Source organism: Brachypodium distachyon, chromosome 4 (assembly GCF_000005505.3).
Source record: "Brachypodium distachyon strain Bd21 chromosome 4, Brachypodium_distachyon_v3.0, whole genome shotgun sequence".
Classification (NCBI taxonomy): domain Eukaryota; kingdom Viridiplantae; phylum Streptophyta; class Magnoliopsida; order Poales; family Poaceae; genus Brachypodium; species Brachypodium distachyon.
This window is the reverse complement of record NC_016134.3, coordinates 46102586-46155552: the sequence shown is the minus strand read 5'-3', so window position 1 is coordinate 46155552 and position 52967 is coordinate 46102586. Positions and strand designations below refer to the sequence as shown.

General features: G+C 46.5%; 7 protein-coding genes and 2 long non-coding RNA genes across 9 annotated transcripts; 6 read left to right on the top strand and 3 right to left on the bottom strand.

The window, feature by feature from the left end:
* Positions 1-3760: 3760 nt before the first annotated feature.
* On the top strand, positions 3761-5307 carry LOC100827007 (probable F-box protein At2g36090). Its single transcript, XM_003576981.4, has one exon. The coding sequence runs from the start codon at positions 4093-4095 to the stop codon at positions 5149-5151; it is 1059 nt and encodes a 352-aa protein (XP_003577029.1). The 5' UTR covers positions 3761-4092; the 3' UTR covers positions 5152-5307.
* A 2792-nt stretch (positions 5308-8099) lies between these two features.
* LOC100826695 (mRNA-decapping enzyme-like protein) lies at positions 8100-13177 on the bottom strand. The gene is made up of 8 exons (XM_024455154.1): positions 12876-13177; positions 12721-12761; positions 12536-12585; positions 10560-10704; positions 9894-9950; positions 9644-9767; positions 8512-8955; positions 8100-8434 (listed from the first exon to the last, which is right to left on the bottom strand). The coding sequence occupies exons 1-8, from the start codon at positions 13068-13070 to the stop codon at positions 8381-8383; spliced, it is 1110 nt and encodes a 369-aa protein (XP_024310922.1). The 5' UTR covers positions 13071-13177; the 3' UTR covers positions 8100-8380.
* Positions 13178-14786: 1609 nt separating this feature from the next.
* Positions 14787-15727, bottom strand: LOC112268704 (bZIP transcription factor 68-like). The gene is made up of 3 exons (XM_024454665.1): positions 15185-15727; positions 14990-15055; positions 14787-14876 (listed from the first exon to the last, which is right to left on the bottom strand). Exons 1-3 carry the CDS (start codon positions 15725-15727, stop codon positions 14787-14789), a joined length of 699 nt encoding a protein of 232 aa, XP_024310433.1.
* Positions 15728-17706: 1979 nt separating this feature from the next.
* LOC100826071 (translation initiation factor IF-2) lies at positions 17707-20016 on the top strand. The gene is made up of 4 exons (XM_014902425.2): positions 17707-18241; positions 18356-18421; positions 18513-18578; positions 19081-20016. The coding sequence occupies exons 1-4, from the start codon at positions 17804-17806 to the stop codon at positions 19624-19626; spliced, it is 1116 nt and encodes a 371-aa protein (XP_014757911.2). The 5' UTR covers positions 17707-17803; the 3' UTR covers positions 19627-20016.
* Positions 20017-25165: 5149 nt separating this feature from the next.
* Positions 25166-29706, bottom strand: LOC100840573 (TLD domain-containing protein 1). The gene is made up of 8 exons (XM_003578841.4): positions 29522-29706; positions 29293-29395; positions 29071-29178; positions 28473-28558; positions 28016-28254; positions 26470-26659; positions 26005-26188; positions 25166-25850 (listed from the first exon to the last, which is right to left on the bottom strand). The coding sequence occupies exons 1-8, from the start codon at positions 29584-29586 to the stop codon at positions 25545-25547; spliced, it is 1281 nt and encodes a 426-aa protein (XP_003578889.1). The 5' UTR covers positions 29587-29706; the 3' UTR covers positions 25166-25544.
* A 585-nt stretch (positions 29707-30291) lies between these two features.
* On the top strand, positions 30292-36287 carry LOC104584784. The gene is made up of 5 exons (XR_732736.3): positions 30292-30937; positions 31087-31131; positions 34215-34284; positions 35377-35627; positions 35745-36287. It is a non-coding gene; the product is annotated as an uncharacterized LOC104584784 (long non-coding RNA).
* Positions 36288-36425: 138 nt separating this feature from the next.
* LOC100840266 lies at positions 36426-36785 on the top strand. Its single transcript, XM_003578840.4, has one exon. The coding sequence runs from the start codon at positions 36426-36428 to the stop codon at positions 36783-36785; it is 360 nt and encodes a 119-aa protein (XP_003578888.1).
* Positions 36786-42927: 6142 nt separating this feature from the next.
* On the top strand, positions 42928-44437 carry LOC104585182 (transcription repressor OFP13). The gene has a single exon (XM_014902500.2). The coding sequence runs from the start codon at positions 43149-43151 to the stop codon at positions 44238-44240; it is 1092 nt and encodes a 363-aa protein (XP_014757986.1). The 5' UTR covers positions 42928-43148; the 3' UTR covers positions 44241-44437.
* A 2669-nt stretch (positions 44438-47106) lies between these two features.
* Positions 47107-50465, top strand: LOC100825447. Its single transcript, XR_002960473.1, has 3 exons — positions 47107-47427; positions 49433-49441; positions 50439-50465. It is a non-coding gene; the product is annotated as an uncharacterized LOC100825447 (long non-coding RNA).
* The last annotated feature ends 2502 nt before the right edge of the window (positions 50466-52967 follow it).

Below are 52967 nucleotides of genomic sequence, written 5' to 3'. Positions count from 1 at the left end.
GAAGGTCCTTCTCGGCGGTGCACTTCTTTGAGACAGCGCGTTTCTCCCGAGTCGGCGCCTCCGCAGCAGGCTCACCCGAGTCGGCTGCGTCCGGATAGAGCAAGTATAAGTACATTGCTAACAGATATCGAAAGGATTACAAGAAGATGGTAGAGATTCTTACGTTCCGTACGGCAGGGGCCGGCATGAGCGATCGGCATGAAGTCCTCTGAATCCGGATCTTCATGGTCGATGGTCAGGCGCGGGCCTGCGAAGCGTTTGTCCGGGGATCTCCTGTCTTCATTCCCTTGACGGGCGAACCTCTGTAGAGAAAAATCAGGTGCCGCCGAGTTAATTCAAAGCAAGGCCGGTATAATCTTATATCGGATGAGAGCAGAAGTTACATATAAACGAAAAACTTACCGGGGGCGCTCGGTGCTTCCGGCTGTACGTCGGCATACCCTAGCTCCACTGCTCCGGCAGGCTGGTCTTTGCAATCGCTTTGACCCGGCGCCGGACTTCAGCCTAGTCAAGCCGGACTGTAGACACTCAGTCCGGGTCGAGCTGACCGCTGTAGAAGCACATTTTGTATAACCGGCGCTGGAGCGGGCATAGCTGCCGGTACACAACCGTCGCCAGGAGATCGTCGGCCGTCATCCCCTCCTCCTTGAGCTCGAGGATGGCGGTATGGATTTCGTTGACCTCCGGATTTGTCTCCTTAGGGTCGAACCAGTTCCTCTTCTCTTCTGGGGGGCCGACTTCAAACCCCAGCAGGTTGATCATGTAGGCCGAAGAGGAGTTTTTGACATAGAAAAAGGTCTTGAGCCATTTTTTACATGACTCAAGACCCTAGATCCTTGGGAAAGCCGAGTTACGGCGAGGGACGGTGGTGGCGGCGCCCCATTGGGTCATCGGCTTTGCGACGCCGTGATTATCTTTGCCTGGGAGAACCTGTGGCCAGAACATGAAGTACCGGGACCACAGGTCGATGGATGGCCAGAGGCCGAGTTAACCCTCACAGCAAGTGACGAATGCCGAGAGGGTGAGAATGGCATTCGCCGGAAGATGGTGCGGCTGGAGGCCAAAGAAATCTAGAAAAGTTCTAAAGAAATCGCTAGCGGGGAGAGCAAAACCGCGCTCGAAGTGCGAGAGGAAGACGACGCACTCACCAGCTTCGGGGGTCGGCACGATTTCTCCGCCGGGAACCCAGCACTCGACCTCCTCCGAGACTCGCCGGGAGCGGCGGTGCCACTCGATATCTGCCGGGGTTACGTCGGAGCCCTCCCAGGCTACGCGCTCGGAGCTGGTCCTCTCCTCCTCCTGAGCAGCAGGGTCGACGGCTGGGTTGCAAGAAGAAGACGCCATTGAAGGGAAACAGATTTAGGGTTTGGAGCTTCGGTGGGGAAGTGCCTACGTGAGGCCTGAGCTAGCAAGCTAGTGCGGCGGAGGCCTAGGTGGTTGCGAGCGAAGCGGCGACTGCGAGCTCGGAGGCGAGAAACCGCGGTGGCGGGGATGCTCGGAGTTAGCAGACGGCGGCGAAGTGCGCGAGGAGCAGAGGAGAACGAAGGGGCGAAGAGAGCGAGGAGTGCGAAGGATTTTCTGCCCGTGCCCTCCTCCTCCTTTTATATTCGAGGAGAAGTAATGGGGTGCGCGTTTCCCGTGCCACCACCTTAGTGGGTAACGGGAAGATTGCGCACGATTTGGGCAGTTATGCTCATCAAGGCGCACGCTCGGTTACTGCGCGGCGTGCCGCCAAGAATCCCGCGAGATCCGGAGAATAAGTGTTCGCGTGGGAACTGAAGTTCTATCCTTAAAGGCTCTGTCGGCCTTACTGTCCGATGCGACAGCACGCTCGCCTCAAAAAGCGCGGTGGCAGTAACTCAAGCCTTATCCTCCCATTGGTGGCGGTTATGTCGGCGGATGTAAGTTTTTAATTGTCGGTCATGGAGAAGAAAGAATCTCGGCTAAGGGCTAGATAAGCACGTCAACCTGGAGTTTCGGAGTGAGTTGATCTCGGCTAGGAGGACCTGGGGTTGTCTCGGCATCCCTCTCGGCTAGACCCAAGTAGGCGTCAGTGGTCTGTCTATGGGAAACTGTTGCAGCCCGACATCCTTCTATGCCGGACCACAACAGCTTTGGGGACTAGTGTCGGGGGGATGACCGCGGGTAGGATCATGTCGACACAACTCTAGCCGAGATAACGGAGACAAAGCCGGCATAGCAATGTATGCCGGCATCATAAAGTTAAACTAACAATAAGCCGGCATCCCGGGCGTATGCCGGCATGGTTTTCTTATCTTGTAAGTTTGTAGGATAAGGACGAGCTCCTTGACCTCGGCGGTGCCGAGATCCTTCAACGGTCCTATCCTGAGCACGCGGTGCAAAGTAAAGCAGCGCTATCATCATCTCAGAAAAGCAGTCAGCGCTTGCGTACCGGTGTTAGGTGACCACGGTAAAGAAGCACCGAAAGGGAATCTATGACGGAAGCCGGCATAGGATAGCTGTACCCGTTGCAGGCTGGCAGGGAAAAGTAAAGTTGTCTTGTCCCCTGTGGTACAGCCTGGAGGGAACCGAGCCGCGTGCCCGACGGGGCCCAAAAAAGGTGACGTTAGACTCGGCCCGCATGTCAGTGTGACATGTCTGGCCCATAAATAGAGCACTGCACCTTCTTGGAGAGGAGATCGAGCACTTAGACATTTTAAGATTTTTCCTTTTTTTTTCTTTCTCAAGAATACAGCTTAAGGAGCGCCATTGTAGAGCTTGCCTATCTCGGCTAATACAGCAAAGCAGGAGTAGGAGTATTACCTCGGCAAGAGGGCTCCGAACCTGAGTAAATCTGTGTGTTCTTGTGTGAATCGCGCGTGTTTTTCTTCACGTTCTCACTCTTCCGGATCCTCGTTCGTCCATTGGTCCCAAGTTAAACCATCCTATGGCATCTGGCGTGATACCATACGACACATTGTTCAACAAAACTGCACATGAATCATGCATGCGAAACATCGCCGAAAACGAAGGCCTCAACGTGTCAAATAGTACCAGCGGTGCGTTGAGAAACAAGGACACGACCATCTTTAAGGCGTTCAGATACGATTTTCATTGAATGGGGGAGATCGGATTTGGAGAAAATCTGCTGTTGCCCATCAACGTACATAAACGTACCGTGCAATTGCTAACCGTCTGTCTCCCTCGTCGGTCTCTTCAAACCAGCCCCAGCCCAGCTCTCTTCCGCCATCACGACATTTTGCAACATGATGATCATTTTCACATGCATGTTTATGGTAACCAACCCGGACTCTGTACGCGAGAACTAGCCTCGTATATAAAGGTTGTTTCGACATGACGTACTCCCTCTGTTCCATAAAATGAGTCACACACGTATTTCTAAATCGTCAATTTAACTAACTAAATAGAAACTAAATAATTAAAAAGTTATATCATTAGAAAGATCTTCGATAAGAAATCTGATGGTGTATTTTTTGTTAACCAACATACATATTTAATTAATCAAATTGAGAAGCTCCAATTAAACGCAAGCGGATGCTACAGCTGCTCTAGAGTCTGTTGCTAAAAGTTGGAATATCGGGTTCGGTGCACACGTACATATAGGTTCAACTCTAATATTTGAAGGAGATGTGCATCCCACGTATAATCAGCTAAGCAAAGCACCGCCCCACGTCGGCCAAATGTGCTCTCCCCTGCGTCGGCGTGGCCCCCCATACGGCAGTGCAAAGCCGGCGAAATGTCGAATCCTCTGGGTCTCCCGGTCAGCTTTGCTTTCTGCACACGCAAATGCCAAATGGGATGGAAATACAAGTCGCCGTGGCAACTCCGTTCTCCATCCATGAACGAGCAAATAAAAACCCGATCGAGCCCGGGTCCGGAGCGGGAAGGAAACGCTCGCTTTCAGTTCAGTCGGCGATCGCTCTCTCCTCACCTTTCCCCTGAGACCTGACCCCGAATGCAACCATATCATTTAGCATTGCATTAGCTTCAACCCCAACCTATCCAAAGTTCCAAACTCCAAAATTAAGCACATCCATCCATCCTACAAACAAGAAGAAGCTGCATCCATTTATTTATTGCACCACGGCCGAGCGATCCTGACCCGTGGCCATGGCGGATAGCACGATAGCGTCTTCTTCTTCTTCTTCCCCGGCAGCGGCGGCGGCGACCGTCGAGGACCTGCCGGCGGACGTGCTGCGGCTGGTGCTCCGGCGTCTCGACGGCGCCTCTCTCGCCGCTCTCGGCGCCGCTTCCTCGGCCTTCCGCGGCCTCGCCGACGACCCGGACACGTGGCGCGCGCTCTGCCTCGGCGCGTGGCCGTCCGTCCGCGGCCTCCCCAGCACCCTCTTCTCCGGCGCCGGTGGACGCGCCTACTGGCGGACCCTCTACGCCGACGCCTTCCCCTTCCCGTCCTCCACGTCGGGAGCAGCACTGCCTGGCCCAGCCACGTGTACTCGCCGTCGGCTGCCGGCTCGGCTGGTCTCGGCCGTGGACCTGTGCCACGGGGGCGTCCAGGTCATGTCCCGCGTGGTGGACACGGACGCCACGTGCCCCTGGTTCCTCGGCTCCCCGTTCCGCGTCGACGCGCTCCTCCAGGAGGGCTTCACCATCCTCACGCCTTCGTCTTCTCCGGCTCCGGCCGCGTTCTCGTTCGCGCCGGAGGAGCTGACGCTGAGCTGGATCCTCATCGACCCGGCCACCGGCCGCGCCCTCAACGCCTCCAGCCGCCGCCCCGTGCGCGTCGACCGCCCGCCCCGCTGGCTCGGCAATGGCGACGCGGTGGCGCGGTTCTGCGTCGTGATCGCCGGCGCCGGAGAAGAAGCGGTGGCGATGGAGGCGGCGGTCACGTGCGACGGCGGCGGGCGCGGGCACGTGAGGGAGGTGAGCCTGACGTGCGCCTCGATGGCGGAGGAGGGCGGCGGCGGCGGGGTCAGCGGCGAGGACGCGCTGGCCGCGGTGGCGGCGGCCTTGGCGGGCAGGAGGAGGTGCGGCCGGCGCGGCGAGGAAGATGAGGAAGCGAGGCGGAGGAGCTACGAGGAGTTTGGGAGGAGGAAGAGGGAGCGGAAGGAGCGGAAGAAGAGGAGGGAAGGCGCCATCGATCTCTGCTGCTCCGGCGTCGTCGGCGCCGCGGCGCTCGTGGCCTTCTTGGTTTTGCTCGTGTTCCGGTGACCGTATGTACTTACTTGCGACGGGAAACTGTAAATAGTTACTGCTGCTACTGCTGGTTATAGGCTGAACAGAGGAGAGTTGTACTGTACACAAATGATGGACACCTTTTTCAAATTTTTGAAATGGAGTTTGAAAAACAAATGCAAGTTTTAAAAATTCTCAAAATAAATGTAGTTCGGAGTAGTACTACAGAAGAGCGATTTTTCTCGGTCCGTTGCTTCCGTGCAAGCTCCAAGCAAGCAAATGGAACGAAGCGCTCGGCCATTTCAGTAAGCCTGTTCGAGGAGCGTTGTCCCAATACGTTTTGCTGTTTCAATGAGCAAAAACTGACACCAATTAAAGTTACAGAAACTAGACATGAGACATTGTTCATTTTCAATGTGAAACATACCTGAGCAAGTCTCTGGATCGATCAAGCTACGGGAATCATGGTATCCAACTAAAGAGGAAAATAAGACTACTCGGCTCTCAGTCCGCCCTTTTTTCAAGGAAAAGTAAAGGCAGGAGGAGGACATTGCGACCATACTTTGAAGATTTGGAATTCAGTTCCAGGATCTCAACGGTGCATATTTCAGGAAGAGGTCGTTGGATCATGTTGGTGCTCCTTGGCTTCGTTTAAATTGAGGAGCGTTTGAATGAAAGACAAGACAAAAAGGCCCGACAGAAAAAATAATGTGGGCTGGCCACGCAACAGAAGACACAAAGGGCCAAGAACAAATAAGAAGGAAAAAGCCCCTAAGAACACATAGGAAAAAGGCCAAAAAGCCCACATGGAGCTTGTTCCCGTTAACAAATTCGCACGAGCACACAATGCGCGCGGATCTTAGCGCATACACGTATCGGACGGTCAGGCAATAAACTGAGCTCGACTTAGAATTATCAAAACCCTGCTAATAAATATTGTGATTTTTAGGAAGGTAATGATTACAACATTTTTTCGATGAAACCTCGTCAAAAGGACAGGGTGTTCCTTATTTCATTAAAAAGAATACCGCGGGTACGTTTACAAGGGAAAGCATGCCGAAAACCGTTCAATGCACGACTTATTAAACACAAAAGCGCATGAAAACCCTAACTATGAGAATTACAAAGCAAAGCCGATAAAACAAGTCACAACCGCAAAGAAAACTGCCGCCCGCTACAACGACACCGAACAAGGAGCAGCTCCTGAAGTCAGGAGAAGGTAGGTAGAGCCGGACTTCTCCGGCGTCCAGAGCAAATAAGAGATCGCTTTGATAGGTATAACTCGCGCATCAGCGTGCCCACGCCGCTGTAAGCCACAATCCCTGGCCAGGCTCCCGCCACGCTCATTGCAGCACATCCATCGTCGTCAAACGAGGGCTCCAATGGCAACGCCTCCAAGGAGGGAACTACGTCCGAAGCCACCGCCGTTGTCCGGTCCAGAATACCAGATCTGATCTTTCGATCCGACACACCTTGATTGCTAGGAATGGATTGCATGACGCCGCCTTAAATAAAAGAGCAACGTCCGTCGCCAGCACCGATAAAGTCGATGCATGGCATTCACCCCGCAGCCCCGCACCGCTGAAATGGCCCTGCATGCCATAGACTCCAAGAGGCAGATCTGCAAGGGGAGGGAATCTGCGCTGCTGCCACCTTCCTTGGGCGTGCACGGTTTCGTCGGCACCTCCTCCGGCGGCGGAGATGCAGGGGAGAGGAGGCAGGAGGTCCTAGGACCGGCGGCAGCCAGGTTCCCCCCGAGCCGCCAGAGGAGGGCAACTTCGTTGGCTTCCCCATCGCTTTAATTACAACATTTAAAAACCAATAAATAAACATTTATGAAAAATAATCTGCATGTACTGTTTTTAATGCACAATAATTAAATCCTTCATATATCCCCCCTATATAATAGGTCTACATGTACAAGACTCTGCATCCTTCCGTGATATAACACACATAGTTTCTTAGCTTTTCCAAGTAAAGAAACGAAGAGGCACGACGTGCACTTTGCAAGGATGGATCGAAGGCTCGCCCGTGTTTGCTTCCTATTGGTGTTTGTTCTATTAGGAAATTCGACCCTTGCAGGTGTGTTCTCTACTCTCTGCTAGCTATTTACTCCCCAGATCTGATGGCTTTTACATTGTTGACACATTGATTCCATAAAACTAGTTGATTATGACTTTCGTAGTTCCCCTGGGATTAATGGACCGTACTTGATGTTTCTTGCAGCCGACCCTAAGTGTATTACCTCGACAATAAGGATGACCAGGTGTGACGTAGACTCGTGCGAGTTTAACTGCAACTATGACGCGCGAGATCGAGGTGGCGACCTCTCGAACGCCTGGTGTACAGGCACCACCTGCCACTGCAAGATTTGCTTTGGAAGCCGAAACTTCCATAGCGCTTATTGACTATCCATTTCTAGTTTCTAGGCGTAGAGCCTTGTATTGTTTGCAAGAGGGAAGGAATAAAAGAATTGCAGCATTCTTGCATTTATTTTTGGCATGTTTGCATATTCCTTGTGACCGAGGACTCAGACGTCAACGTTCATTTCATCTCGTACATAAAAGGAGCTCCAGGTTGGGTATAAGGGAGCTCCTAACCTGACAAGATAGTCTGGAGTCTCCACTTGCAATAGAATCTACATGGCATTGCACAAAGTATTTTCAGAAAACTTGCAAGTGCTACACGAAAATAAAAAGGAGCGGTGCTGGACGTGCAAGTAAAATAAATTGTATACGTGTGAACAAGCAAACTGAAAGTAAACAAGCGCTCTCGAATGCGACCATCCGTTCTTCAATGGTTCTTCAGTGCATGAAGCTTTAAGAACTTGGATGTCAACTGATACAGATATACGGAGTAGTATTTATATAGATTCTAGAAAAACCAAGTTTCTCAGATTGCTTGGGAATCTCAGCATTCCACAGAACATGGCAACAGATTGAGACGCTGCTTTGGCAAAACAAGGGGCAAGAAGAAGCATTAACTATAAGAAAAGTTATTAGTTATTTCACGTTAAAAATTGCATCCAACGCTGTTACATTACCTGTTTTAAATTACATATACTGTACAACAATACACATATATGGAATAAAGAAAACATAATCCTACCAACCATTGCTATAAGGAGTATGGACTTTACATCAGAGTATGCATTAGGGCAAAGCTATACTTTGGTTTGAGGACTGAAGGCTAAAAGCATACAAAATTCACGAAGAACAGAGACTGAGTCTTTGTAACGGTCAGAAACTTCACAAAGACTCGGTCTCTATATATGCGCATTCTGCAACTCCCGGTAGACTAAATCGATGAACTCGTCGCTCTGTTGGGCATGGGCAAAAGTTAAATCATATAAAATAACGGAAATTAGACCTTGTTCATTTTCAATGTTAAACTTACCTGAACAAGTCTCTGGACGGCGTCCTTGATTTTATCCCTCGAAATAATAGGTACATCGTTGTGCGAAGGAGTAAGAGATGCAGGAGGAGTTGCTGGAGGGAAGGGTTGAAGAAGGGGGGTACCATACGGAGGACGCTGGGTGGATGTGGAAGTTGGATGAAGAGGTGGTGCTGTAGGCATCAGGGATGAAACTGGTTGCACCAAAGACATGGAAGAGGATGATGGAGGTATAAAGAACGCCGGAGTTACAAGGTTTGTCGAGCGGCCAGTATGGGCATTGGTGTGGAGTGGCAGCGGTGGAGCTGATGAAGCAGTCATTTGATATACTGGAGCAGCAGACGGGGCGATCATTGGTAGTACATGGGAGGAAGCAACAGACTCGGTGGATGGGTGAGCTCTTCCGGTCATTTGTGCACCTGGTGCATTCCCAACACTAGAAGCGCCCTGCAAATTTGTCCAAAACAGATATTCACCAGGTGTTCGACACTATAAACAGTGGTGCAGTGATAGTACCAACATATACACCACTGTGACCAGCAAGAAATATTACACTGGTATACATTCATCATTCAAGATGCTACAATTAACACTAAATTCGGAACCCTAAGAAATGAATATTTACTACTCCGTACTGCAAGGAAATTTAGGGGGCATTTTTCAAATACAACATTCCTCTTTTTATCTACCAGCCCTTGCTTGTGACGGATGAGGTTAAGATGAACTAACTCATCCCATTCATTAAACCAAAAGGCAAAGAGATATATGAGTTGGTGCTAGAACCAGATAATCGAAGGACCCGGATAATAAATTCGGAATCCAGATTGATGAATATTTACAATTGAGCATAGAAGGAAATTTTGGGGAGCATATCTTTAAAGACAGCATTCCTTTTTTTTCCTACCAGCCTTTGCTTTTGAAAGATGAGTTGGTGATGAACCAGCCCATCTCATTTCTTAAAAAAAGAAGCTATGAGTTGGTGCTAAGACTGCGCCAGACAAACTTCAATCAAAACAAAGCCAGTTAGACTTTTCTGAGACCACAACCAAGAAACTGCAAAGATGCTTTATTTGATGAACAGCGTGAAACAAAGAAAATTATAAATCAAACAAGAGAAACTTCAAAGAGAACATACACTGAAATAATTGGGAAACGATCCATCAGGGGTAACAGAAACTACAGCAGTGGATGATGGAGGGGGTTCAAGGGGACCATTTATGGCGGAGGATGTAGGAACAGCCTCCAACTCCTCAAACTCACTGCAACACATCAAAAGAATTCAGCACAAGGACATCCAATATATAACTCAATACAAATCCTAGAGTACAATAAAGTACTATGTAATAAGAAAGCAAGTTTTTCACACACAGAAGTCCAAGGAAAACCTTTTTGTGGAAGGCACTTTTGGCTTTGGAGGCACTTTCGCGTAAGCATTCAGTATCCTGAAAGAAAGTGATTGAAACCAACGTTGTTATTGCCAGATTACCAACAGCAAACCAGGGCTAAATCCTGTACCATTACCAGCCGATAGTATAGAATAACCAACTGCAGCTACTGATTTACAAATTGATGAATGTACAATAACAACAGAATGATTCAAATGACTCCTAAATGGAAATATGAAACAGAGTATTATAGTTTTCAGTTTGAATTTCAAATATTCATCAGCCTCATCTAGAAAGTTAAAAGAACTCGGACCAAGTCTAGTCAATAAGTTCATGGATAAAATGGAAATATTTAACAAAGTAACAAACAGTTATCAGTTACAAAGTGCTGCAAATACCATTGCATTACTTAAAGGTGTGGCCTGGGGCCACATCTCAATGGCTCGAGGTGTAGCATTTGTGTCAAATTGCAAAGAAAAGCATGGCATTTTGTCAATTTTTCCCTCCCATGACCCATCCAAAGTGAAGTCCTACAGCCTGTACACGGTTTTACCATCCATTGATTTTTGTATAGTCCCATTTATGGTATAGCTAACACTAGACAACTTATTCACAGAAAAAGAGGCCACCAACAAGAGGGCGAGAGGGGGCAGGAAATAAGCTTACCTTCCAAAAAGACTCGCAACAGCTTCACAGTCATGTTGGTTATAAAACCAAATGCCGTTTACTTCTTGTGTGGCATTCCGGTACAACAAATATGGAGGTTGAAGTTCATATTCAAAATCACTCAATAGATCCTCCACGAGATTATCTGTCAAGACCTAAAAATCAATCTTTTTCATGGAACAACAAATGTAGTGTATACCATCTAGCACTTCAGCATCAACACAAATTTACTAGTAGTCAGTCAAAAGAAGAAATAAACTTATGTTAAAAACGAATAATGAAACAGAGCAACGCTACCGCAGTAACAGGCTGCAAAATCCCAATATGCTCTGCAACTCATAGAGGTGAATGACAGACCTTGTTCAGAGCAGGTTCACCGTTCACATGGGTGTCGTGTGTGAGTCCCCATCATTCTCTATTCTAAATCTAACACATAAAAAGAAATAGTCCACTGATATCTATCCTGATATCAATCAAATTTTCGTCTTTGGATCAACTGACCAAGAATTATCACTCCAGGCCCTGCCAGAATATTATGCAGGGATAGAGCTACGGTAAGATCCCGAGCTTTCTAGGATCATCTCTGATCCCTGATATAGCACTACAAAAGACCTACAGTTGGTAATCATCAGCCAAAAAAAACCATGAAATCTCGTTCTTAGCTTTTCAACATAGGTCAACCACAATGGAAACTGCATTCTTAGGACTGCCCAAATCAGTTTGCAATCAACATACCTAACCATGCTTTCTCGTTCTCCTGTGATTACCACTACTTGAATAAAAAATCAGCAGCAGTGGTCCATCTACCATTTTATCTTTTTATTTTTAGATGTGGAACTATCAGAAAAACTCTGCAAAACTTCCAAAGACACGGCATGGAGCATGATAATAATACCCGTACATATTAGGGTAACATAGTTTATTGTACTTATCCGTAACGACAAACGCAGGCGATTAGCTAATCGATCTTAGGATTTTGGACGCTCTACATTTAGGCATTTAGCAGCCCCAAAAGGAATGTTTCGTCGCGATATCAATCTAAAGGGACCCAGTGTAAAACAGACAAGTACTAGGTGTGCAATGTCTAAACTAGCAGTAGTGGTCCATCTACCATTTTTATCTATTTATTTTTACACGTGAAACTATCACAAAAACTCTGCAAAACTTCCAAAGCCACGGCATTGAGCATGATAATAATACTTATACACATTAGGGTACGTAGTTTATTTTACTTGTCCATAATAGCTAACAGATCTTAGGGTTTTGGACGCTCTACATTTAGGCATTTAACGTGGCCCCAAAAGGAATGTTTTGTCGCGTATCAATCTAAGGGACCCAGTTTAAAACAGACTAGTACAAGGTGTGTAATGTCTAAAGTAGCAGTGTTGGTCCATCTACCATTTTATCTACTCCTTCCGTCCAACAGAAGATGTCTCAATTTTGACTAAATTTGAATGCATCTATACACTAAGTCATGTCTAGATACATCCAAATTTTGACAAACTTGACAAACTTGAGACATCAATCTAAGGGACCCAGTTTAACACAGTATTTATTTTTACATGAAGAACTATCACAAAAACTCTGCAAAACTTCCAAAGCCACAACATGGAGCATGATAATAATACCTGTACATATTAGGGTACGTAGTCTATTTTACTTATATTTTACTTATCCGTAATGGCAAAAGCGGGCAATTAGCTCATCGATCTTAGGATTTTGGACGCTCTACATTTAGGCATTTAGTGCGGACCCAAAAGGAATGTTTTGTCGCGACTTCAATATCAAGGGACACAGTGTAAAACAGACTAGTACAGTGTGCACAATGTCTAAACTAGCACACCAGCAAGCAAATCCATGCAAGAGATGATATAATGAACTTTATAACAATTACTCCCTCCGTTCCATATTAATCGGCGCCAACTAAATCCATGCCAATTAATATGGAACAGAGGCCAGAGGGAGTATGAACGTACCGGTGTTGCGCCTGTTCATGACGATGAATTGGAACCTCGGTTGCGAGTTCCTACACGCGATCGGACACAATCCAGAGACAATTAGCTGCCATAAACAAACACAAAACCCCAATATAGACCTAAAACCTCCCCCCTCCCCCCCACCTCCCAACACGCACACAAATCCGGCAGCCTCACTCACTCACCTCTTCACGACGAACAGCGACCCCTCCACATCCTTCCGGCTCTGCAACCAAACCAGGAAATCCAATCAAATTCACGCCAGATCGGATCGGATTACAAGCGATGGGGAAGAGGGGGTGGGGTGGGGGTTATCTGTCGGCCGGTCGCGCTGACTCACCCACTGGTTGAGGTCGATGTTGAAGCCGTAGAGCGTGACGTGCGCGGCGGTGACGAGGATGTCCTCGACGGCGGGGTCGAGGCGCTGCAGGACGGTGAGGTTGAGGAGGCGCGTGCCCTCGGCGTCCGTCGCCAGGTTCGGGGTCACCTTGCCCGCGCTCGGCTGCGGCTGCGGCTGCGGCGGCGGCGGCGGCATCGCGGGGTCTCCTCCGTGGGCGAGGTTGATGTGACGAGAGCTATCGGGTGGATGTTTGCTGTTTCGGGAAGCATAATCACGCGGCCATGATAGTGCTGGACACCTCGGACACATGGAGGAGGAAGAGTGGGGAGGGGGGGCGGGGGCGGGGGGGGGGGGGGGTGTGGGGACGGGCGCACGGTGGGCCATGTTGCGGGCCGGTTAGGGCCCACGGGGTTTGCCTTGCTGGGTGTTTTGTAACAAGTCGTAATGGACTTCGTATTGGGCTCGGCCTGGTTGACGAAGGCCTAGTATCTTGTTATTAGAGTCCCAAAATCTCAAAAAAGAAGCAGCTGTTCTAAAAAAAAATGCTGGGTATAATTTTCAAAACAAGAAAAGAAGAAGAAGAAGAATTACTAAATGACGGCGAATAAGAAAACGCCTAGGTATACATGTGCTGGACGATCTGCTGCATCGTCGGCTCCGTTTACCTTGGTGGCGAAACATAAAAAACAGGGCCTCGAAAAAAGAGAAAAAAAAGCATCAAAAATAGATGAATCGATCTTCCCATTTCCTCCTCATTTTTTTTTTTGCGAGGAGATTTCCTCCTCATTATCTTACGGGGAATTGCAACAACCGGTCGGTCCACGCGAAGAGCAAGATGGACGCTGTAGCCGACATTACACATAGATTGATGTTTACCATACCGGTGCATGCAATTCTGGATTCTATGCAAACGGATTGCTGGTTTGCTACAGTACAGTTTCGATTTCAAAACCTATAGGTAAACTCCGTCCAGGCGATCGATCTGCTAGTCTCCCCCAGGGGTGTGCGGCTGCCTCGTCTTGGTCAGCTCCTTCCTCCTGGCCTCTGCCGCCTTGTCCTCGCGGCTGCCGCTCACGTCCAACCCCAGCGTCAGCGAGCACGGGTCGTCGTCGTCTTCGTCTTCGGTGTCCTCCTCCCCGGCCCCAGTGCCACCCGGGCTCCCGCCCCCGCTGGGGAACAACGATTGGTGCGCATAGGAGGGCGGCGGCGCGAGGGCGGCCGGGTTGCCGACGCGCGGATCGTACCCCGGAGGCCATGAGCCCCAGACGTGCGGCACCGGCATGGCAGGTGGCCCCGCGGTGGCGCACAGGAAGCCCGGATGCGGCGGCGGTGCGGCCGGCGCCGGGGACGACGCCGCGTTGCCTTCTGCTCGGCGCGCCGGTTCTTCCGCCGTGTCTATGTCCATGGCCGCCGCCGCCGCCTTCGCAACAGCCTGCATGCACACAAGACAGGAACGGCATTCAGGGCGCGCGGAAGGTGTTCGTCCGAATCGTTAATTCAAACATGACAGTTATATTAGTCGAGCTGGGGCGCCAAACTTGAAGAGAAGCAATCAAGCAAGTAATCTTTGGCAGAAAGCCAAATGCGGGAAATAACGGAATTAAGAAAGGATGTGGATCGTATATTCGATCATATGTTATATCCAGACGAGCTAGCTAGAAATAGCCATGTGTCGCCAGCAAGCGTCCATCCAGCAGTTGGGGGCTTCCAAGTTCGGCTGTTGACTAGTAGCTGCGGCAACACGTAGAGCGGCGGACTAGCGACTCCGCAGGCACATGTGGCTCGCTTCCAGGGCCAACAACTGGAGGCTCCGAACATGCTAGCTAGATCGATCCTCAAGTACGTGTAGCCGGCCTAACACTGACAGTTGCTGCACTACTAACAACGAACCGCCAGAGAGCAAAAACTTAATTAGAATAACGAAAAGGACCGTGCCTGTTCTCTGAGCTGCTTGTTTGTCTCCTGCAGCGCCAGGTACTCTTGCATCACCGCCTCCTTCTCCTGCGGTAATTAAAGAGATGAAATCGTGCACGATTAATTTGTCGCGCTGTGCTACAACCAAATGTTCCTCCCTGTAAATAATTAATGCAACCCATTAACTGCTGATCGATCACCTTCTTCATGCTCTCGTTCTGCGACGCCAAGTCCGCGACTTTCCTCGCCAGCTCGTCTCGGATCGCCTGGAACGGACGGATCAATCAAGAAACAAGATGAAATTCCAACAATACTGTTGCGAAACATTCGAACTCTTTGTTATTGCGTAGGCTGGAGTAAGAGCCAAGAAAGAAATTTTCTGTTGATTAATAAACCTGGCGGCGAAGGATGGTCTGGCGGGCGGACTCCCGGTTGGCGAGCACCCGCCGCAGCCGCTTCGCCTCCTTCTCCGCCTCCGTCAGCGCGCTATTCCGAGGCCTCGCGCCGTATCCGGCACCCGGCGCGGCCACCGCCGGGAGTACTTGCTTATGCTGCTGCCCGGCGCTGGAGCAGGCGGACGAGGCGGCGGCGGCGCCCTGGACGCCGACCTTGCCCAGCTCCAGGCTCAGCCTCGTGCTCGCCTCTTCCTCTTCCCCATAGTCACCGTCCCCATGGGCGCCTGAGGATCTCTCAGCTTGAGGCGGCGGCGGCGCTGCTGCAACGGCGCCGGCCATGTCGGCCAGAGCCATGGCGGCGCCGAGCTCCACGTCGTCGTCGCCGCCCGCGACGCCTCGCAGGCATTGCCGCTGACGATTTCCGGACATGAGGGCGATCTTGGTGTCTGCAGAGCGAGCAAGGGGGCGGGTTCGATCTACTAGTAGTACTCCTCTTGGCTCTTGCCGAGCGAAGGGCGGTGGCCGCCGGCGCAACTGCTGCATTGAGATACTGTATGTACAGTCGGGCCATGTTGCAGAGCTCGTTACGGCCCACGGGTTTGCCTTGTTGGGACAAAGTAGAAATGGGCTTTGGGATCGGCCTGGTTGACGAAGGCCGCTATCGTAATCTCGTTATGAGATGAGGAGCGAAAAAGAAAAGGTAAAGTATACTCGTGGAGTATTCCTCAAGAAAGAAAAAAAAACTCTCAACTATTGGGCTCCCTCAGAAAAAATGAAATATATTGTTGTCCACCAAAACGGCAGATTGTTGACCGGAGTAACTCATTTTCATGTACTCCAAATATTTAAGTGACGTGGATTCTTAACCGGAAGAGTAAAAACTCACCGGTGTTTTACGTCGTTTATCTCCAAACGGATATGTCTCCAAACGGTCTGCGAGACCGCGACCGCCTTCCGTCTATATCATCTGGCGCTGGCGCGTGCGCCGCTCTTGCCATATACGGCATGCCGCATGTGCCGCACCGCCTCGATCTTGAAAGCCCAGCATACACGGATGGTTTTCGACCGATCATCGAGATCGAGACATCAAAAGCCGGACCTGATCGGTCGTACTAGTACTGAACAATGGCAGCATATCCAAACAGAAGGTGCATGCAGTGGCGGCCAGCCGAGGATACTGATAATAGGCGGTGCGTGTAGGTGTAGCCAAGTGCGTAACGTAACGGCAGCGGCCAACAAGTGGTCGTATCGTCGTCGTTGGCATGCATGTACGCTTTCGCCGCTTTGGCCCCTTGCAGTTCTCGCCGGCCGCTTGGCTGCTGCATGGATAGATGGATGGGTATGCATGGATCGTGTGACAAGTCCAACTTTACTTTCAGCCGTCCCCACTGTGCCGAAGCCGAACAAAGACGTCAGCTTTGGGCAAACTTGGCGCAATGCATATGTTTACTACCGCATCATGTGATGCGCGCATGGTCCGTCTCCTTGGTTGTTCCATCACACGTCTCGGTTTCATGGTCCATTGGGGAGGAAGCTAGGGCGTACTACTGTACCGCGGAATATTCATCACGAGTGACGTCAACACAGAGCGCGCGAGACTGCGAGAGAATGCCTGCCGGAGTGCCGGTACTCATCCTCTCGCCGACTAAGCAGAGGCAACGTGTCAGGCGACTACCACCCCGTAAAATAGCCTCTAAATTGAGAATTTGTGGTTCCACTTTGCTGCACAGTTAAGGTACTGTTTCTATTTTGAACGTGCCAAATTAGCCTCTAAATTGAGAATTTGTGTCCTATTTTTTTTATAAATTGTTTCATCGCAGGGTCTAATTGTTTATCATCTGTGTACGTGTGGGACCAACACCGTATCGACTTGAGGGGTTACGACGACTTGGACATGGGTAAACTTACAAATTGCCACTCCGTATCCTGCTTCTCTGTTCGTCGTTCCCGGCCTGCGGCTGCACCACGGTCATATCGACCTTAACAGATGAGACCCAAAGTCCCCAAAAGGCCACGACGCAGCAATCACACGCTTGCCCCCCTTGACCCGCCTGGCCTGGGAACAAGTTACGGGCCAGCGAATCAATCAATCGCTCGCGCGCAAACCGACCGAGGAGCTTCAGCGCGGTCTTCCAGGCACGTCCCCTCCGTCTGCCCTGTCCCATTCACACGCGGCACACCGCTTCCCCAGCCCTCACTGACCGCCCCGGCCCCAATTGCAGGCGCACACCAGCGCTCTGCTTCTCCTTCCCAGCCGTGGGGTTGTCCACGTGTACGTCCGATGCGGCCACATCGATCTAGTCCCGCTGACAGGCCTGGCCCACCGAAACCAGACCTCTCGCATGCAAGCATGCAGGGGGAGCTCGCGAGGCACGTGTCCATCCTGGGCCTACGTGTGCGTCCTCCGGCGATGTCCTGTGGCTCCTTTACGTGGCGCGCGGGCATGGGCCGGGGAAGCGGATGTATGTATTTGAGCCGGGCTCTGCTTCCTCTCCTCCGGCCACCGCCCTTCCTTCCTTCCATCCCCTTTCTTTGCCATTCATTAGCAGGAGGAGCAGTAGTACAAGTAGGGGACCCATCCCAGAGCCCCCAGCCGCGGCAGATGCCAAGATCGCCCCCATGGCTGGCAGCAGTCAGCGGCAATGCCGGCGAGGCGTCTCGGCGGGCGGCGGGGACGAGGACGTGGAGCTCGACGCGGCCATGGCTCTGGCCGACATGGCCGGCGCCGTCGCGGGAGCGCCGCCGCAGCCGCAGGCTGAGAGATCAGGTGCCCATGGTGAGTCTGAAGAGGAGGAGGCGAGCACGAGGCTGAGCCTGGAGCTGGGCAGGGTCGGCATCCAGGGCGCCGCCGCAGCCTCGTCGCCCTGCTCCAGCAGCTCCAGCGCCGGCGGTTGCCCCACGCATCAGCAAGCACTCCCGGCGGTGGCCGCGCCTGGCGCCGGCTACGGCGCCAGGCCCCGGCATAGCACGCTGACGGAGGCGGAGAAGGAGGCGAAGCGGCTCCGGCGCGTGCTCGCCAACCGGGAGTCCGCGCGCCAGACCATCCTCCGCCGCCAGGTTAGCTAATCAGAAAACAATTTCTTGGCTCTTGTTCTTTAGCACAAATCGCAAATCAGAGAGAGCAGCAGAGGGTGTTCGAATTTCATCTTGTTCTTGATTGATTCGTTCCAGGCGATCCGGGACGAGCTGGCCAGGAAAGTCGCCGACCTGTCGTCGCAGAATGAGAGCATGAAGAAGGTGCGCAAGAACTTTGTCTACTACTATATATGCAGTGTCATATTTTTCCTTGATGCAGTACTAATTATGAATTAATTTGTTTGGTATGCAGGAGAAGGAGACGGTGATGCAGGAGTACCTGACGCTGCAGGAGACCAACAAGCAGCTGAAAGAACAGGCACGACACTACAGTACTAGTCATCGTCTATCGCTTTCGTTATTCTAATTAAGTTTTCCTCTTTTGTCACCGTTGTTACAACTGTTAGGCCACACATAACCTAGCTAGCATGTTCGGAGCCTCCAGTTGTGCCCCCTGAAAACCAGCCACATGCATCAGGACCGCTGCACTTTTCTTCTTCCTGGTAGTCGCGACTCCATCGTACAGACAGGCGTACACCTGCTACTAGTCGTTGTCGAATTTTGGGACCAAATTAGTGTCGGATTTTGCTGGTGACATCTGTGTTTGGTTACTTTGTTCGATAACCATGTCTCTGTCACACCCGTGTTTCTGTATTTGGCTTTCTGCCAAGAATTTCACTTCCCTTCCCTTCTGCTGCGTCAAGTTGCTGCACGCTAGCTTCTCGTACTAGCTAGAGCCAGTGGCTTGTCCTTGTCCATGGATGGATGTTTGAAGCTTTGCCGGTGCTGAATCATAATCTTGTAAATTCCTGTTTCTGCAGGTTGTCGCCAAGACGGCGGACAGGTCGCCATCTCCGGTGCCGATAGCCATGCCCACGGGCACGGCAGAAGCACCGGCGCAGCGAGCAGAAGCCTCCCAACAAGCGGCGGCGCCACCGCCGCCGCCGCAGCCGGGCTTCCTGTACGCCACAGCAGGACCGTCCTCGGCGCCAGTTCCCGTGCCGTACGTCTGGGGCACCTGGCCGCCGGGGTACGAACCACCGGCCGCCGGCGCGCCGCCGCCGCCACTCTGCCTCCCGCCCATGGGCGCGTGGTACTACCCCGCGCCGCCGTCCTACGCCGCGCAGCAGTCGTTCGCCGGCGCCGGCGGGAGCCCGGTTGGATCTGGCGGCGGCGGGACGGCCGGAGAGGAGGAAGACGACACCGACGACGGCGCCGACCCGTGCTCGCTCACGCTGGGGCTGGAAGTGGGCGGCAATGGCGGCGGCGGCGGGCGCGCGGACAAGGCGGCGACGGCGGCGGAGGCGAGGAAGAGGAGGAAGGAGCTCACCAGGATGAAGCACGCGCGGCCCGGCGGAGACGAGTAGCTCGGGCTCTGCTCTTCTCTGGCGCCATTGACGAGTCACGGACAGCTCCACTATATTGTTTTCGCGGAGGCGGACGCGGCGCAGCTGAAGCTTAAGCTGAGCTGATAGCCTGATGGCTGCTGCCTGCTTCTGATCGATCGTTTCATCTGGTTGTTCACGGTTTTAGCAAAGTTATTAGGAAGTTATTATCGGTCTTTTGTTCTTGAAATGCTCCTCTTCTGTTTACGAATTATTTTGGCAATCTTCTGTATACAAAAAAGAAATGGTAGCAGGCTTGAAATGTAGCACCCGATCGAGTCGTGTAACAATTCATTTATGTAGAATTTCCTTCTAATCTAAGATCAGTGTAATACTTGTCTCATTGTATTGGCAACTGAGCTCTACCCGTATTATCTGTCCCAAGCTCAGCCACCATGGACTTCTTCATCATCGATTTATAAGTAAAGAATTGACACAACCAATTTAATTACAGTAACTAAATCTCTGCACCTTGATTACGTCGCATTCCTATTAGCAGGATAGATCTCATCAAAATTTCATGTCATATCTACGTGCAACTTCTCAGTTTCCAAATTCCTCGATCCAAGCAAGAAGTCAAACACACTTGGAACTACAGTACTCAAACCAGAGCGCCGATGATATACGTGGGACGAAATTTCGTCGGACTCACGTGCGATACTACGTGGCGAACATGGGTTGGTTATTAACATACATGGGCTGGGTCTTGAGCGACCCCCGCAGAGAAACGAACGAACCCAGCATCATACGACTATCGGACGACAAAAGCGTCGTACGTGAGGCAGTTTCGGGTGAAAAACAGCAGTGCTATACGTACGGCAGTTTCGGGTGAAAAACAGCAGTGCTATACGTACGACGAAATTTCGCCGGACTCACGTACGACACTACGTGGCAAACATGGGTTGGGTATTAACATACATGCTCTGGTTGACCCTGGGCATTTGATTTCCGAAACTGCCTCACGTACAACGCTTTTGTTGTCCGATAGTCGTACGATGCTGGGTTCGTTCGTTTCTCTGCGTTGAACCCCGTGCTCAAGGCCCAGCCCATGTATCTTAATATCCAACCCATGTTTGCCACGTAGTGTCGTACGTGAGTCCGACGAAATTTCGTCGTACGTATAGTACTGCTGTTTTTCACCAGATCAAATTGTGTGGTCCAGATAGACAATGATTCCATTAGAATGTATCTCTTGCTCAAATGGAAGTAGGTGTAGTCTATGAAATATAAATTTTAGAACCTCACATTTGCTAATACTAGATTTTCAAATAATTAACTAAGGTGATTTAGACCTATTTGAGATTAGTCATGGAAACAGAACACATCCGTAATTGAACACTGTCCAACTCATAACATAGTCAAGCATCAAGCCCTTTGACACATGCGGTACAATTTTGATCAGATTTCTTTTTTTTTGACCGAAAACTGTATGAGAGGCTCGGACAAATATATATAGACACACACACACAGCGCAGCACGGGGGGAACAAAGGGAGGGAAAAGGAAAAAAACTCACTCAGGGCACAAAAGCAACAGAGATGAGCCAGGCCCTTAGCGCCCAATTTAAACCTACAACTCTGATTCGTAAAAGAGACTTTGAGCTTTAAGAGCCAAGCCTGAACAGAAGGGGTGACATTATTAAAGATGAGGTCATTTCTGCATTTCCAAAGTTCCCACGCAGCAGAAAGGAAGATCTCCTTGTAAAGATCCTTGTGCATACAGTTCTTGGAGTGTCGAATGTAAGCCATGAAGGGGGGGATCCGGCCCGAGGCTAGTCCAGTCCAGGCCAATCTTGCGCCAGCAATTTATACTGAAGTCACAACCGAAGAAGAAGTGATCTCTGGTTTCTCTAGCATGCCTGTTACAGCAAGCACAGGTAAGGATCCCATCTCTGTTGCAAAGGCGACGATCCATCAGGTCCCTGGTGTTGAGCCGATCACAAGCGAGAAGCCACATGAAGCCTTTAATTTTAGGAATACAACGATTCCTCCAAATCCAGGTGAATTGAGAGTCAGTGTGGGTACGGGGGAAGTGGTACTGATAGTAGAGCTTCGAAGTGAAAATTCCATTGCCCCATTGACAAAGCCATAAATCTGTTTCCTGAGGCTCAAGGTGAGTGCGAGCCACGTAGGCCTCAACTTGCTGGAATTCCTGAAAGGCCAGATTGGAAAGGGGTAAAGCGAAGTGGTCCAAGTGGTCTCTGGCCAGAGCAAAGTTGGAGAGGGTAATGTTCTTATCAATGGCAAAGGAGAATGCCCTGGGAAAACGGCTACAGAGGGGCTCACCAGCCCAGACATCTTGTCAGAAGGAGAAAGATTCCCCATTGCCTGGCCTTAGAAGAGGCTTTGAAGGCAGGGATAAGTTTAACCAAATTTTGATTAGATTTCCAACCTGGAAATGACCCCAACGCTAATTTTGGTTTTTATCTTATGCATAACTCAAGAGGGTTGCTTTTTATTTGATCTAATAATAGACACCTTTTGTATCACTCAAACTAAATACCTATTCTTTAATGCAATTGTTATTAATCTCTAAAAGGTGCTTGAGGGATTAGATGCTTTCATATGTATGATTCGTGTACAATCATGTAACACTCCAAGAAGACCTTAACGGATTGTATGTGTATACCAGAAAATGATTATTCACACTTGTGATGTCTTGCAATTTTTATAAATCATATATTTACGCTTTCATGATGCGATTTTAGTTGTTATATAAATGTTGAAAATATAACGAAACAAGTAATGCAAAACAAACATTATATTAAACAATATAGTTCTTACTGAATCGATACATAATTCGTAAATACATTTAATGTCTCAATTATACCGAAAGAGGAATAATGTAATCTAGTACACTAGTAAAAACAACTAATAATATGCTAAAGTCTATTTAATTTTGATGCATAGTCTGTGTTAAGTAGGTTTCTAATAACCAGGAAGCATAAGAACAAAGTTCTTTGTGACAACATCTAATGGTAATTTCTGCTGATCCTGCGACTGCGCATATATCTGCAAAAGGTTAATGATGATTTTGTCAGAAGAATTTTAAATTTTAATGCACACAAAGAGATACAAACATAATGTTTTATGTGATGACAATAGCTACCTTTAATAGTCACTTTGTCTCGTGGTTCCGCAGATGATTCAGATAGTAAATATATTATAGCACCGGCTATTGATATAGCATTCCTCCTGAAAATGTAACCAAACAATAAATATACAAACTAAAAAAACAATACAATGATTATACATTCACAACCAATTTTTGTATTCAACATTAAAGATCTATGTATTAAGATGTCTTATAGTGCACAAATCTAAGACTGTGATCACCAACGACATATGTATATCAAATATATTTATCAAAAATATTACATTGAATGGTACCTTATATCAAGTCTTTCCACTCGATTCGCTGCTTCTTCGGCTGCTTGAATAGCTTGGATTGTCATGCCAAGGGTGGAACAAAAACGTCGCTACAAAATTGTGAATGACACGACAAAAATGTTAACATATATATAATATCAAATTAAAGACATTTGTAGGACTAAAAAAAGTATAAATGGATGTCGATAATGACATTCATAACAAATAAGATGGTGTGAAATAAGTAAGAAAATAATTACCACAAGATCTCTGGGAAGAACACTATTGACTTCCATGCATTTGCCTTTGTGGCCTTCAATATGTTGTACTAGTAAATCTTTTGCTCGAGAAACTTCTTTCTTTGAGACTCCGTCAGTAACGGTGCAAATCTCTATTTTATATAAAAATTAATCAAACCAACAGGTTATCATTGTTATATGATAAAGCACCCGCAGATGGGCTTCACGGGTTTTACCTTTTATGGTTCGAACCTTATTAGCTTGCCTGCATGCTATGTACAAGCATGCAGCACACACCGAATGTTTCTTCCTTATATTAAATAGCTTATGTTCTTTTGCTTTTTTGTATATATTTTTTGCTTGAGTCTGTATGCTATCGACAATCCCCAACCTACAAAAAATGCAGTTAGTAATTTCGTTTACCTGGTTATTTGCAATTAGCTTTATTATTTCAATGTAGTACAAGTATTAGAACTATAGTAAAGTAAGGACGAGTCACCAAATGTCAGTAACTTAATGTTCACATGCAAACCTAATAGATGATTTCAATAAATAAAGATGGCAATTATATCAATAAATTTTAAAATATATTTATCTAGATATAAAAAAGCATCCGGTCAAAAAAAATATAACAAAAGCAATGAATTTACCTGTCCGCCATATCAGCTATGTAATTAAATGCATTGTCAGATTGATGAGAATAGAAATCAACACTCTTTTGTAGATTGCCACAAAAAGAACGACGATTATCAAATACTTCTGGCCACAAAATAGTGGAATCATGTTTTGATTCGAGATTGCTAGTTGAGTCTCCAACACAAAAGGGGTCATAATTATCATCTTTTGATGCAAAGTGGGTAAAAGTATGCGGATTAGCTTTCTCCTCGATGTAATGGCTATCCAATACAAGACCACACTCCGAGCATATGGTGTCTCCACTTGCACGGTCGAATACTATCACTGTGCTAAGATTACAATCTTTACAGTATGATGATTCCATCAGAACGTGGATATGAGCAAGCACAAGATCACTTTGAAACGTAAATTTGGTAATTGCATGCTATAACTTTATTGTATAAATCAACCTACCTAAATATCAACCACACCGCCTCAATATAATTGCTAGTGTGCTATTCCACACATCTAAGATATTTAGCCTAAATGACGTTTTCGTATGACTAATCAATAGATTTTTCTAGGAGCTCACAATAAATTGTTTGGCATATGAAAACTTATACGGCATACTGTAGTGTTAACTACCATGACATAGCACAAATAGTGTGATAAGACTACAAAGATCTACGGATACATTAAATAGGACAAACTTTTCTGCACAACCAATATTCATGTACGAGTAATATTTACTTACAATGCCTGCTAAACCCTATAAGTTTGTTACAAGTCATGTGCAAGTGAAAAAAGAGAGTACATTTAACCTCTCTCAAAATTTCGTACTCCACTTGAGATCGTACCAACTACCAAGAGAGTGATACCCCAGTACAGTACACATAATGTCTCATCATCTACATATTCGAAATGACAAATTTGATCCCACTGACTAACCTCAATCAGGTAGGCATGCAATAAATTTCTAATGTATAGTCACTATATGATGCTACCTTCATGCCTCTACCATACTTTATCCACTGACCACTGCCCAGCGAGGCAGGAGATGGTGACAGACGGTGAGATAGCACTTGGAGCAGAGGTAACGAACTGCAGTAACATAAATATACTAACATGGAGCAAGCAAGCACGGCGACAACAATGATCCCTGTCGTGGAGACCTGAGAAGGCATAAACTCTCGTAAACGAGATGCGCCAACGGTATTAACACCACATAGTCAGAGAAAAAAGATAATAGTGGAAAGGACTTATGTAAATAAGGGGACACAAACTAACACGTGTTATGCCCTTTCATCCAACAAAAAAAAAACTAACACGTGTTCCTTCCACATCAAAATGATAATTCCACCTCAATGCATCTTACACCTGCATAATTTTTTATCACATTCTATACATTCATCACTCAGCTATACAGTCGGTTCGTCCCTTGCTCTCGAATTGGGCACAAGTACGTACGTGCTGGAGCTATACAGTATAGACAAACAACTTCATGCAGCTAAATCAGGTCACTCTGGATGAAACAAAAATAGTGAGGAGCTGAAACGCAGGAGCAACAATCATATACTGAGAATGAGCTGTAAAAATATGCAAGTCTAGGTATCATTTTCTGTAAAAATGAGCTGCACACAACCTCCAAAATATCCGAGATCTTCATCTTCTTTCACTCCTCAGTCACTCGAACTCGCCAAACCGACCAACTTCAGCATGTTCCTGTCCTCCTTGAATCTTTCGAGGACTGTCCCCTTGACAAGCTCTGGCCTATCTTCATTTGATCCTTTCACTTGTATCCCCCAGCATTCAATAACTTCTGGCCTGAACCTGTTTGTCTTGGAAAGTGGAGGACCGGTGAACGTGCTGGAGGTAAATGAGTGCCCTTGATCGAAACTCGCAGATAGGAAAAGCCCAAAGTGATGTGGCTTCCCTCCAAAGCCAATACCGTTGGGAATGCTCTCAGATGTGAAGTTTACAGCACACTGTCAAAATAGCTAATGATGTAAAATCCCTCTCTTAAATCATTTTTGTTTGGGAGATTTATCTAAACATATTTGTCATATCAAGAAATACAATCGTTGATTGAGAGATAATGAACGGCACAAGTAAAGAAAAAAAAAGTTAAGATAGGCATACCCATTGTAAATTTTTGTTTGCTCCTGTAGGGCGGAAAATGGATGCTTCAGGATATAACTTGAAAAGGAATGTCTTCATGTCACCATAAAAATCACTGTGCCTTTCCCAAGGTTGTGATGCGTATGCACCATAAATGGATCCTTCTGTATCTTTAATAACTAGAACAGTCTGTGCATCTCCATTCCTATAAAATAAGACACATTTCCGAAATTACGTACTCAAAAAATCTACACATAACGGACCATCATTCGCATAAAGTTGGAAGGCTCGCTCCCATTATATATAGTGAGAATTGACATCAAACTATGTTTCCTTGTGCATGATTAGTTATTGAAATCATCACGCCTTAAGGTAGAAAAATAGTTTCATTATGCCACTTCTGTGTTAGATAACAGGCCTTCACAAGTAAAACTCAGTTAGGAAAATGAGCAGTGAAAATCATGTTTAAGACTTCTGAGTACTCACGTTACATTGCCCAAGAAAGTGTTGAAGCTCTGTCCATGAAGAGAACTGTGATATAATAACTTCCACTCTTGCACGTCATGTTGAGAAAAGCCACCACCAATATGCCAAGCATACTCTTTATTTAGAAGTAGCAACTCAGAAGAGATGTTTTCTGGATAATGAAGTAGCGGTACTTCGAAACCAGATCTGCCTACAAATTAACACAAAACACAATTCAACAAAAGCAAGTGAAGACATAACATAAACATTCAGGGTAGGGTTGACTTTTAACATTTGTATGTTCAGCAAATGTTCAGACTAAAATTTTCAGGAACCGGTGATACATGTTTTTATATGGTCCAAAGTCCAAACAACTTAAATACTAAAAACATGCTAGAGGAACAAACATGTAGGCAGAGACAGCATGCACGACAGCATAGGAACCAGTGGGTCAGGATAAGAATCATGATGTTTCTAGGTTTATGGTCTACTCGGAACAACAGAACAGAAGACAAAGAGATGCTCTCATAAATTTCAAAAATAAAGAGAGACCCTCATGTACAGGCTGGCAAGTCAATCTTCAGGAAGAACCATAGAGGGATTAGAGGCTTCCGATCCCAAGGTCAGCCACTGACTGTACTGTTCCAGAAGATTAGCCACGACATGTGCCATTCACGAAGAGTCGATTCACAAACTTGTGCTAAAGCACATTAGCGACGGTCAAGTACATGGCCTTTATCTGCCACGCTGGTGCCCAATGTAGCACTAATACCAGTCTGATTTCCTGCTCCTCCTCCATTCTCGATGTCTAATAGAAAGTGCGCCAAACTTCAGTTAATACACAAATGTAACTTGAGTCATGTATTAGTTCTGGAGTTCCAGTTGCGTGCTTTTGCAATGCCATTTAAAGGAAAATGTTTAATTGCCTACACCCTATATGTAGGCTGTAGAACAATTACTTAGTGGGATCGTAGACTACTGGAATGTTTTTATTGTGTTACTGAGGACCTATTGACATTTTCAGCTTCTTGGCAACAGCATCGTGTCTTTGAGAAACACAAGAGGACTGAGATGTTTGTAACTCGAGTCTAGAACCAAGAACAGTGGAAACTCAAGATTATTTGATTTGTCACGGTCTTGATGGTGAATGATGAATGGTGATTCCAAATATAAGTAGTATGTTAAGATCGGTAAATCTATGTCAACTATAGTTACACATAAAAGATACTTTGGTGCTTAAGAGTTAAGACCAAGCTCTACTTCTTTCTGTAATGTCTGTGGAAGCACATGGCTTTCCTGGACCCCTAGCTCCATACCAGAGGAAATGCAAAATAGCACAAACTTCACTTACCTGTTGAGTGGGAACAGGGCGAATTTTTAGGACCGAGGAAAATTTTGAAGAAAATGCCAGTCCCTTCCCTTCATATGTACACACTGAAGCAACACCATTTTCACTTTCTACCGCATATTTATTTAAATGGACTAACTAGGAAACACTACCCCTCACAATGTAGCTACAAGGAACACGCTTCTTTTTCAGGAAAATCTACAGGATGAAAGCACAGACCTGAATCAGGGGGCATCAACAAACTTCCAAGGAACTTCCTCAATGATGGCATGACAATACACCAGTTTCTAAAGTCTGATAATGACATAGACTTCCCTGAGACCCCTTCAACATCCTTTGAAAATGCTGCGGAATTGAGAAATGTTTCAAATGCCCTCTTGTTTGAACCTCCCCTGGCTTCCTTGTTTTCTGTAAATATGGTTTCATGAATGGACTCCAATACAGATTCCATATCAGACCTGGAATGCATGAAAAGAATGCAAGAGTTAGTGCTTCATCAAGTAAAACCTACAGGAAAAAAAATATAAGAACAGATAGAGTCTTTGCAAAAATACAAAGTAGAAATTGTTTTATTAACATAAACAAACCATTAGCTCAGCACTCAGCAGGGTAAGTACTTGCTAATACCAACATATCAGAAGAAGAACCAGTTCATGCTAGCACAGTCAAGAAATACCTAGTTAAGACACCGTCACCCTTAACATCACACAATTGATAAATGAACTCATCAGCTTCATCTGGAGTTCCCCTTTCATATGTTGCCTACATGTTACAAAGAAATGGATGTCAAACAGGAACAAGAGAGAAAACCTAGAATGACATATTTTTGACGAAAAAAAAACTAGAATGACATATGGCATTCTTATTTCTTAGCATTGGGAAGTGAGCATCATAAGTTTGTATTGCATAAATCAAGTATATCAAGTTCATCATACTAAATTAGTATAGCAACTGAAGAATAACAAAATTATGAATTACGATGTTACCGAATCGAAGCAGTGTGTTCATGTATCAAACCAAGCTAACAGAGCAATCGGTTCAGAAAATATCAAGTGAATTCAGTCCCAACATCTAGCCAAACTTCAAACAACATATGCCACGGCAACACATTTTCCCTTCCCAGTGCAAAATCAACACAGGTAGCATACTAAATTGAAACATTAAACTTGCATCGCGTTACAAATCCATTGAGAATAAGCTAATACCACCAAATTCATTGAATAACAAAATGGTAATCGAATCAGAGTCAGGAGGTCGGAGAAAAGGGTACCTACTTTGGAGATGATCAAACCCTCGAAGGTGACCCCATCTTCCCCGCTACTCTCCTTGGTTACCAACTGGAACAACCTATCGCCGAGCGCCCCGCGTACCCCGAAGTACTCCTGCGCGAGATGGAGTAGATTACACACCCCCCATTAGTTAGAACCTCGAATCCGGATCCAAACAGAATCACATCCCAATCAGGGGGAGGGGAGGGGGTGTGGGTGCGAGCTCACGAGGAAGACGGGGCGGGAGACGGCGCCCCCCTGGGTCCCCGACTGCGCGGCGAGAGAGGCCAACCGCGCGCGGAGGTCGTCCAGCGCCTGCTTCGAGAAGGCCCTGCGAAGAAGAAGCGGAGACAGCGAGCGACGAGATCACGACACGGGTTCCAGCGGGACGGGTGATGGGAGGAGCAGTAGGACTGTAGCAGCAGTCAGCTAACCGAGGGCGGGGCGTCGAGAGTACCTGGCGGCCATGACGAAGCGGGCAGAGGAGGAGGCGGACGAGGTGGAAGCCTGTGAGTTTCCCATCGCCGCTGTCGGCGGCGGCGGCGGAGGCGAGGCAACGGTGCGGTGGCGCCGGGACGTCGTCGGCAGGCAAGCAGCTCCCAAATTCCCAATTCGCCCCTTCTTTTCGTTTTGTGTTAGCCCCCCCTTGCAATTTGCAAATTGCAATGACAGGTGCACGGGCCCGGCCCATCGCGCCACCAAGGGACGGTTTGTTTCAGGCTTGCCGCGTGGCTCTTTGATTGCTTTCTTTCTCTGGATCGTGAGAAAGTTGCCACGATAGCTGATAGCACCCCAAAATCTTGTTCTGAAAAATAAGTAAAAATTGAGTTGATATACCTATAAATCTACTATACCATAAAATTAAAAATACTTCCTCCATCAAACAAAGAATGTTTTAATTTTGACTAAATTTGAATGCTTTTATACACTAAGATTTTGACAAACTTGAGATTTTTTTGTTTGACGGAAGAAGTAGTTAACTTATCGTCAAAGAATTCGATGGTCAAAAGAAAATATCCGGTGAAAAATAACCAACCTGTGGAATTCACATGTAGAAGTTGCAAAAAAAAGTACGATAATAATGTAATGTTCTATAAATATGTAAATTTGATATCAAACTAAAACACATTGCAAAGATATGAATAATAGAAAAAAAATCAATTTTCATTCTTCGTTTGTTTTCTCCTAGCTTGCAAATGCATTTGATTTTTTATTCATGTTACTAGCATTAGCCCATGTTTTTTTTAGAACAAGCCCATGTTTTTCTATATAAAAATTTTCTGTAATGATTTTCAAAACTTATAATGAACCTTTTTCCTTCCACTGTAAGCCAGCCCAAGTGCAGCCCAACTAAGCAGAGGCTTAGAATCTTTGATCCAAACACCGAACAGGCCGAGCATGGTGGATCGAGCCCAGAACTGGCATGTTTGCGCGGGCGAGCGAGCCGCCGACTTGAGGATCGAAGCGCTAGTCCCAGCTCATCGTGCTCTGCTCGCGCGCGCGCACGATCGTCGGAACTGATCCCCCGCCCTCGCCTGAATATTGGACTAGATCCGCCGCTAGAGCTAGAGGCTCGCGTCGCTCGCGGTTTTGCGGCCTACTGGAGCGTTGCCTGGCATGGCAGCTGGCGGCAGCCCTAATGGTGCGCGCCGTGATGCCGACGCCATGTTCGACGAAATGCCGCACCGCACCGCACCCCAGAGGACGGGACGGCGCGGAATTAAAAATTCGTCCCCTCGCTTGCAGTTGCAGGTGTTGTACTCCGGTTCCGGGGTGCGTTGAGGGCAGGTCGCGATGCCTCGGCGAACAAGGGCATGCTACTCGCGTTTTTTGTACGCACGGTACAGAGTTCCAGGGCTGGCTGCAAGGGAGAGTAAGTTATAGCAACCCTGGCCTGTTCTGAAATCTGAATTAGATGCTGAAATCGTATAATTCAGTATTCGATTCTGAAATCCAAGTTATAACAAATATCGTTTATCATGCTTAGTTAACCTGTTCTGTACTGTTTTTCATCAATGTTAGGTGGGCCTTTCATGGTCGAGATAGTATGTCTGTCCAAGTAAGAAGGTTACTACTTTCCTCCATTTTGTTTGCTTTATTAGTTTTTAGCCTTCATATGTGTTTCTACTTTCTGTACCCTTTTTTCAAGAGTAAAATACACCACTAGTCCATGAACTCGGAAAAAATGAACACTTTAGTCCACGAACTCGGAAAACGCACACTTAAACCCCTAAACTGGGACTACTGTGTCACTTTAGTCCAAAAACAGTTCGGCGAGGCTTAAACACGCCATGTGGCCGCCACGCCGGCCTCGGCCAGGACCGCGGGCTGCTACTCGATTTTCTTAGAATTTTTTTGGCTAAATCACCATGCCCGAGTCGCCCGTGAGGGGCAAGGCGGCCGCGCCCATACAAGGATCCTGGGGCCCTGAGAACCACGCCGTTGCCGCCGCCATCTCCCGTAAGGTTGCTATCAAGTCCACAACGCTCAATTTTGACCAGAGGACGCCGGTGAAGGGGTCGCCGAAGCTGACATGGTGGCCATGTGGCGTGTTTAAACCTCGCCGAACCGTTTTTGGACTAAAGTGACGCAGTAGTCCCGGTTTAGGGGTTTAAGTGTGCGTTTTTTGAGTTCGTGGACTAAAGTGTTTATTTTTGCCGAGTTCACGGACTAGTGGTGTATTTTACTCTTTTTTCAAGTACTCCATGTAGGTCTATATACATATCTTGTACATGCTTAGCTATATCTTGTCCAGGACTCGGGAGATGGGATCGCCAGAATATTTTTTTGAGCAGGAATAAAGCACTGCTATAAATTGCTTTACATCTATTGTGCTACTGTACATATCTACCTCTGTGTTCCATAATATTTTGGTCCGTGGACAGCCTTCCTTTTTTTCTCGAGTTGTTTGTACTTGTTTTGGAGAGTTATGGACGAGATTTACTCATCCACGGTGGTACGGGTTGATGGATTAATTCCAACTTCTGTGGTCAAAGATTTGCCATTTCTTTCATTACACCTGCCTTTAAAGCTCTGACCTCTTAAAGGTTGTTGCCCATTTTGAGGGATGCCAGTTTGAAGTGGCTCAGAAATGATAAATATGGGAAAGATTCCTTGTTAAATGGAGAGTAAGATTACAAGTTGCAAATTTTTGGAAATCAATACATTATTATTATGATTACTAATAGTATCTTGATGTTGTGGGTTTATCAGTCCTGCATCATTACTCAGACTTCATCTTATTGTGGTACGGTGGTGGTGTTGAACTGTTGATCTTGTTGGAACAACTTAGGTGTGAAACTTGTGTTTTGTTGAGTGCAATTTTGTTCTTATGCTCAAACATGCGATGGTTATTTTTTACGTAAATGTTCTTGTACAAAAGCGATTTATTGTAATCGTAAAAAGGTGTGTCAGTCAACTTTCCCTCACTTAAAACTAAAAGTTGCATAACAATTACACTTGCAAGCTGCCACTCTTTGAAAATGTGAACTGCGTCCTACTCTGTATGTGATAACAAATGTAGTTGATTTGCTACAGTACATTACTATGAATTTTGTAGCTAGGGAGTTCATAAACATGATTCAGACAACTCTGATGAAGTTGAAGCAACCAAGAAAGAACATTAAAGTGCTCTGCTTTGCAACTGTAGCTGATTTTATTGCATAAAGAATGCATTAATGCAAGCTCTGACTGCCCTGGTGTCTTTTAATTGGTTTGCAATAGTTTCCTCTCGGGAACTTAAAGGCAATCTGGTGATGAGAGGTATCGATTGCGAAATCATTGTCATGGAGTTCCATATGGACCATATCCACATACGACTGGCAAATATCTATTGCGAGTATTGCGTTGTGGTTCCATTGGGCCAGTCTTCACTGTTGATATCTCAAACTGATCCTGAATTGAGTACAATTAGAATCTGAGACGACTGTTTGAGGATCTGCTGGATCTAATCCAGTGAGTGTTCTCTTATACCGTAACCACCAAGTTCTGTTCTTGCCTAGAACAGAAAGTAAGAAGCATTGACAGCCTGAACTCAGTTGTAACCTAATCTCTAGAAGACTGACCTTAAGCGCAAGAAGGTGTTGCATCCTGAATCATGAAACTATTCTCGTCAATCTTTTTCCTCTTCAGTGTAAAATGGCATTGTCCAAATTTGCTAACTTGTAAGCTAGATCGTATCATATTCATATACTTGTTTTTTTCTTCAAAAGAATAGCGTTGTAACAATGAGATATATGGGGATATGTGTATCAGGAAGTTACCCCGGTTTTTGCATTTTTCTACTAAAAACTCAAGGATACTCTATGGGCCAATACAAGGATTTTCTATTTTGCTACTTGCTTGTACATTTATTCATTGATTTCTTATTTTGCTAGTATACTTAACACATCATCTAGCACATTTATTCACAGATTTGCTGGTACATTTATAATTCACTCACTGATCTGTTGGTCCATTTATTTATTGTTTGGCTGATTGCTAGTACGTTTATTCGCTTGGTTGAAGTGGCATCTAGTAGATGCAGTAAGGCATGAACTAATCTCATTTTCTGATCATCTAATATTATTTACATGAAGTATATGCACACTCACCGTATCCCTGTGTCCTTGCTTTTGGAAATATCGCACCTCCGAATTGCCATACCGTATCTTGTATCGTTGCAATGTAGAGTTCCAGGACCGTTCCCTTTCTTGTGTTGTTAGCAAAACAACAAGGTCAGCAAAACTTTGAGCTTAATTTAAGGAGCTATTGTTTGTGATAGTCAGGAATCTTGGCATCCCAATTAGCAAGGCTTGTAGCTGCAGGTCGTTTCTTCCGGCTTCTAACCAGGATTTAGCTGCATTTTTCGCCAGCCATACCAGTTCCTCAATGGCAGACATTCTTGGAAAATTTTCTTGTTTCTTTCCTTCCCCGACATGCGTGGGGTCAGAATGATGATGGTTCTAATGCGCAGTCTTGTGCCAATTGCCATGCTTGTAGTGTCTCACTCCACTATTGTTGTACCTTCTATGGCCTAATAAAGATATATTTATTTCACGAAAAAAATACTACTTCGTATTAGTTTTAATTGAATGATATGTACAATAGATGAATAGAAGGTAATGTATCCAACTGATTTTCCTGTATGTTGTTATGTGTATGCTTTTCAGCTCTACATGTCACTGGATCCCTTTCTACGGAGCTTGTCTCAATTATCATAAGAGAGGGAAGCAAACTGAGGTACCATATTAAATGTTTTTGGTATTTCGTATAGCAATCATCATCAGCAAAGGTAACGAATTGCAAAGCATTATCATCAGTCTGCAATCAACTTTGTTATGCCATTTTGAAATTCACAACCTAGCATGGCATCTCCTCTTAGTTGAGCATAGGCATTGCAGAACATATCCTATAATGTTGCTTACTAGTCAAACATTGTAACCTTCTATAAATGAACTCGGATAACAGAGAATATGATTATGTATTTTAGTTTAGAACTCTATGCAATAGGCGGCTAAAGTTCCAGAAGAAACCCACATGTAGTCTAGTACTGTAATTAAGTCCCCTGAGTTGAGACTTGTGAGGACCTTCATTAAACTGCCCAGATGATAAAGAATGCACATAGTGTCATAGGGTTACATGCATCCAGTGATGGTATTGGACTGTTGGTGCATAGTGCATGAAAACTGGCCCACTAGCACTATCATATACGTACAGATACCACATGTTTGTTTGAAAAGTTCTTCTGGATATACTGTATGTAATAAGGTCAAATCCTATCGGCCCCATTGGTTGTTAACCTCCATTCTGCTCCAAAACCATTTCTCCCCTGTTATATATACATGCATTAGATCATGATGTCCATGTCTAAAATTGTAAACAAAGGTAAACACCCTAGAACTCTTAGCTTCCATCACTGCTTTTGATTATATGCTCTATTTAACTTGACTAATAATTTCATAGCTTGCTATCAGTCTAATCGCTTATCCTCTGTGATTGTATAGTTAGGAGTATAACATGGGTGAGACATCTTGCAAGCCCATCATGGGTGTGTGCTGAAAGTATGGACTTTGGAGAAAATTAGTGCTGAATGGAAATATAATTTTGATAAATTTTCATTCGGACATATTTTAAATCGGTTTGGGCGAAAATGAAAATGGGTACAATTTTAATGTTATACCTATTTTATTTTTAGTATGATTTATACGTATCAAATTTGTAGAAATTTACAATAGTTGCTGCATTTCTTGTCTACTCCAGGTTCCTGCAGAGCAAGCATTACAGCAAAGATTTCTCTACTCTAGCATCTCACTGCTATCTTTTTTTCTGTAGATACTACAATGCTACCCTGAGTCAACCCTACAATGCCATAAATTTTCTTGTCAGATCATACTGGCAAGAGCTAGTAAACTCATCTTTGCAAGTACTCCAGTAAGAATTGAAATAAAGATGCAATAGGGTTATAAAAGCTTGGTTGTTTTTGGGTGAGATGTCATTTCACATCAAATTGGAGTTAATGGACTGCTGGATTTCATTGAAGAGCAAAGGGCATTGAACCGCAGGCTGCAAAGATATGTGTATCTGTACGACCTCGCCGCTCACTTAAAGACGCTATTTACCTAAAGTGGCACATCTCCAATTTAAGATATATTTACTCACATAACCAGTGACTCACTGATGCGCTACATTTATTTTGCTAGATGGAATCCTTTCTAGCAGCTGCGGTGTAAATTGCGTCAATAAAGGGGCGTTCAAGATGTTAACACTGCACAGAGCTGTTGCCAACAGCACCGTGGCGTAAGATGCTCACATGTATTGGCAACTTTGCCATGAATACATGGGGAGGAACCACAAAGGGAAGTAAAATTGGCCTCGCTAATATGACTGAAAAAAACTTGTATCTTCTCTTATAATGATTTACCTTCTTTTACAAAAGGATTTTTGAGTATTTCTCAATAGGTGACTTTTTATGATCGCCAGCCTAGCTAGCTAGAACCATGCTGCAAGATCACAGGGAGTGGAAGCAAGACATGAATAGAAGTTAAGAAGTGGAAGGGGGAGAAGAGGAGGGAGGGAGGGTCATTGCTGTTTTGCATTAATACCAAGTAAAGAGAAGCATTGACCTCTCTCCTACTTGACACGGCTATATAAAGACCCTTGGACCTTTCAAAGTCCGCAACCAAACACATCAAAGCTCTCATCTATCTCTCTTTCTCCCCTGCCCTGATCCCCTCTTCCCAAGCTTCAGGTACTACCAACTCTGCTCTGCTTCGTGTTCTTCTTTCTCATGCAGAATAAAACATCTTTCTTTCCATATAATTGGCAGAGTTTGATCTGACTTGGAGTGGTATTCTTGTTTGTGCAGTGCGGTTGTTTGAGCCATGAACCGGCGCAACGGTAACGGCAGCGGCAACGGGAGGCTGGAGTTGCAGCTGAACCTGTCGCCGCCGGTGGGGATGGAGGTGGACGGCGGCCATGGCCACGGCAACGACGACAGCGGCTCTTCTTCGCCAAGCTCGTGCGTTTCTTCTGACGGCAGCCCGGGAAGCAGGTCGCCGATGCTGATCGGCGCCTGCACGCGCTGCCTCATGTACTGCATGGTCGCCAAGAAGGACTACCCCACCTGCATCAACTGCAAGCAGCCCTGCCTCGTCGACCTCCTCCAGCAAGGCGGCGGCGCCTCTGCCGGACCTGCCGCCGTCTCCGGGGACGGCGACAAGAAGCGCGGCAAGCGCAAGTAAATGAAGATCGGTTGTTGTCTCTGCCCGTCCAGGACAAGTCCAGTGGATGCTCACACGGATGGTCACAGCTCAGGCGGTGAGTGACCGCCGTTGGATCATCCACTGGACAGGGTTGGGTAGCCGTTGGATCGATCCTCGGTAGCAGCTTAGTTATTACAGTACTTCCATTTCTGTTGCTTTGTTGTCATGGGTTGGCGAGTTTAATTAGCGTTATGGCTGTTGTTGCAGTAGTAGGTCTCAAGTTTGTTCGTCTGTAATCCCCTGTTTCATGAAGAAATGCAAGGGGCAATTAAGCCTTTATCAATGTCTCCCTGTAATAACAATGGTTCAAGTCAGATTGTGTCCCATCATTATTGATTTTCGTGTCAAGAACTGAAAGTGTGTTGATTAACCATATGATTTTTGAGTTTTGACATATGATTTACATATAGTTGTGTTGATCATTGGGTAACCGATCAAGAACCGACGGCTCGGATCGATAGACCGTGGGATCAATGGCCGGGCCATGGGTGTTGAAATACAGACAGCATACGCAGCATCGGTCTCGGCGAACTGCGAAGCGCAGGCATTGATGCCCACGGCAGAGACAGACACTGAAACACTGAAAGAAAGCAAAAAAAAAAATTGAATAAACAAGGGCATCATTACCCAATTATGTGTTGTTGTTTCAAGTGCAAGCAAAAGCCGAGCTTTAATCCCCAAAGGACAGGCAAAATCTCTGCGTGCAGGAGAGGATCTGGAGTTCTGGCCCCCCTGCCTCCCTATATTTGTTTCACTTGAGGCACCCACACGAAGCTCCGATGGCCGTCTGATCAGCATCCGACGCCCAAGATTAAACGGAAAGAAAAGAGATGCCGTAGACTTGATGTTTATTTTTTAAAATCTACTGCACGCCTTGATCCTATCTTTTGGAATGCATGCCCATAAACGGCTATAAATTGCGATCGATCGATCGAATATCGATTGAGCGGAGGATAGTTGGATGGATGGATCAAGGAAGACCAAGAAACGGGCCGTTCCTCTTTAATTGCCGAGCCTAGATTTTCCAACATCTATTTTGGAGGCACATATATATAAATAGGGATCGAGAGCATATAATTTAAGCAGTTCAGTTGGGGGCTTCGGGGAGGGACTTGAATTGTGCAACGTAGAGATAGAGATAGTAACAAATCCACATGAATGCATGCAGTTGGCCAGCCAGCCAGCCGAAGCTAAGCTAAGCTAGCTAGGCATCCATCCATCCCATATATGCAGTAATGGCATATATGCGGTGCAGCTCCATTACTCTCCATCCATCCATCTCCTTCTTCTTCTTCCTCGTTGCGTCACTGCAGCCCCGGTTTAGCGGCGACGGCCAAGAGCTAGCGAGTAATGGCGTACGTAGAGAGAGCTAGCTGGGTAGTACGTACGTACGCTGGCTAGCTGTGCGCTGTGTGGAGATAATTTATTTCAAAAATTTCAATGCAGGCAGGCAGCTGCGAACGGCGATTTCTCTGGGTGCTTACAAATGCACTCATAATGTCCACTGGACGGACGCACACATGCATGCGTCTGCGTCTGCGTCTGCGAGCACTTCTTCCCCGGCCGGCTGCGGCTGCTGCTGCTGCTGCGGTTTAAAGCCACCTGCAGAGTTATTGTGTTGCGTTAGCATCTCTTCTCCTCTCCTCTCCACTGCACTGCACTGCCTGCCGCTAGCTCTGGCTCTCTGCTCGCCCTGAAAAAGAACCATCTCAGTCATCAATTAATTGATTAATCGCAGTGTTGTGTATGATTAATTAAAGCATGACGGGTACTAGTACATGCATGCAGTTTTCTATTTGTAGGGGGAAAAAGAAAGTTATATACTCTAGACGTGTGGTGTGATAATTATCTTGCTTCATAGTATTACCTCCATTCCAGTTAATTTTGCTGTCAGAAAAAACACCTCTACCGGGGCACCGCATGCTTTAGATCTTCTTTCTCTGTGGCAATCGCTGACCAAAAAGAATGGCTGACCATTCGCCGGCACCATTGCTGGGTTCAGGGTGGGACGTTTGGGCGAGGCTGAGGCAGCACAAGGGGCTAGATGGTGTTGAAATATTTGGGCCTGGCCCATCGTAGTTTCAAAAGGCTAATTAAGATATGGGAAGAGCACAAAACGTGTCTCGTCGTCTCACCTTGTGCGTCGAAGGAGAAAGAGTAGTTTGTGCACTTGATCTTCTTATTAGAGCATAAAAAGAGACAGGCCCTGGCCCATAAGTGATTTCTGGAAATCCTCAAAGGCCAATTAAGTGATGGCATGCTAAACGAGGAGAAAAAACGTAGTCTGTGTACTTGATCTTCGGAGCTACTAAGAGGGAGCTAATCATTCAGAGATAGCTCGCCGACTCACTTTTGTTTTTCCCCCTTTGGAAACAAAATGGCGACCGGTCGATCATAATAATGTACGGGGCTGGCTGGCGGGCGGCACACGTATCGAAACGCATATATATGCGCTGCAATTGCATTGCTCTCTCGCACCCTCTGCGTGTGCACGCATGGGCGTCCGTCGGTCGCATTGATGCTGCTGCAACGGCGACGAAATTAAGCCAGCCGATCGGCGGTCCGGTCGATGATGTAACCGTGTAATAACTAGCGGTGCACAAACTGAGATGGCAAAACACCGAAACCGGGCGTACGCACGTCTGCACCGAACTTAAAGACGTAAGATTGTGGACCGATCGATCGGTCGAGAAAAAAAAAAGGGAAAAGGAAATTGGGGTTTGGTCACTCTTTTTTTTCTTTTTCTTTTTTGACCGAGTCCAGTCGATGCGCGCTCGGATGGTGAGATTCGGCCCAGTACGCCTTGTCCAGTATGTATGCTTTTGCGGCCCACCTTAGGAAGGCTTTGGATTCTGTGCTCTGATATTCGTCAGTTACCGGCCCGTATGTGGCCTTGTAAAGCCCATACTCCCCACTGCTGTTTGTATCTTTGTAAACTGCAGATGCAGAGGCTCTTCTGCAGATTGGATCTTTAAAAGCCATGAAAAGTTTGATAAGAATCATTATATGTTACCAATATATATGCATCCACCATGCTATAATTTTTTATTATTAATAATAATCAAGAAACAAGAAAAAAAAGAGGTGAAATTTGCTGTGCATTGTACTGTACTGTACTAACAGAGTAACAGACACACTGGTCATTTTTGTTTTTTTGTTACTTGATGTGCCGATTGAAATATTTCTTCGGTCGTTTAGAAAATAGTTATTTCTCAGTCAACAATCGTAGCCGTCCAATCATGATTTTTTTATCCATCGGACCTATATTAATCTTACACGAATCTCAATGATTGAATGAAAAGGTTGTTATCATCGACTAGGAAATAGTTATTTCTCAGTGGCCTAACAAAACCGTATGAAATATGTCCGGTGATTCGTTCCAAAAAGACGAGGTACTCCTAGTACTGTACTTCATCCGATGGTTACACCATCTCCTCTTTAATCAAACCAGTCTCATAACTAAACCAGCCGGAAATGCATCCCCGTCGAAGTCGAACCACGGGTATAGTAGGTGGGGCATTGTGGGAACGGGCCGGGAAATTGATCGAAACTGGCTCTGGCTCCGTCATCGTTTGGCGTTTGCTATACCTCCTGTCCTTCTTACAGGCCCTACATAATTTTGTACGGACATAACAAGGTGCGTGTATGCCGTCGTCCTCACATCACACATGATGCTCGACTTCACCGGCCGGCCGGCTGCAGGCCAGCCAGCTACGAAGGTCGAGTAGAAACAAACGCTAGCTAGATGATCCCATCCATGTGTATATGCATGCGTCTACACCAATGTGACAGTTGACAGTCTCGTCCCAACTTACATCAGCTGTAGTACGCTCGAAGCTGACAGATCATCGTTCTCCTCCAGACTCCAGTGTGTACTAACTCCAAGCTAAGCTAAGCTGCAGACAAAGACGCGTGCAGGTCAAGTCTTTTGCTGGTACCTACTCCACTAGTACACCACTCGTATGATCTGCAGGACTTGTTGCTACTAGCTAGTACGTACGTATCCTCCTCTGTCGATCGTACGTGTCGTCCTTGTAGCTTCAGTTTTGGACTGATTTACTTGCAAACCGCTGTTGGTCTGAACCCGTGAGCAACAGAGCACACATATGACTCATTAGTACTATCCCGTATGTCTGAATGAGAATCAAACAGCCAGCCCTTCAGTGTTAATGGTCACTGAAGGGAATTCCTGCGAACTGTCTGGCTAGCTATGTGATGATTACTTACTTACTAACCCATTTTTTAAATGTTGCTTGCTAGATGAAGCTTCTTATACGACCTTATTATACACGTGCATCTAGTCAACTTTGTGATCCATGTGATCGATCATGTGCCAACAGCACGATCGCAGATTACACTGTAGGATATTTGGGAGACATCTCAAGGTGACGCGTATGAGCCGGCCGGCTCGCCAAATTTACAGTCCACAACCTGTTGTTCCATTGTTTCTTTTCTCGTTCGAGTGTAAGCAAGCGATTTCCGGTCATTTCCCCCACAGAAACAAGGCGTTTGTAACAAATTCATTTTTAGTGAACATATGCAGACCTTCTGTCGTTTTCTCGGGACAAAATGTAGACTGAAAATGCATTTGGTTATTGATTGACCAGATCAGCAATCTGGAATTGGCCAGTAACTGGAAGTAAAAAAATGTTGTCTAGCTAGCTAGCTAGGATGGTTCAAACTTGATCGAAGGACAGATTAAGTTGACCTGCTGGATGCAAAACTTGGTTTGTCAACTAACTCAGCCCCGGCCAGCCCGGCATAAACTGACCGGCCGGCAAGAGAATCTTCAGCACGCCCATACATTTTTGTAAGAGTGCCACAAAATTGACCTCACCAAATTTCTCCGTTGTGTTTAATTTCGCGCGTAGATCAGCAGCTGACCTGAGTGATATACATACACTGATGCTACTGTAGTAGATTGAGCACTTGCTGCTGCTACTCTGTCGTTCTGGACCAGCTTAGAGCTTACTCTACTGGCTACTGCTCCACCAACCAAGGAATTAATTCAAGACGGCTTTCAATTTGCTATATATGCTTGCGTCCTTGCAATGCACAGATCTATGATCTGCTGGGTGTATACGTACGTACGTATATACGCTCTGGTACTGGAGAGTACTTGCGTTTGGGTACTGGGTACCGCTGTCTGGAAGGAAACGTCTAGTTTGGTCCGAATTTAAGCTTTCTCGTAGAATTTTATGCATTTTTGGGGGTTTGTTTACATCTTTTCTTGAAAGGTGCAGTTTTGAGATAGCTTGCAGGAAAACATATGTTTTCTTCGAAGCATGGCACATATCGTTGGCGGGAATGGCAAGCAGTCCAAAACAAACACACCGAGAGGTTTTGGAGGTGGTTTCATCAAGCCAAGAACAGTAACTAGGAGTATATCCCAAACTGGTCTAGCTTTCTCCTCGAAGTAGTGATTCTGTCTTCTTTTTCATGACCCTTTACGCTTTCCAAACTAATAAAAACATGGTTCACTGATATGTGTCTTTTTGTTTAGATGCTTACATGTGCTCTTGGACCATTTTGGAAAGAGCTAAGCGGACGAAAATTTCCAAAATTAACAAGCAAACAAATGCATCTATAGATTCTGATATACTCACTCGATCAGGCGGCTTCTGAGAAAGGCGTCTCTCTCAAATGAGGCCAGGTTCTCTCTTCCCCAAAGCACGGCACACAACGTTGAGAATGGCAAGCATCTTGGTGGATCCTTTTGTACAATATGTTCTGGAACATTTGGAATGATCAAAACAGTTGGATTTCCCGAAACGAACATCCAGGAAGTCATCTCTCACAGGGGCTTATATATACAACCTTCTTATTTTTTACGGAGTACTAGATTATTATTTTTATAAATTCGATCAATTTTTACGGAGGGAGTACGATTTGAGTTCTCATCGTGTCGAAATAACATTTTTGTCCCTAAGATATTTACGGTCTACGTAATCGCTGCAGGTAATCATGGCAATTTTTTCCCAATCTCATGAAACTGCAGCGCTCCAAGCGTCCAACGATCCTGCAAAAAAATGAGAGTTTAAAACTGTATACTTTTGGCTGCATTAAAATTTCGAGAAATCGTTGGAACGTGTGATACCTGCACACAGAATACGCATACATAAATACCGCCCCCATCTTCTTCTTCCCCCCTCCTTAATTGCGCCCATCTCTCGCTCTTCAATCTTCATCAGTCATCACCCTCTCCCTTCTTCCTCCATTCCTCAACAACCTTCTCCAGTTCTCCCTCTACACTTCGCTCTCGAATCCATCGACCGAGCTCCTTCATCCACTCACTCGCTCCACTGCATTCTTCGCCCTCCGTCTTCTGATCCTCCGACCCCTATGGGGAAGAAAAGCGGCGGCTTGGCCTCCATCTTCTCCAGGCCCGCCTCTTCCCCGCCGCCGGCGTGGTCGTCCTGCTACGGCGACGCCCCGCAGACCGACTCCTTCCACGACCCCTGCAGCAGCAGCAGCATCCGGTGCGCCGCCCCCGTCGCCGCGAGGCACCGCAAGCTGCTGCCTGTCGGTGCCGGGGCAGGGGAGATGTACTACAAGACGGCCAACTCCGTCTACTTCGTCCCCGGCGACGGCGAGTCCTTCTTCGACGAGGATGAGGAGGAAGGGGAGCAGGAGTTGGAGGTGGTGGAGGACGACGGGTTCTTGATGGCGGCCGCGTCGGAGGAGGCCGTGATCCGGCGGCTCGGCCGCACCACCTCCACCGGCGACCGCTTCTTCTTCGACCTCCATGGCCCCGCAACCAGCTCCATCCTCCCCTCCTCACCTGCGCCGGAGAAGAAGGAGCAGCAGCAAGAACAGAGCATAAGAAGAATGGCGTCTGCGGCGCCGGAGCCGGAGAAGAAGGGGGAGCAAGAGGAAGAGCAAGAGCAGAGAGCGGCGGCGGGGAGTCCGAGGAAGAGCGGCAAGGGGGCTTCGTGTTTGATGGTGGAGGAGAGCGTGGCGGTGGCGGTGGAGTCGGCGGACCCGTACGGGGACTTCAGGGCGTCCATGGAGGAGATGGTGGCGGCCCACGGCGTCCGCGGCTGGGCCGACCTCCAGGAGCTCCTGACGTGGTACCTCCGCGTCAACGCCAAGCGCAACCACCCGCTCATCGTCGCCGCCTTCGTCGACCTCCTCGTCCGCCTCGCCGGCGCCGCCGGAGCCGCCGAAGCCCCCGAGTCGAACACCTCGACGGCGACGAGCAGCGGCGCCATTACCACCACTAGTGGTGCCACTGCCAGTAGCAGCAGCAGCAGCAGTTCGAGCTCGACCACGACGACGACGAGCACCACGGCAGCAGCAATGGCGGGATGCGGCGGCAGAGACGACGAAGCCGCCGCGTCCAGCAGCTCCTCGTCGTCGCCTTCCTGCGGCGGCCCGTATGAGCACGGCGACGACGAGGCCGGCCGGGGGGAAGAAGAAGAAGAAGAAGAGTAGTTAGACCAATGCATTGTACACACATCTATCTTTCAAAATCCATGCTCATTGACGCTAGTACTTCTCCGTTTAAAATCCATGCTTATTGATGCTAGTACTTGTACGTTTCACGAAGATTAGCATGGTTACTAGAATTAGTTTAAAGTCACGTCAATTTTTATGAAACGGAGGGAATAGTAATCAGCAATTAATCTGCATGTGACTGTCCGTAGTTTACTGCTTCCGATTTGATTTAGGTTACTACCACCGACGCGCGAGATCTGAATCTGGTTTACGTCGATGAGTAAGTGGGTGTGCACTAACACGACGGATGAATAACATGCATAAATGTGGGCCTTGCGTGCATACACAGCGCTCGCTCGGCTCGATTCCCCGATTCCGGCGATGAACCGACGCTACCTACCATCATCAGCACGGCGAAGAGGAGAACGGGAGAGAGAGACTTGACCCTCCTGATTCCCTGATGGAATTGAATGCCATCAACAGCAGCAGGAGCACTTGTGCAGCAAATGCGTGCGTGCGTCCGTGTACAAACAGGGACCGTGCACTGCAGCCAGGACTCGTCCAGGACTGCTCCCCGCTTGTCTTCAATGCCGTTTATTTTCCGGGCCCTTCAAAATCAAGCCTCATATTTCGAGCCTATCCAGCCCTTTTGCTAGCTGATTAGAGCACTTTCTGTGGCGCAATTATCTACGAGATTCAAGCCTCAATCCATGTGCATCGATACCGGACCGGCGAGCTGGTTAGGCCGGTGACATTGGGAGTAACAAAGATGGTACTTAGGTGATGTGTCGTGTTATCAGAGGGTTAGGGTAACTAGATATGTTACCATCACATCACACTTCTCAAGATACAATGAGTCTATAAAGCTAATAAATGAGACTTATATGTTACCATAAATATGCTACTACCCACTATTGAAGTAGTAACATAGACTAGTAACATATGCATGTACTAACTTATGTTACTCCCCACTATGACCAGCCTTAGAGCAAGAATAATAGATCCTACTCAGCAGGCTGTAAGCAGGTCCACGTCAGAAAAATCCTACATGGAGGGGTGAGAAGAGAGAAGCGGACGACTCCTGAGTCGCTCGACTACAGCGCAGAGCACGAGAACTAAACGCCCGCTTGCAGCCCGAAGCAATCTCCAGAGCCGGCGATTCGATCCCGTGCTCCTCCCCCGCGCTTTGCCCTCGCCTCCCGCGCTTCGCCGCACCTCCCGCGCGCCAAATCTTCTCCGTGTCCTCGTCCCAAACAGTCTCAGGCGCGAAATCGAAGAACCCCCAAATCGCCCCACTGAACCCTAGAATTTTCGCCGATGTTGTAGGGAGGAGATGGGCCAGCAGTCCAAAAGGACGCGTGCGCCGGCGCCTCATCTCGTCCCGCCGGCGACGCCTCGTCCTCTGCTGCCGTCGGCCTTCCCTTCTGCATACGGCCCTGGCGCTTGGATGCCCCTGCGACCACCGCCGTCCGTACCGAGAGAAGGTTCTTCGGCTCAAGGGCCTTGCTGGGCACCGCGTGCCGAAATTGGTGGCTCTACAGCTCCTTGGTACATGACTAGGAATATTGACGACTCCGATCCACAAGCATGGTATGGTTTCTCAATTGCTTATGAATTTATGGTTGTGATGTTAGGCTTAATCTTGAATTTGAGTTATACACGTATTAGTATAGCTAAATATGAGTATGTATCAGCGTCGATGCATGTGTCCTAGTTGTAGCTGGACAAGGTTAATTAGATGGCAACTGCCATGCGTGAGTCCAGTCGTTAGCAGTAGCAGTTCGTGTGCGTCTTCATATGATTGTTAATCTTTTTTTATACAGAAAATGGTAATTGCTACACATGTGTCCATGATTGACAGAGAGTTTTGTTTTGCTAATTTATGGTTGTGATTGTTAATCTTCATTTATACAGAAAATGCTAATTGCTACACCTGTGTCCATGATTGACAGAGAATTTGTTTTTCTTGCTGATTTCTTTTACTTGTTGTCTATGTATATAAAATATCTTGGATGTATTTCCTGATGCATAAATTTTGGTCCCAATCTATGGAATTGTTTTAATTCTATGCTCTCCAACGACTTGTATGAATTATTTGAAGTTAATTATTTGATTATCTATTGTATGAGCAGGGGTTTGGATTCTCACCCACCTGGTGGTTTCCTTAGTTTAATTAACAACAATTCAAGCCACTCACAGGCCGTGATCAACGGGACTTCACCACAGCCAATCAATATTGCCAATGACACCAATGGTGGTGATTCTGCAAGGACTGGAAAACGCTTGCAATGGACAAAAGAGGAGGATTGTAGATTGGTAAGTTTTTTTGTTTGTGCTAGCTTCATGTCTTACATTAATAGCACAACAATAAACCCCTACTGATAATATTGTAGATCAGTGCTTGGTTGAATAATTCAAATGATCCGATCCAGTCAAATTACAAGAAGAATCACCAATATTGGAAAGATGTTGCTGCTGTCTACAACAGTACCACCCCAAAAGACAGGGCAAGACTAGTCAAGCAAGTGAAGGATCGCTTTGGGAGAATTAAAAAAAAAGGTTGCATGGTTTTGTGCGAGCTGGAAGGAGGCTAATGCTTTGTATGCTAGTGGTGAATCTGATATGGATTTAAGGGAGAGGGCAATGAAAACTTACGAGGCAGATCACAAAGAAGATTGTCCATTTATGTATGAGCATTGTTGGGAGTTTCTAAAAAAGGAACCAAAATGGGACGCATATCTGGAACGCCTTGAAGATCTAGAGCTAGAGAAGAGAAAGTTTAGTGTTGATGATGAAGTGGGGCAGCATTTCAATCTAGATGATGCTCAAGATCAACGGCCAGTAGGCGGAAAGCAAGCTAAGGAGCAGCTGAAACGAAAAAGAAAGGATCAAGATTGTATAATAGATCTTGAAGATAAGCTGAGCAAGTTTGTAGAGGCTCAGACCACAGCAAATGAAGGACGCAAAGAGATGTTAGAGACACAAAGGCGTGTGTCCAGCGAGAATCTTGAAGCTCGGAAGCTTGCGTGCCTTGCTGCAAAAGATAACAAGGAGTGTGCCATGGTAGAAACGTACCGATTGTTGATGATGCAAGATACAACCGGGATGCCTAAAGATGTGAGATCTGAGCACGTGTTGGCATTGAAGTGTTTCAGGGAGAGGCTATTTGGCAAAACTGACTAAGGTATTTCCTACTGTCTGCAGCCCAAACTTAAATTTTAGTCAACAACCCACACCTAATTCTATTAATTGCAATGCAGTCCGGATAACCATGTAGGAAGTGCAGAAAAATCATGTAGTCAATAGTCTAATTACACTTAACTACAATGCAGTCTAGATAACCATGCAACAATAATTATACACCAGAAAACTGGTTACATCTATATATTCCTATACCTTCTCTTTAGACTCTTTCTTTCTCTACCTCTCATTTTCCTACTCAGCCTACCAACCCATCTTCCTGCTCAGCCTATCAACCCATCTTCCTCACCTCATCCACCATGGCAGATTCATCTTCTGATGAGCTAGCCCCATCCAAAGTCATGCAACTCTATGGTACTGAGCACGATGTGCTAGACTCCTTTGCTCGGAGGCTCATGATAAAAATCAAGACTAGGCTCGGTGGTGGATCATCTCAGCGATGACACCGTCTAAGGAAGACCATTCGGAGGGATCATGCAGGTGCTCATTAGCGTCTGGTGGAGGACTACTTCCTTGCAGAACCACTATACCCTGCGCGTATGTTTCGTACAAGATTCCGCATGAATAGAGACCTCCTCCTACGTATTGTGGATGCCCTTGGTCAGTGGTCTCCCTATTTCACTTATAGAACAGATTGTTCTTGTCGAATAGGGCTCTCACCATTGCAAAAGTGTACGGCGGCCATGCGCATGCTAGCATATGCCACCCCTGCTGATTCCCTTGATGAGTACTTTTAAGATTGGGAAAGCAACTGCATTGCAGTGTTTGGACAAGTTCGCACAGGGGTTGATTCAGGTGTTCGGTGCGGAGTACTTGCGATGCCCCACACGGGAGGATGTCGAGCGTCTACTTCATGTTAATGAGTCTCGTGGTTTCCCTGGAATGACAGGAAGTATCACTTGCATGCATTGGCGATGGGAGTTGTGTCCTCTAGCATGGAGGGGTCAATTCACCCGCGGTGATTATGGAGTACCAACAATGGTCCTAGAAGCCGTTGCTTCCCAGGACCTTCATATTTGGCATGCTTTTTTTTGGAATTGCTTGGTCGAACAATGACCTTAATGTCCTGAACCAGTCCCCTCTGTTTTTTGATGCATTGAAAGGAGAAGCCCCTCAAGTTCAGTTTTCTGTCAATGGAAATGAGTATAGCACAGGTTACTACCTTGCTGATGGTATATACCCAGAATGGGCTGCCTTCATGAAGAGTATACCACTTCCCCAAACAGAGAAGCACAAGTTGTTTGCCAAGCACCAAGAAGGCGCAAGGAAAGATGTTGAGCGTGCTTTCGGGGTATTGTAGTCCCGTTTTACCATTGTCCGTCGGCCTGCACGTCTATGGAAGAGAAAGAGTGTTGGAAGGATCATGCTAGTTTGTGTGATTCTCCACAATATGATTGTCGAGGATGAGAAAGAGCAGGTCAAAATTCATATTGATTTGAATGAAAATCCGGGGGCTTCATTTGCTCTACCTCCTGAAGTGAATGTTGGCGGAAATCTGTGTTTCGCTGATGTGTTGCGTAGGAAAGTTACAATTCGTGCTCGCACACAACATACCCAGCTTAAAAATGATTTGATTGAGCATATTTGGCATAGGTTTCACAATAACCATCATAAGTAATAATGGTGGGTTACTGATATATACAACTATTCCTTTTTTTCTTGTGATATTGAGGATCAACATGATATCTCACATGCATTTTTATTTCAAGACTGAGCTATGATGTGGTGATTGCTACAGGTTCTACTAATAGGTATGCATTCTCTAATCGTGTTTTTTCCTGTTTATTAACTACAGATCCAAGGAACATAGATATTTCTGGGAATTTAAAATGCAAACAACTTTACACACTTTGCTAGATACTAACATGTGTATGTTTTTATAAAGCTCGAGTAATCTAATTCCAACAACCTCTAAGAATCTAATTTTGTTTTCTAAAGTTTGCATTGGTAAATATTTACACTTGACTTTGTTTCCTTTTCCCATACAGTGACTCAAAGTTAGTAGCTCTATTATTTTCTTGCTGATTTCTTGTTGTCTATGTATATTCATACTTTGTATGTACAGCTTGGTAAAGAAATTTTGGTCCCAATATGTGGAAATTGTCTTAATTCGATACTCTTCCAACAACTTGTATTATTTCCTAGGAGGATTTTAACCAAATGAAGTGATAGTATTTTATTTGACGGCCGGAAGAGCTTTAAGTAGTAGTGAATAGAGAAGCTTGGCATTCTTGATCATTTTCATTTTATATATCAAATAAGCACTAGGAGACTAAGAATAGTTACAGACATGATACAAAATGCTTAGTTCCATTCAACAAGAAGCTTTTGTCAATACCAGGTACAGGTGCTAAGATAAACAATTTTAACATCCACACACCAATCCCATGCTTGTTTATAGGGGATGTGGTCTGTTTTAGTGCTTGTTTCTCATCTTTTTCCTGTTTGTTAACTACAAAGTAAACTTCTGAAAATGCAGATATCAACTGAACTTAGTCATAATTTCTATGTAAGCTTTGTTGGTTTGTTCAAATATAGAATTTAGATGACGGTTAATGCTGAATGTGTCAGGCATATTTCAGGTCTTCTTTGAAAATTCCTCTATTCTGTTTCCTTCATGGGTATCTAATCTTGCCCACAAATCTGGTCAAAGAATGGAATGATCTAATAAATTGGCCATGTTAATTTATGTAGAAACAAATTTTCCAGTATTTGTATTGTCCAAAAAGAAAGCCAACGCCAACCATGTTTCTGCCATCCTGGTACATCACTCAGGACCAAGGAAATGGCTCACATTCAGGCTATTCCTGATACATCACTCCAATTAAACCAAAATGATCTTAATTTAGTCTAATGTCTGCTGCATCAGAAATTAAATTCAGATATTTTGTTGTGCTCCAAACTGTGTATTTGTACCCTTTTGCATCAGCACAAATTCTTGTGTAAATATTTACCCTTTGTCTTTATTTCTTTTTTCCTATACAGTGACCGAAGGTTGTTGATGCAAATGGGTGCTTGCTCCTTTCTGCTCAAGTGGCAACTATGTTATGAGATTTTTTGCATCGTCTAGATCAAAATTAACGGCTTATTTGCCGGAGATCTTATTTAGTATTATGTTTGTCTAGCGCTTTCTTTTAAAGACTCATGTAATGTTTAAAATCTCGTTGTCATGGTGCTGGTGCTACATGTCAGTTTTCGTCGATTACTTGTTTGCTGGGAGTCATGAAGAGACTTAAGTAATGTTTAACTGTTGGTGTTATGGTTCTATCATGTCTTTGCTTAATGATCAGTTGCTTAAATATTATTTAGCATCTCTCGTTATTTCCTGATGGCATGTATGCCATATATTTTAAAAATCGCCACCAAGATGCATTGTATTGTAAATCCCAGCGCATCAAAGCATTAAATGCTTAAGCATTCAATAAGACAAAACTAATAGCGAGCCTATTATATGAGTACTTATCTATGGTGGCTTTAGGGACATGGCAAAGCTAACAGCCAGCTGCATGATCCCTTATTAATCTTGCTGGGGCAATTTTTGTAATCTCCTAATTAGCAGTCAGTCAGTCAGTCAAGGGACTGGGGCAATTTTTGTAACCTCTCCGACCTGCTCGCCGCTCTGATCCCCGTGCAACGCAACGGGAAAAAGAAAGATTCTTCCCGTAGCCCCATGGATAACTACAGTACAGTAGTACCTCGATGCTCGATGGAAGCTTCAGAAACCAGCGTACCTTTTTAGCCCCATGTTGCATCGTTGTGCATTGCTTTGCTCCTTGTCTCCACTCTCAGTTTTTTTTTTTCTGAATAATCTCCGGCTCTCAGATACAGTAGTAGTACTCCTTTTCCCTCTCCTTTTTTTAGGAAATTACTTATCTCTTTCATCTTTGGCCCAGTGGTCGGAACTCTATAAGCCCAGTGGTAAGTAGCCATGCATTGCTTTGTCCAGGCCCATTCACCTAATCAGAAAGAGAGAGACGAAAGTGCTTCAAGACAAAATTACACACACCGGTACGGTAGGGGTCTTAAAGTTTCGTGCCGTAATGTGTAAATACAAGCCTTCGCAAAAGAACGATACAGCCAGCATTAGCCGTTACAGTAGATCCGTTCGTCTGTACTTACAGCATTACTTGACCCTCACACATACACAAACATGAAACATCTGTACCGGCTGGATGCAATGCAAGCCTGGTAATGGGTTGGATCTAAATGGTTTTAATGGTTTGGGTCCTTAATTGGATCGTCTTTGGCTGGGTGGAAATGGGTTGACCTTGCTAATGGATTGGTTTGGTTTTAAAGGAAAAGCGGTCCGGTACAGTTTGGTTTGGGTTCAATCAGTTTGGTTTTTTATGGGCTGAACCGGTAGATCCCACCTGGGCTTAACCCGTGGGTAGAGGCCAGAGAAGCCGTTGTCTTTCACGGATCTCGTCGCCGCCTCTTCGACAACCTCGCAGCCGCCTTCCGCTCGCCAGATCGCTGCGCCTTCCTCGCCGACGCGCGCATCGTCTCCGTTGCGCCGCGCGGAGCCCCTTTGTGCGCCTTCTTCGCACGCCGCGCCGCCAGTTCCGCCTCCGGCCACGAGGAGATGGGAGCTTCTCTGGGAGGAGGTGGAGGTCGGCCACGAGGCCCTGGTCCAACGGCTGCGTCCATGTCGGCATGTGTGAGTAATGGAGATGAGCAGAACCTGGCAGGAGCTCGGCGTCGTGGACACCATCTACGAGGGCGACCACGAAGAGGAGGAGAAGGACTGCAGCTTCAACTCGCCCAACATGTCGTCGTCTCCTTCATGGCGAAGGTCCTCTTCCCTGGTCTTTGGGATCTCAAAGCTTGATTTTTGGATTGGATTGGTTTGGTGCCACAGAGTCTGGCACTGTGGGTTGGGTTGGTAATGGTTTGGATCCTAGACCATTACCAGGCCTAATTATTATGCAAGTATTTGCTCCACTAGCGGTTGTAGGAGGAGCACTTTGCGATGGGTACACTGGTATCGGTCTGTCTTTGAACACCGGAGGCCTTCCGCTGTTCATTTGGAAGTCTGAAGCCAAAACGACGCCGCAGGCAGCCAGGCACCCAGCCGAGCAAAGGATACGGACATCGTACCCCGTGAGAATTCATTCTCAGTGGGAAGGCACATGGCATGCACATCGATGCGATCGATCCACCTTTGTATACATGGAGTCAACGGTCAGAAAGCCGGCTGACTCGCTGCCCGCTCGAGCTTCATCAAAAGCCAAGCACAACTTATACAGAGAAAGCAGCAGCAGCCCAATGCACCAACCACTAGCGATTAGTATGACTAATTAAAGAGAGACCAGTTCGATCATTTGCACTGTCATCTTTGCATGCATGCTTGCTTGCCCTCTTACAGCAGATGCAGATCGCCACAAAAGCATGTACTCACTCCCTGCAACGAAGAATGTTTCAATTTTGACTAAGTCAATACATCTTTTGTTGAACATTGGCGCCGACTCGCGCTAGCTGCAACCGCAAATACGGGCGCGGCAGAGGCATGCGAAGCTCGCTCTT

Excerpts from the sequence above, each read along its gene's own strand:
- LOC100827007 (XM_003576981.4), top strand. The coding sequence starts at position 4,093 with ATGGCGGATAGCACGATAGCGTCTTCTTCTTCTTCTTCCCCGGCAGCG.
- LOC112268704 (XM_024454665.1), bottom strand. The coding sequence starts at position 15,727 with ATGCAGCAGTTGCGCCGGCGGCCACCGCCCTTCGCTCGGCAAGAGCCA. Across the intron at positions 15,056-15,184 it reads AGACCATCCTTCGCCGCCAG|GCGATCCGAGACGAGCTGGC; the intron begins GTTTATTAATCA and ends CGTCCGTTCCAG. Across the intron at positions 14,877-14,989 it reads AGAACGAGAGCATGAAGAAG|GAGAAGGAGGCGGTGATGCA; the intron begins GTGATCGATCAG and ends TAATTACCGCAG.
- LOC100840266 (XM_003578840.4), top strand. The coding sequence starts at position 36,426 with ATGAACCGGCGCAACGGTAACGGCAGCGGCAACGGGAGGCTGGAGTTG.
- LOC100826071 (XM_014902425.2), top strand. The coding sequence starts at position 17,804 with ATGGCTGGCAGCAGTCAGCGGCAATGCCGGCGAGGCGTCTCGGCGGGC. Across the intron at positions 18,242-18,355 it reads AGACCATCCTCCGCCGCCAG|GCGATCCGGGACGAGCTGGC; the intron begins GTTAGCTAATCA and ends GATTCGTTCCAG. Across the intron at positions 18,579-19,080 it reads ACAAGCAGCTGAAAGAACAG|GTTGTCGCCAAGACGGCGGA; the intron begins GCACGACACTAC and ends CTGTTTCTGCAG.
- LOC104585182 (XM_014902500.2), top strand. The coding sequence starts at position 43,149 with ATGGGGAAGAAAAGCGGCGGCTTGGCCTCCATCTTCTCCAGGCCCGCC.
- LOC100826695 (XM_024455154.1), bottom strand. The coding sequence starts at position 13,070 with ATGCCGCCGCCGCCGCCGCAGCCGCAGCCGCAGCCGAGCGCGGGCAAG. Across the intron at positions 9,768-9,893 it reads AAAGTGCCTTCCACAAAAAG|TGAGTTTGAGGAGTTGGAGG; the intron begins GTTTTCCTTGGA and ends GATGTGTTGCAG. Across the intron at positions 8,956-9,643 it reads CGTTTCCCAATTATTTCAGT|GGCGCTTCTAGTGTTGGGAA; the intron begins GTATGTTCTCTT and ends ACAAATTTGCAG.
- LOC100840573 (XM_003578841.4), bottom strand. The coding sequence starts at position 29,586 with ATGGGAAACTCACAGGCTTCCACCTCGTCCGCCTCCTCCTCTGCCCGC. Across the intron at positions 28,559-29,070 it reads AGGGTTTGATCATCTCCAAA|GCAACATATGAAAGGGGAAC; the intron begins GTAGGTACCCTT and ends TGTAACATGTAG. Across the intron at positions 28,255-28,472 it reads GGTGACGGTGTCTTAACTAG|GTCTGATATGGAATCTGTAT; the intron begins GTATTTCTTGAC and ends CATGCATTCCAG.